This window comes from Xiphophorus hellerii, chromosome 9 (assembly GCF_003331165.1).
Source record: "Xiphophorus hellerii strain 12219 chromosome 9, Xiphophorus_hellerii-4.1, whole genome shotgun sequence".
In the NCBI taxonomy this organism is placed as follows: Eukaryota; Metazoa; Chordata; class Actinopteri; order Cyprinodontiformes; family Poeciliidae; genus Xiphophorus; species Xiphophorus hellerii.
Window position 1 is genome coordinate 3,603,005 of NC_045680.1, and position 72,089 is coordinate 3,675,093.

Sequence of the window (72,089 nt, forward strand, 5' to 3'; positions counted from 1 at the left end):
AGCTTAGGTGTGGGCTTTATACCTGAACACACACCCCCACACTCCATCCTCCTGTCCAACTCGACCCCACCCCTCACTTGATCTTCTCCTTCCCTAAATAAGTCACTTTTAAGTGCATTCTTATTCTGGCAGTTTAAGTGCATTCTTTTTGTTTTACACAATTCAGTGGGTACAATAACTTTTTTATTGTTGCAAATTACTGCTAAGCAGGTGTTTAGTTCAAAAGAAAACAAGATGTTTTTAGTGGGCTTGGAAGCCAATATTAATATTTGGAGAGAAACTGAATACTTGTTCCAGAATCATAGTTTCTTCCTTCATATGTTTGGGAAGTTAAGACTCCATGGTATCTGAGAAAATCTTGCTTCATCATAGCCTGTCTTTTACAAAAGTACATTTTCTGTTATGAGAAATGTCAATGTCATTCTGTCTAATTTTTTATACTTTGCTGCTGCTCCATCCATCTATTGATCTTTCATCAGTGGTGGTTCTACTTTTTTTTGCGCTCATGTATACGAGACTTGATGTCAACTCTGCAATAAAATACAGATCCATTCAATACATTGAAAATACTATTGAAAAGCTCATTTATTTTGAAGTGAAACATATTATATAGATTATACACAGATGGCTGTTTGAAAGCCTTTGTTTCTGTAAATTCTGAAGATTTTATATTTTGTTACTGAAAAACATGACATTTAAAATTTGAAAAATACTCCAGACCAGCAACAAAATAAAATTATTTTTAAATGTATATTTAATACCTGCTGAAAGTTCATTTTCAAAAGATACTTTTAATCTGACAAACACGTCTCATTGGGACATGTATTTTAATTTATTGAATATGAGTGTAAATGTAGAAACATAATTTAAGATATGTACCCTGAAGCCAATATACATGTATTAAGTGTCATTTCAACTTTATGTGCCCACACACAAAATGCTACACTTTTAATTTCAGTGTATGATCTCATGTTATAACTCACAAATGGCACAATTGATATAGAGAACAAATGTGAAAATATCTCAACATTATCAGAATACAGTTTGACACTTTAAATTTAGAAAGAAATAATTAGAGATCAACATATGAAAGAATAAACAAAAACGTTCTAAAAACATCTGTTGGAATTATGAATTTCCGAGACTCAAAATTCAAGCAGCAGAAATTCGAACTGCTAAATAAGCCACATAAACCTTTTTCAATTTAAAATGCAGCTACAAATGCTATTTGGAGCGGCTATATCAATATATAATCTCATTTCCAATTATTTGGTTGTCTTTATAGCCTTGGTTGAAAGGGAGATTTCAACAGGTTTAACACAATAAAATCTGGCTGACGCACAAGCTTTGGACTGTTTCACCTCTTATTTCATTCCCCTCCCCACCCCCAACAGCCTTCAACTCATTTCAAGACTGTTTTCGTGTAGAAAAAAACAAACAGAAAAAAAACGATATGCACTTTTTTATAATCTTGCTGGTCCCTCAGAGGACAGCATCTAATCTGCTTAGTGCAGAATATGTGACGGAGAAGTTGGATGTGTCACCATGTGTGGGTGAGTAAACCAGAAGTGGGCACTAAGCCTGTGGGAAAGAGTGCGGTTTTATTAGTGGCTCATTCAGGCGTTTGTAATTCTCAACAGTTGTAGTAGTGCAGTGTACAAGGAGAGCGTATATATGGTTCTGCTCTGTCGTAAACAACAGAATGATGGGCTAGGAGGGCTGCAAGACAGAGAACTGAGCCACATAGTATTAGAGAAATCACATCTGCCCCCTCAGGCCCTTTGCTGTGGTGTATAAATTCTCCTGGTGTCCCAGCCAGAATTATCCACAAAAATTTGGAAGAAATTTGTTTTTCACATAACACACAGAAGAATCCTAACGACTCGGCTCTTGGTGTCCTCTAGATTGGTGTTTATGTCCTCTGATGAATGATTCATCTAATACCACTCGTAAACTGAATTATTTGCAGGCATGTCCTTTATTCCTGTGAGATCTGAATGCTGTTCTCTCACTGCGTTACCCTCTCTACAAACACAGTATGTGGACACATTACTTTGTTGTTCTATCTCATAAAAAATTGTCTGTGCTGTCCCAACTTAGTAGCAACACAGAAAAATCTTCTAATTTCCCTTTTTGTTACCAAAAGATGCAAAGAAACCCTAAATCCTTCTTAAATGTTGCCTTTATGCAGTGTTATGAGTCCTTACTGTAAAACTATATGTGATTTCTATAATGAATGAGTAAATGTTTTTCATAGTATTCTCTTTAAGTTTGTTGCATTTCAGTGTTTTTAGAAAGAATTCACATTTAGACATAAATGTGCAGAATTATTGCTGCAGTTCAGGTCTTCTGTGTGCGACTGAAATTTGTTGGGACATTTCATCTCTCTGTTGAGCCTTGGGTTAACTGTGAAATTTAACAATAGAGTTTGAAATGTAGGTTGTAGTGCAGTTGTGGGTGTACTTGGTGGGCAGAGTACATAACCTTGGGGGACACCAGTAAGATGTGATTACACAGACTGACATACTAACATTTATTTTGGAGGGAATCCTTGACCCAGAGACAAAAGTATGCACAGTTTGTCAACCAGCCTATTTATACTGCTGTAGTCAAAGGCTGAGCTAAAGGTAACATCCAGTATCCCAACATGTTGGTGCTGGTTTTTCTGGGAGACCAAGAGCTGGTTGTAGTGGTACAGAGATGGTATCATCTGTACATGTAATGGTTTTGGTTAAAACCAGGAGAAATGCGAGTTCCTAATTTGTGTCATCACCAGCCTCCAGATGGTGGCTGATGCTTTAAATGGACAGTCTGTGGAACACCATCTGGCACAGCTGCCTTATTACTGTTGAAGATGTGAAGTATTTACTCAACTTGGTAGGACTGGAGAGTGAATATTCAATGGTTGTAGTGTTGCTTTTTCATCTCTCCTCAAACTAGACAAATAATACTTTTCCTGGCAAAGAACATTAACTGATAGAACTGCACAACTTGAAATGTTAAACAACCAGATGGTACTGCTAGCGAAAATAACAAAGAAGACCATATGAAGTAGTAAGCAAATTTTTAAAAATATTTTTTCAGACAATGTGAAGCTGCTTCCACCAGAGCTCTCACAGCATCACACAGGTCATAAAGTTGTCTGTCATTTGATTGTGTTGGATCCAAAGGTCTTCTGTACAATCATGAAATGACAAGTTCCACAAACCACTGCATATGCAGCCTCCTCAGTATGAAGGGTTTGTTACTCCAACACCTGAATAAGTTGTCAATGTCTCCTCTGATGACTGATAGATACTGAGTGCTAGAGCCATGGCTGAATTATAAATATACCTTATGTAACTGTTTATGTTCATCACCGACATGATTTCTGATGACTTATTCACATGTGATTTTAATTTAATTTCTTATTTAATGGAAACACTGCTAATGCAAAATTGTTTTTTGACATTAGCAGAATATAGACAAAGATTTGCGTACATTTATAATGGAGACGCAGGTATTGGCACAAATAGGTTTCTACTTCGATCCTTTCATGTAGGCAGTAATGTTGAGTTTAAGTGCAGGGTGCCTTGATTCATGCACTCAATTTTCATTTGCTTTGTTGCCATCTTGTCTCTTGTTTGATGGTAATTTATTACAATGCATTTAATATTGGACCTTTGGGATTGCATTCAGCATTGGTTACATTTCTTGACATGATTCAGCATAACTCTGTCAGCACCAGGAAAAGCACTGTGCTGATGTTTTAAAGAGCTGCCAGTTGAACTTTTGGCACAAAAACGACATTGTTTTCACATAAAACACCATTGCATCTTTTAATTTTACATCACCAGAATGTGTTTCCTAGATGACAGCTCTGAACTACTGACATATTTCATGTTATAGAACTGGATGCATTAACCAGAACACTTAGCTACAGCAAAAGTGTTGAATTTCAGATGTAAGATGCAGCATTCCTGGAAGCACATAGTTGGTCTCTGATCTGGTAAAATTGTCACATTGTTTTTAGTCACTATGCAAGGTTTTCTGTTGTGGTGAACATGTTAACACATGTTTGTAATTACACAGTTAGTGTGATTGCAAACAGTTTGTGTGATTGCAAACAGAAGCTTTTACAATTGATTTTCAAAGCACAAAAATGCATTCAAGCTGACTCTGGAAAACTGTAGCAATGTCTGTGTGGCAAATGAAAGTGACTTCTGCAGACAGACCAATGTTAGTCTGAGAACTCTCATTCTCAGAAGAGAAACCAAATCCACAATTAGAAAGAGAAGGGTTTTCTGTTTGTGTTGTCTTTGTACCCATTGTAAATTGACTTTTATTTCTTTGGGTTGGAAGCTGAAGCAATCCAACCTAAAGGTTTGGGAACCTTTAGGTTATGATAATTACAATAAAATACATTTTACTTTGTAGTTACAGTGTAACAAAATGTGCAAATTCTGTTGAGATCTCAAAATTATGTCACAATTAGTATCTGTTAAATGTTTATACAATGTTTTGGAATACTGTGTACAAGATGTGACCCAGGCAGGAAAATAACAAATCAATAGCTTATCAGTCTTGTAAACCAATAATTAGTGTTGTAAACAGTTCTGCTGCCTAGTCTGGCCTTTTTCTCCTGCTGACTGTATCATGCAGCCCCTGAAACATGAGATCTAGGAAAACATCCCCTATCATTTAACATCAGCAGAACAGCGTGTGCAGACTTCTGTGTGGTTATTATGAAAGAACAACACATTTAGAAGCTTCATGTGGAGTTTTTTTATTTTTTCGTTCTCTATTTTTTTGTATTTATCAACTTATCTACAGGTCACACTTCAAAAACAGTTTACAAATGGATGATCCCACACTACCAGTTGACTCAAAATATAATTTTTGATCAATATTAAAGAAATAAAAATTTTAGAGTAACAAAACATTTATATTTCTTACTATCTATATTTGAATTTAAATTTCATACAAAATTAACCAGAATCTCTGATGCTGTGGAGCTGCATCAGAGCCATTAAAGCCATTGAAAAGAGATGACATCATCCCATGTTAGTGTTGTCACTCAAGCTTGAGATCATGATCTCAGTGTGTGGATGATCTCAGTGTGTAAGCCCCTCTGAAGGTGTTTCCTCTCTGTCTTGTGCTTCAATTATTCGACAGTTGGCTCTAATATTTGAGTCATGGCTCATTTACTTTTATTTTAGACATGGGAAACTCAGCAGTGCAGTCATTTTGATGGTAGAAAGTGAAAAGCAGTATGTGACCAAGGAAAAGGGAGCCTCTGAAAGCACAGGGTGTCATTTATACTGATTATTTTAAACAATTAATAAAATAAAATGTGTTTAATTTGAGACAAACTATAACGTATTGAGCTGTGGTTGCTCACGTGCAACTAATCAGAGTATACCAACAATAAACTGTTTGAATAAACCAGTTTGAGTTACTTAAAACGGTAATTCCAACACAGAAGTAAAAAGATGGATGAAGACAATATTTTAGCTGCTTTATTGTTCAGAACCTCAAAACATTATTAGGTTTCATATGAAATGTGGAATGAGATGAAAACATTTTTGTGTTCTGATACATCTCTCAGAAAACCCATGTTTTTTTCCCCGAGGATTTAATTTTGTTTCGAAACGATGAGATCATTCTGTTCACAGGTTGGAATGATGTCAGCAGAGAGAAGAGTCTTCTTCTCCATTTAAGTTCAGGCTTCTGTTGCAGCAGTGTCTTTGCTTTGCTCACACTGATCAGTGAACCTGAAAATTTGACCTAAGTTCAAAATGTATGTAGCGGGATGTAAGTCTGACATCTCTCCTATTTTAAAGTTGTGAGGTGAATTGACTGCAGAAGAGGATGTTTTTACAGATCGTTTAAGATTTAATGTGGACAACTTTCTAAAATGTAGATCCTTGCTTTCAAGAACGATAATTATCCAGTTAGAAATTTTGTATGCCACCCGAAACCTGTTGTGGGTTGGCTGGCGGCCATGCTCAGCAATCAACAGGTGAGACATAGGGTGAATGTAGCTTAGATTTTTGCCTGCCACAGCCTCAAAAAATTATTAATTTAATAAGAAACAATGAAAGATTCTTCCCAGACATTTGCTTTTCTTTTAAATGTGTGTAGAAGCATAGGCTACCAGACTCTGACTGTCACTGCAGTTTTCAGTCAGTAGAGGAATGTGGGGGCGCTGAAAACAGATGAGGTAAATCTATTCAAATAAAGATAAGCGGGTTGGAAAATGGATGCGAATGCCCCTCATTGTGAGGCAGACAGATTAAATCGTCTTGCAAATGACTCTCCTCCCCTTCACCAAGTCACACAATGACGCATTCTTTTCTACGTCACATAGTCAGATAGTGACTGCAGTCACTATTTCATTCTGACACACGCGCCTAGATTAAACACACATACAAAGATCTTAGGTCACTTTCAAATCATACCAAATGTTTCACTTTAGCTCTTTACTTTTTAAATCCCCTTTTATGAGATTCCCGTTTCCCCCAAAAGAGTCAACTGTATGCAAACCCTGTTGTTGTGTAGCTCTACAAACATCTGCTAGAGTTTAATAAAACCCAACAACGAATCTAAAAAAAGAATCACTATGTACATTCCCAAAAGTTCCAGTTCTTGGATATTATGAATAATATTGGGAAATACAAAAAAAAATTGCATATCTCCAGAAGACACTGGGTGAGAGACAGTGTACAGACAACTGATTATAGAAATTTGTTTGTATTGCACAGTCCATGCTTTCAAACAACTAAGACAAGTATTTAAATAGCAATCATCCGGAATACAGAGATCCGGTTCTGCATGTGTCTTTATAAGCGCCACGTTTTCGCAGTCAGAAGAGAATAAATGCAGAGAGAGTATAAAACGGGATAGGAACCTTGATGGATTTAGCATCACAGTATCCACCAGAGTACTTTTCAACACACTCATGCTGCATCACAAGCTCTTTAGAAATGTATGCAAAATGAAATAAATAATAAATAAATACATCATTAAACAATTAAATGTACCATGAAGTAAGTAAATGTCTATAAATGTTGAAATAATTTACTTAACCCTCCTGCAGTCCCAGATCGACACTCAGAAAAAGTGATGCAGATAGGAAGGTGACAGGAATGTCCCATTATTACATCAGTTTCCAAAACCATGTAATTTAGAAATAAAAACTTGTAAAAGTGCATGCAGGGTCAGTCCGAATCTCTGCAATCAAATAAAGGTTTCACAAATCGCAAACTGAGTGCCAAATATTTTGCAATTAGTGTAGAATGATCTGATCCAGGTTTGAAATATCTATGATGTTGCAGTTTTTAAACTAGGGTTTCTTAAAGATGCTTCAGAGAAGTTAAAAATTAGGTGTAATTGCCCTTTAATAGCAACCATCTAACCATTTTAGGCTAAAATTAGAAGCCTCGGGTTCAGGAGATGCATTGTGATTAACAACAAAAACTGACCCAAGCCATGGGGGTGAGGGGAGTATGTAGGGGTGAGAGTTAGTGTGTGGCCTTTGCACTCTTTTTCTGGTGTTTAAATGCTTCTATAATTCGCGGGTCAGAAATGACCCATAAAATAATCCTTGTACCCTCATGGTGTACAGCCCACATGGAAACATAAACAAAAACAAAGTATCACTTTTTCTAATGACGCGGTCAATTTAGGAAAGTCATAAAATTTCAAATCGGAAGGAGATAGTTTACTGTATTTTTTTCTACAGCTAAACATGCTAGTGGGTCACTTTTGACCTGCAAGACAAAACCAGGGTTAAGTAATTTAAGGACAGATAATTTTATGCGATTTGATTCAAATTAAACACATCTTTCAAAAAGAGATGCTTGATGTCGTTCGGAGTTCTCCCAAGAAACTACTGCGCTCCGTTTATGCACATCCCATAAAATTAGTGTAATTTCGGAGGCTTCCTGAACGCACCACGGCATAACAGGATCCCCTGTCACTCTTCCTCCTCCCCTCAGTACTCCCATCTTCAGTCCCTCTACACCACGTCAACCAAGCAGCGCTTGCTGCGTGGTAACTTTTCTCGCACTGAGCTCTCTATCTGTCAGCGGGGCGTGAGCTGTGGCTGCAGCGCGGCGGATTTAACTCACCCGGCTGATCTTGGCAAAAAGAAAACCTTCATGAAGCTTCCCAGCAATTAAGACGTAAGAAACCGGACTATTTAACATTTAATTACAGTTTGAGTGTATTCTGTCTCCCTTCTGTTTCTCTACCCACACTCTTTCTTTTTTTCATCCGTTCTGTGCATAAATCACAGTGCATTTTTTATTTATTTACGTGCTTATTAGTATTGGTCAATTTCATGAATCCAACTGTTTGTAATATGTGCTTTGGACTTGCCCCTTGTGGGAAAATTAAAGTCATTTTAACTTTTAATTTTTGCAGTTTAAAAATTCTCAGAACTTTTCTGTATATTTCAACATTTTTATACTGCTTTTGTAGCGAAGGTTCTACGTTCTAAACTTGGGGCTGGTGGAATGTTTACACTCGCCGCTGTGTGTCGATCAGGACAAACAGAGGAGGGGATTTCATGTTTGTGAAGCTCTCTTTATTTGGTTGTTACAGCAGTAGTACAGGCTTGGAGTTGGAGATGTGTGGATGTGGAGGTGAGGTGATGTGGTCTAAATCACAACAGAAACTAAAGCCCACGTTAATTCACCTTACACATTATCACGTACAAGTTGCTGCAGTGACATCTGCTGGCCACAAACCAACTACACGTATATTGAATGCTACAACTGATAGCTAACTAGGCTAACCCACGTGGAGTTAGTAAAAGGTCGCAAACCGGCGACTCTTATGAATATAACATCAACATGTAATACAGACGGAACTACTAAATGAACTGCCTTGGTACATTTAACAGCAATTACTTACAGTAAGTCAAGAACGCACATCGACCACCGAAACCGTAAGCAGCAGCTGCGTGTCTCCACTCCCAGAGCTATAATGCTTCTGCAGCTGCTGAATGTGCAATAACGAACTCGCCACCGGGTGGCACACCTCCCTCTCCCTAGTCCAAAGTAATAAACACCGGAGCCTTTGTAACAGCTTTATTATTCCAAATCAACCTAGCCTATCAGTTTAGTTTTCTATGCGTTCTTGTTAGTGTGAAAGTCAGAAATTCCCCTGATTCCTTCTTGTTCCATGTAAAACTAATCAGTGGACTGTCAAAAAGCTCGCTCTAGGTGCCATGGCGTAGATGAGAAATAACAGCACACACCAGAGGGACAGAGCCTCTTGTGAAACTGGAGAATAGTCATTGTTTTGGTTGTAAAAAGCATGTTGGTCTGTGTTACGACCTGACTCGTGAGCCGTAACAAAAGCCAGAGAAACACGGCCATCAAATAAAGAATATGTTCTTTATTGAACAAATAAACAAAGCCAAACAGCGACAAGCGGGTATCCCCCTCGGTGGTCGATGGCATCTCTGAAATCAGTGATAACCAGAGAAGTTCTGCAAAAGAAAAGAAAGGTCAAACAAACAAAACATAACCAGAACAGGGTGGCCAGACAGGTAAGGGAAGAGCCACCTCTGTAGAGCCTTGCTGGGTGGAAAAGCCGACTCCCTTTTATAGCAATGAGCGCTGGTCCTGGCGAATCCTAGTCCCGCCCACTCTGCTCCGCCTCAGGACAAAACACAATAACTGACGGATCCCTCCACGTTAAGTGGAGGGGGACGTCACACCCCCACCCACAAAACACGGGTCCCCACAAGGGAACCCCGAAAAAAAAACCCCCAGATCTAAACTGTATTATGTTTTACAATACAGGGGCACGAGAAAGCGCATCAGCAACTACATTATCTCGCCCTTTTACGTACCGTATGTCCAAAGAAAAAGACTGCAAAAAGAGCAACCAGCGAACCAAACGCTGATTAGGACATTTTAGCGTCGTCAAAAATGTAAGCGGATTATGATCCGTATATACCACAATAGGAGCACCACCACCCAAGTAAACATCAAAGTGCTGCAAAGCCAGGATGAAGGCAAGCATCTCCTTTTCGATCACAGAATAATTTCATTGATCGTTTATTAAATTTTTTTGAAAAATAACTGACTGGCTTGCAATTTCCCAGGTCATCCACTTGTGTCAAAACTACACCTGCACCCACATAGCTGGCATCCACATGGAGCTGAAAAGGAGCATTCAAATGTGGGGCAGCCAAAACCGGAGCACAGCAGAGAAGCTGTTTCACCTGTTCAAACGCACGCTGACAAGAAGGAGACCAGTCAAACTTGGCCTCCTTCGACAGCAAGCTGGTTAATGGAGCTACTACCGAAGAAAAGTTTTTACAAAAACAACGATAATAACCAACCAGACCAAGAAAACGCATGAGATCTTTTTTTGTAACAGGAACAGGAAAGTCCTGTACTGCTTGCACCTTGGCTGCGACTGGGCGCACTTGACCTTGCCCAACTACATGGCCTAGATATGTCACGGTTGCTTTCGCAAATTCACACTTTGCCAGATTAATTGTAAGTCCTGCCCCCGCCAAGCGAGTAAACAAGTCGTGAATGCGCTCCATGTGTTGTTCCCAAGTATCAGAATAAATTACTACATCATCCAAATACACCGCGCAACCCGGCATATCACCCACCACATAATTCATTAATCGCTGAAAAGTAGCTGGTGCATTCCGGAGTCCAAATGGCATAACTGTGTATGAATACAACCCCGAAGGAGTAACAAACGCAGCTAACTCCCGTGCACGTTCTGTCCTTTAAAGAACTTGCCAGTAACCTTTAAGCAAGTCAAACCTGCTAACGAATTTAGCCGAACCAACCTGATCCACACAATCATCCATTCTGGGAAGCGGAAATGAATCAGGCTTTGTAACAGCATTCAATTTTCTATAGTCCGAACAAAAGCGAAATGTATTATCTGGCTTAGGAACCAGAATGCAAGGAGATGCCCAACTAGACGAAGATGGCTCAGCTATTCCATTTTCCAACATGTAGTTCACTTCTGCATCAAGACATTTTCGTTTCTCTATGTTTACCCGATAAAAATGTTGTTTTATCGGACTCGCTTGACCTACATCAATATCATGTTTCAGCAAAGTAGTACGCCCAGGAGTATCAGAAAACAAGCACGGGAAGCTATAAATCAACTCACTCAATTGTTTTGAATGATGTTCAGAAAGATGTGATAATAATACATCCAATTTCTGCAGCGACTCAGAGTTGGAAAGACGCCCCTGCGTCATGGCGCTGTCCAAGGTACCAGTCTCCTCCTTAGAAGAAGTGTCCAAATAAACCTCATTAATTGCACAAACTGGGCGTATGTGCTCAGGAGACTGATCTCGCGCATAGTAAGGCTTTAACAAATTCACGTGGCACAACTGCGTGTTTTTTCTGCGCTCAGGCGTTTCAATAAGATAATTCTGATCAGAGAGTCGCTTTAACACTGTATATGGGCCAGAAAACTTTGCTTGAAAAGGAGATGTAATAATGGGACACAGCGCCAAAACCTGATCCCCGGGCAAAAATGAGCGATCCACTGCTCGACGATCAAATAAAGATTTCATTTTCTGTTGGCTAACAGACAATTTTTCTTTAGCCAAATTCCGCGCTGCATACAGTCTATGCCTAAACCCATTTACGTAGTCAATCAAATTTTGGGGTGGTTCTGGTTCTTTCCACTCCGCTGCCACAGCTGCCAAGGGACCCTTAACAGTGTGTCCAAACACAAAACCTATACTCTCCTGAGTAACCTCCCGAGCAGCCAACATCAACCCATCCTCCCAATCCCTCCCAGTTCAATACAATAAGCGCGAAGCAATGACTTTAAAGTCTGATGGAAACGCTCCAATGCTCCTTGACTTTCTGCATGATAAGCCGTAGATCTATTGTGTTTAACACGAAGCTGTTTTAGCACCTGGCCAAAAAGACGTGAAGAAAAATTTGTGCCTTGATCCGACTGAATAGTCTGAGGAATACCAAATACAGATATGAACTGAGAAAGAGCACGCACCACAGATTTTGCTGTTATTGTACGTAATGGGTAAGCCGCCGGATATCGAGTACTTTGGCACATAACTGTCAACAAATAGCAAGCCCCAGATCGCGACCTTGGCAAAGAACCCACACAATCAACAATTAGGTGCTCAAACGGTTCTGTTGCAACAGGGATGGGTAGTAAAGGAATGGGTTTCAAAGTTTGGTTAGGCTTTGCAGTTAGCTGACAGAGATGACATGTCCTAACATAGGAGGAAATATCCCTCTTCAGACGAGGCCAAAAAAACTGTCTAAGGACTCGGTCGTATGTTTTTTTAACACCAGCGTGCCCAGACTCATCATGTGCTACTTTCAACAGTGCCTCACGATATTTAGAGGGAACTACTACTTGAAACACAGCATGTTCCACGGAACCAAAATGTGGCACCCATCTTCTTATTAACACCGAGTTTCGAAGAAAATACGCACCTTCGTGGTCTGAAACAGCACCCTCTGGACGAACTTGCTGAAATAGTTCTTTTAATGAGAAATCTGCACGTTGTTCCGTTATCAAATCAGTACGAGTGACAGGAAATGGGAAATCAGCGAGAGGCAAAAAGAAATCGTGATCTTTATTTTCATTTTGTGCTTCTTTCTCACTGTTCACCCGAGAGCGCGACATAGCACGAGTCACAGCACAAGCTGTGAAAACATTCGAAAATTCAGGCTCGCTCTCCTCCCGTCGACTCAACTTTTGAGACTCCGGCTCGCTGCCAACTGAAGGTGTGGGTGATTCATCTGTCCACATGCTGGAACCCGCTAGATCATTACCCAAAATGACCAAAACCCCGTCAATAGGCAACGCAGGCCGCACCGCTAGCAAAGCCTCTCCACAAAAAAGCTGGCACTCCAAAAACACCCTGTGGAGAGGAACCAACAAAATATTCAAACCCATATCCCTCACAGAAATACAGTTGTCCATCTTAGCGTGCTCAGGGAGATGCAATACATCCGCCTGAATAAAAGAATTACACGCACCAGTGTCTCTAAGTACTTTCACAGGTATTTTCATTTCAGTTTTTGCCAATGATACGTAACCATCTCTTATAAATGGTAAATATGATTTCAAAGGCTCTATGAGCGGTGATTCCTTTCGTTTCTCTACACCTGTAAACACAGGTGCCACTAAACCAGCGCCCTCTGGCCTAGACTGAAATGTTGGAGCTCTGGACTTAAATAGATGGCAATCCATTTTCCAATGACCACGCTTATGGCAATAGTTACACCGATCATTATTATCAAAAGAACAAGGAGGTGTAACTTCCACCTTACGCATTGCAGTAGGGCGGCAAAATTTATCGCTTCGCCCAGTGTCCCCTTTGCCACCGCTCCCTGTTTGAAACTGGGACTTGTGGGTCAACACGTAATCATCCGCGAGCGCCGCGGCTGCAGCTGCAGTCTGAGCTTTCTGTTCACAAATATAAGTTGCAACCACCTCAGGAACTGAGTTCTTAAGTTGTTCCAAAACAACAAGGTCACATAGCTGCTCAAAGGTTTTAACTTGTGCTGCCGCGCACCATCGCATAAAATGCATTGTAATATCTCTGGCAAATTCCAGATAACTCTGCTCAGAGGTTCTCCTACAAGTCCTAAACCTCTGCCGATATGCCTCAGGCACTAACTCATAAGTTTTTAAAACAGCAGCTTTCACCTTAGCATACTCATGGCAATCAGAGTCAGACAACATAGAAAAAACTTCTTGAGCACGCCCCACAAGCACACACTGCAACAATAGCACACGTGCAGAATCAGACCAGCTGCGCGCCTCAGCCACACGCTCAAAAATCACAAAAAACAAATCTGGATCAAGTTCATTAAATTTAGGCAATAAACGTAAATTACCAATAACATCAAATTCCATATCCGCACCATCCAAAGCAACTGAAGGAGAACGAGAGGCTCTAGACACGACACCCTGTTTAGCCAAATCTAACCGTGTCTTTTCGATCTCCAACCTAGTATGCTCTGCCTCCAGTTGTACTTTCATTTTGAATTTATCGTGCTCAAACTGCAACAACAGTAATTCCCTATGCTGCTCAAATGTCAAACCAGGGGGTAAAACAGCAGGTTTAGATGAAGTAATTTCCCCAACTGACTTGTGTAAAACGTCCTTTTCAACTAAATTTGCAACCAAAATGGACTTCACGTTCTCTTTAGACCGTCGGCCATCAATTTCCACACCGTAGTGTTTCCCAATTTCGAATAACTGCTCTTTTGAGCAATCTTCCAAAAACTCCTCTGAGGGAGAATCAAAAAATCCAGAGAGAGAAGTCATGATCACTTATAATACCAGCACTCAAACAATAATCAGGGAAAAGCGCTAAATCGTGTACACAATAGGCAGACTGAGGAATCCCCACTACCCTTGTCTATATGCAAAACTTAATCAACAACTGATCCCTAGTCTTCACGCTTTTTGGCAGCGGGTTGTTATGCACCTTAAACCAGCGGGCCAGAAAGGAAATCTATACAGATCGCCTGACTAGAATCCCCTGGACGTGCTCCCGAGATAACTATAAACAGTTAACACTAACCACCTAGAAGCGACACTACCAAGACAACGACCAGATGAAGCCCAAAGGAGCCACACCTCTATCGCCTATCAGAGGACCAAAGCTGCAAACAGGTGCACACGATCAACACTCAACACACTGATTACAGAAGAAAATCCAAAAACCAAACTCAAACAAAAAACAACAAACTATCCAAGCGCAACCGAATTCAACTAATGACGAGCCCCCATTTTGTTACGACCTGACTCGTGAGCCATAACAAAAGCCAGAGAAACACGGCCATCAAATAAAGAATATGTTCTTTATTGAACAACCCAAACAAATAAACAAAGCCAAACGGCGACAAGCGGGTATCCCCCTCGGTGGTCGATGGCATCTCTGAAATCAGTGATAACCGGAGAAGTTCTGCAAAAGAAAAGAAAGGTCAAACAAACAAAACATAACCAGAACAGGGTGGCCAGACAGGTAAGGGAAGAGCCACCTCTGTAGAGCCTTGCTGGGTGGAAAAGCCGACTCCCTTTTATAGCGATGACGCGCTGGTCCTGGCGAATCCTAGTCCCGCCCACTCTGCTCCGCCTCAGGACAAAACACAATAACTGAGGGATCCCTCCACGTTAAGTGGAGGGGGACGTCACAGTCTGCAATGGTTAAGTAGAAGAAAATTCCTTGTGGATTGTTTTGTGACAACTGAGCAGTTAGAGCTGCCACACACTGAATTTGAAACCGCATGTGATCAGCAATAGTTGGATGCAGACAGATGCTTTTCTTTACACGCAGTGACAGACACCTCGACTTGCAGAGGAAATTGTGTTAGAACAGCACTTCCAAAACACACATTTATGTTCTTAGACATAAATCAACAATAAGCTGGTTGCCTGTATCTGCAAGGGCAACTTTGTTCTATAACAACGGGTGAGTAAATGTGAATGGGTGTGTCATTGTAATTTTATTTCTTAACAACTATCTGACTCAATGACTACAGCTTCAGTCATGAATAAATGCAGATCTTTATCTACTGTGGATCTCTGCACAGAGAGGGTTTACTGAGATGACAGGTTAAAACCAACTCACTCCTTTCTGTTTTGATATGACTTGTTGATAATGTGACTCATTATTTAGTCATAGGTGGAGAAAACTCACAAAGGATTGTCTTCCCATTTCATAAACTAAGCACATCACTTTGAACATTCCTTTTTTTTTGTAAGAACAGCGTCTGGCCAAAGTGCTGTACAATAAAGACATGACTAGGAGAGGACAGGTAAAACAAACAAAAAAGTAAAAATAAAAATGCATAAATTCACATGTAACTCAAGTTGTGTCATATACCCGAAAGTAAATGTTGGTTTCTAAATGAGAACCTCCAAAAAATCTATAATCTCAATCTCTCTATATAGAAATGGGGCATTACAAAAATATCCCCATGCATAGGGTATGTTTACATAAGCTTTATTTATTTATTTAAATTTTTTTTTTTGTGGTTGTATTTTTTTGTTTTTTGTTTTACAACTTAAAAAGTAGCATCAAAATCCATGTTGCTCTGTGATGCATTTATATATGAAAATGGTAGCAAGAAATCTATCGACTGTTTTCTGTTATTGGGACTTTGGCGACTATCGTATGAAGGCTCGGTGGGAGCACCCTCAATTTTGTTGTGCCTCCAAAATATCAAAAGATTAAAAAAAATAATAGTAATAAGAATCTATAATAACAATAACGACTATTGTATTCTAACAGAGTGTCAAAGTTTGTACATCTGTTCTCTTAAAAAACTGTTTTTCTTATTACGCACATACTTTTCTTAACCAAATGCATACAATAAATTCAATCTGCAGTTATGTCCCAGAAATAACATTCTGTTGCTCAATTAAGACACAGTGGTATTTGATCTGTTTGGCAGAAATTTTTTACTCCTGTTTATACCGTGACTCTTACTGTGATCAGATTAAACCTGTGTAGGAAGTGTTGAAAATCGGCTAGGAGTGCTATTACAGGGGTGTCAAATTCCAATCTCAACAGTGTGAGAAAGTTTACCAGTCTGTTTTAGGATGAGTCATATGAATTATGATGTTTACCTAAGTCTCTGAGTAGATTCCTGCACACGTTTATATATATTGGGTCAAATTCAATTGACCCAAACCAGAATTAATAGGAAAAGTTGATAAACCATTTGGAGGCACCCAAACATTTACCTATCAGAACAATATGGGTTGTTCTGATAGGTAAATGTACTTTAAAAATTTGCTCCTGACCTAACTGTCTGCTGGCTACACATTGATCTCTATAAATTGTCTCTATAAGGTGAAGCTTACCCTAATTAAGTTCCCATCTTTTATGTTGTCACAAGCTGAGGACATCTCAAAGAGCTCTGTCCAATCCATCGTCTAAAAATAGCAAAAGTAGAGTGCAAACCTGCCAAGATATGAGCATCCACCCAACCTGACAGGGTGTGCAAGGAAATTGCTAAGAAGTAATACATCGAGGAGTCCTAACTCTGGAGGAGCAGTAGAGATCCTTAGCTCAGATTGAAGAATCTGTTGACACAACTGTTAGTCAAGAAGGCCGTAAATCTGACTTTTATAACAGAGTGACAAGACGACGCTTAAGTTTGACCAAAGTGTTGTACGGAGAATAGAAAAGGACAGATTTTTCCAGCTGTGGGTAAACCTTAATTGTTTGCAGTTTGCCATAGGCCATGTAGGGAACACAGTGAACATGCTAAAAGGTCATCTGGTTAGATGAGACCAAAATGTAACTTCATGGCTTGGATGCTATGTGTGACGGAAAGCTAATACTGCACTTCGCCCTGAACACACCATTCCTTAAAAACTGGGGTAGTTAATGGTCCCACAAATGCATTTTAGGACCAAAGAAAATTAATCCTTTTGAACTGTTGCCTCCAGATTGTTTCCTTCAGCTGAAGAGTCTTTAAATACAGACAGGCTTTTTGCTAGTTTTAGGCAATATCATGTTACGCTTGCTGTTTTATCTTTTCTTTTAGTGTTTTATCTCCTGTTTTTTATGCTTATTTTTATTGTAAAGGTTTGTGGTTTTTGACATGTGAAAGGTTCTACATAAAGTTTACGTGCTTGCTTAATTTTCTCAGACAGGAAATCTGGACAGAGTTTATAGGAGGATCAATAGAGCTAAATACAGGGCAATGTTGAAAAATAGCTTCTTATAGACTGCAAAACACTTAAGACTGGGGTGGAGGTTCTCTTTCCAAGATGACAGCAACCCCAAACTAACAGCCAGAGCTATGATGAAATCGTATAAATCAAAGCATTTTCATGTCTTGACCCAGTCAAAGACCTTCTAGTCAGTCCAGTTTTGAATCTGGCATCCAACTTGACTGAATGTGAGCAGTTTTACAAAGAACTGGTAAAAAAATGACAGTTTCCAGGAGTTCAAAGATTGACACATAACCCATAGCTGTAATTGTAAAGGATTTCATCATATTTTTATTTCGAAAAATAAAATGGAAAACTATGATGTAATGTGAAAAGATTTAATGTGTTTGACACAACCGCTTAAATTTGCATTGAATTGTGTTATCTTCACACAATTCAAAATAATTGTACATACACATACTTGTATATGTGGAAGTTTTTCTCAATTAAGACATTGTGTATAGTTTTTATCTGGATTATGCTTTTTTTTATAGAGAACGTCTAGCAGAAATTAGCGCTATGACACCAGAAATTAGAGCCCTGGTGGTTCTCTGCTTAGAATAGTTCTCTGAGTCGTGCTTGAGATGTGGCACAGACGTTATCAAAAATCCAGATTTTTTGTGGCAGCTTTGACAGTGAGAACGTTTAAGCTTCAAAACAGTATGTGTTTCTTATTTCCGGTTCTCGGAAACCATTTGCCTGAATGTTTTAGGCGTGTCTCTTCTACCACACACCTGAGTTGAATTAGTAGGTGATTTACAGGCTTCTGCAGTACTAGATAGCATGTAGAGCAAATTATGCAATCATTTGAATGAGATGTTTTGGAATGATGTTCTAATCCCTAGATTATATTCTTTCCTACAAAGTTATGGCACTTGAAATTTAAACTTGAAAAAACCATGACAGGTACAAACATTCTGTCTTCTCTTCTGAACAGAACACATATTTTTCTGCAGCATATAATTCCAGGAATTTGAATGCCGGTAAGTTGACCAGACACATTTTAAGTTGGGGAGAAAATAATAATTCACCTTCCTAAAACCATAAAGCATCACATTCCAAAATTTCAGCTTGTCCACTCAGCCAACTCTTTCCTGCTCCAGCTTCTTTATGATGCTGGGTTTTCTTTTGGCCACGTCAAGATACCAAGTTTGCATTTGAGATCAATGTTAAAAATAAGCTGTTGGCTCAGCATTGTCCTTCCTGTCATAACAACATTGTGAAATTCAGAGGTCTACAAAAAGAACAAAGTTTACTGAAGTGTTGTGATAAGTTCCTTTCATGCAGCACCACGAGCAGAACATGCTAGGCAGGCATCTCTTCAGCTGAAGAAGAAACATAACTAAATCTGAAGTCTTGTAATACTTTCCTCATAAAAGAAGCTGAATTGTAAAGACTACGGTGATTTTTATTAATTTTTTTTGTGGTCAGCCTTGATTTGTAACTGTACCGAAGTCTAAAGATGACTGAACTTGGCATCGTCTTTCTTGGCAGCACAACACAGAGGAATCTTACACTTTAAATTACTGCCTGTATTAGCAGGAGTTTACAAGCATACACTTGATTTAAAATGAATCATTACAATATCTGAGTAAATGCAGGTTTCCTGGTACAGTGTTGATCACCGTGGCACACCTGTTCGTCTGTTTTCCTATTAATGATTGCTCTTAAGTAACTGTTCCAGCTTGTGTGTCTTTCCAGGACTTGGTCCGTAATGTTGACAGTCCTGGTCCACGTGCTCCTGATGCTGCTTGGTGAGTTTCCAGTTTCCAGTGTTATGTTGTTGGATGTTTTCTTAAATCTTATTTGTGTTTTTTGAATGAAGAACTCCGCACTTATATGTGGAGTACAGAAGTCAGAATCGGCATTCACCATTTTTAAGATTTGATCTTATATTGAAACATCATGTCTAAAATAACCATGTGTTTTTTGCATTCAGTCACATCAGAACCCTTAGTAACAGGGTCACACCTCTGCTACATCTTATAATGATGTGGTCTTATGGTTTAAGTTTAGCAAGAGAGAGGATTTTAGCAATCATTCATTATCTGGTAAAATAGACCAACTGGATTCTCGGGGTTAGATTGCACCATTTATCATCTGAATTATTTTCTTATAAAATGAATCATGTTTTATGTCTTCAATTCTTCAAACTTGGCTGTTTTGAAGAAAAAAAAAAACTCTTTACAGATTTCCTCTGTTCAGTCTGACTGAATTTGGGCTTCTCTGTAAAGAACAAACAATAATTTTATTCTCCAGATGTGCAAAACTACTTGATAACGAAATGGATGTGCTAACATACATATGAAACTGAACATTGAAAAAATTAAGGGGTGCTGTGGTGGCGCAAGGGCAAAGCACAACCCACGTACTGAGGCTTTAGTCGTCATGCCGGTGATCGCATGATCGACTCCTGGTCTGGCGACATTTGCCGCATGTCTTTCCCCTTTTCTCATTACCGTCTTTCCTGTCAAACTACTTTCAAATAAAGGCCACTAGAACCAAGAAAACCTTTAAAAAGACACACAAAAAGTATTATACTTTTTTTTTACCATGAAAAATTGAAGAATCAACTTGAACTTTAAACAAGATTTCAGTGAGAAGTAAATGTAGAACTACTTTGTGGTCAACAATGTGACATGAGTGAGTGGTAATAATGGTTTTTATTCAATTGACAGGATGAAAAAAACATCACACTCTGTTCTTCAAAATGACTCATCTTGCAACCTGTGTTTTGCCCATTTGAATCCTCTTGCTGTTCATCTCAGTCGTTGGGCTAGACACTTGTCACACTGCCCCAGGGCAGCTGTGGCTACAATGTATCTTCCCAACATCAGGGTGTGAATGACTGAATGAAGCATAAAGTCTTTTGGACTGGATAAAATGCTATACAAAATACAAGCCGTTCCCCAATCATTTAGAAATAAAACTTATATGTATGGCATGACAGAAATACAATGTTTGGAAATATGTTGGAGATGAAATGAAAATAAGTATACAGACAAATTCTAAAACTGTCTTTGATTTCAGTTTACATATTCTTTACTAATAGAATTTGACATAGGTTATACAATAAATAAAAATATATACCTTGACCTTTTGAGATGACCTAATCTTTTAAAATATAAAAAGCCACCAACTATTATTTTTTTGAAAACGGTTGACCCTTTTTTCTCTCCTTTCTCTCTGTGTTTAGCTGTTCAGTGTTTGCGACCTGGAGCTCCCGTTCATTCAGGCGCCCTGGACGTCCCCTGGCAGGATGAGGTGTGCTGTGACTCACCTACTGCCAACGCTTATATAGAAGAAGGGACAAGTCAGTCTGATTTAAACCTCCCACTGTCTCCACGCTGCAAATTTAGGAGCTCCTCAGCTGAATCAAAACCTCTAGTCTCTCTAGGCGGTAAGAGTTTATGTTCAAAATATTGTCTGTTTGTGTGGCAGTGAGTGAAATGTTCCAGTAAGAGTATATGATGCCATGGACTTAACAAGGCTCACAGCATCAGGCTCTCCACTGTGCATAACAGTAGGCTTGAAGTATTTTTTACATGTATTTATTGACTGTTTAACACCAAGCCTACCTCAGGTGTTATTTTAATCTCATCTGGCCACAGCACACAGTTGTACGTACCCTCCTCCATGAACACAAACCCAAATAACCACAAGTAATGTTAACTTCTTCTTTTCTACACATTCATTCTTTATTCATGTCAAACCCTCATAAAATTACTAAAAAGCTCAATTTTAATCTGATCTGACCAAACAATATGTTTCAGTTAAAGCCCCAGTATCATTTAATAAATTCCACATCTTTCTATTCGTGATAGTAAGACAAAAAAAGGCATGGCTCCCAAACAATTTGTCAGCAAAGAGTGGATTAGCAAAAATATTCTCAGTGGAACATTTTACAACTGCTAAAAAAAAAAATGCATTTATTGCAAAGTTTGTACCAAGGCTGTAAGAAAGTTTAGAAAATGATGAAAGTGAGTTCACAATTTAAAAGAAATTATCTTGTGAAGAGAAACTATCTTGTTGTTCTGTTTCTGACTGCAACATCAAAGTGTGGTGTGATCAACATGCTGTGCTGGCAGGCACAGGCAGGTTTTGGATGATTATATGTTGAACAGACTTAACTAGCAAGTCAAATGACTCTTTTTTTAGACTTTGATTGAAATGTTCCAAACATCAACCTGACATGACCTCTCTGGACTATTACTTGTTCTTTCTTTAGGTCTGTAGTAAAAAAAAAAAAAAAGTAAAATAAAATAAATACATTTACACTGAAAGCACTGTTTGGTTGCTTGCAGTGTAGAGGAGATAGGAAGGTTCAGTGAGTTTACACAAGAGACAGGAATCCATTCAGTTGAGTCATAATTATGAAATACTCAGCTCATTTTGCATGTGGTGGTGGAGAAGCTTGTGGGTTTTCTTCACGTCGATCTGTAAAAAGCCGTGATGCTCAAGAGCTCGGAGTTTAATGGGGAACAATTAAAGCCTCTCATTGTGTGTCTACATGCTTCCTCAGACCCGTAAACGGTTTGTGCTAACAGGTGAACTTACACACCAGGAACAGGGATCACAGGAGAGAATTTACCAGGAGTCAAGATCCCATCTTTACATAATGTACATCTAAGCATTAATAAAATCTGCTGCTTAGATGAAAGCAGCTGGTTAAAATGTTAATGGTTAAAATGTCAATGTTACAGCTTTTTAAAAGTTGAAAGTTCCCATCTATGTTCCCTGGAGAATGTAGATCCTTTCCTATGTTTCCAAATCCTGCATGTTTAATAACAAAGGTTAAAAGCTGAAAAGAAAAACATTTCTGTGTTCCGGCATGTCTTGACATCTCTTTGTTTTAAGCACTTCATCCACAGGAGTTGACTTTGTCTTAGTTACAATGTTAGTGTCCCAACTGCACTAAATGTAAGACTTGTACTTACGTTTAATGTGAGAAAAGACTCATATTTCTATGTAAGGTTTAGATGTATTGCAAATTGGACAAATACATCAACTTTTATCAGGATAGGATTACTATGTACAGTTTGTTATTATATAAATGTGCAAACATTTTTGGCTTAAGCCTTAGAATCAGTCAAAAGTCATAGTATTGAGTCACCACCTGACTGAGCCTTCTCTATGGATATTTGCTGTATCTGCAATTATCATTCAGCTGGCAACAAGTTATTTAATGTTGGTACGCTGAGTAACTTCTCATTTCTTCTCAGATTTCAACATGTTTGCTGTTTTTTTTAAGAAATCTTCATCTGCAGGTCACAAAGGGGTAATATGCAAATGTGGTTTCTTGTCAGGCACTTGTTTGGACATACTGTGCAGATTTGATGAACCCTGGTCAAATTTAACTTGTGATCTTAAGTTCAGTGGCCTGTCATCTGGTATAACGAAGCCCAGTTATTTGGCAGTCAGCCTCCAGCAGATGTAAGTATAAACTTGTGTTCTGGTTTTGAGAGTGCCTGAATGTGTACTTGTTTGTGGTTGAGGGTTTCCTGACTGCTCACAGCTGTTTACTTTGGTCAGTGATGGGGAAGATGTGAGGTATAACACTGGTTTCAGGCTTCTATAGTGGCGTGAACAAAGAAACTAAATCACTGCACAGTTAACCAACCTCATACAGCGTGGGATATGATGCACAGCTGCTAAGAGTGCTATTTTATTTTTATTTTCTTTCATTTTTAAAACATTTCAAATTACTCACAGCAAGGAAGCTTTTTTTGTTGTCACATGATTTGAAATGTTCCTATCAAAATTAACTTTTTTTCATGTATTTGCCACCTGTCAGGCTTACGAGAACATTTAGTTTGTAACATGTTCAACTTTCTTTGATCAAAGTCCTCATAATAAAATTTGCTCCTCTCTCCAGTTCTCTGGAAAACGACACAGAGTTCCATGCGTCTGAACATAAGGCTGTGTGTGACGCAGAGGATTCACTCATGTGCTCAATTCATCTCAATTCAACAAGAATCTTTGCTGTTCGGCTAACGGTCAATGTCTCCAATGTTTTGGCTCCACCAGTTTTGCTGAGAATTTCTCCCAGATCTGGTAAGAAAAACAAATAAACAAAAAGTGTGTTGTATCATTTGTTTGACAGATGAATGTTTTTTAACTAATACTGGTTTAGATTCAGTGAATGGGATAAGGTTCATTTTTTTAATCAGTAAACAAAATGACACACTAAACCACACCAATCAGGTAAACATTATGACCCGTAGCTTAATATTTCGATAGACCACTGTTTTCCTACCAGAATAGCACCAACTCATCAAGGGATGGACTCCACTTCTTTGGCATTTTGGGCTTCAGCAGCTTGTCTTTTTGATCAGGTCACAGGGCACAGCCTCTGATCCCCACATACACACACAGAGTCACTTTTCCCACTTTGGACCACCTTAGATCGTAAGCATTGAAATGAGTCCCAGCTATTTTTCTTGCTTCTAACACATCAACTTTGAGAACAAAAAAAAAATCAATCATGCTTTAGTTCTTCCACTTGAAAAAGGGATAATCAGTGTTATTCACAGTAAAGTTTCAGGGTCTTCAGAAGATGATAAAAGTATGTGTATGTCAGTGATCTAAGTATGTGGATTCTATATATTATCTCTTTACCACTTAGTTTTAATCAAGGGGAGCTGCACAGTGCTTGTGTGTTTGTCCAACCTGACAATTGCAAAATTTGAATCCTTTACCAATTGGTAATTAATAAGATTTTCATGGGACTTATTTTATCTGAAGGGGTTGATGTACTGAGTAGACTCTCTTTGTATAATGGAAAGTTGAGAAATCGTGCCTCGAAGCAGAAGCGTACTTAAAAACTAAAGCTCATTCTTGCTATTTTGAATGTACAACCATGTTTCTTTATGTTCATTACTGTAAAGGATCAAAGCAGGATGTTCCCAGCAATGATCCTTTTTCAAAGGTCAAGAGCTTCGAGGTTATGTTCCAAGCTTAAACCTTTTGTGTTTGGACTGCTGATGTTTTTTCTTGTTTAGCATTCACCCTATAAGCACTGAATCAGGACAGATAAAGTTGCAGGCGTGATTGGAATACAGCTCATAGCTGCCAGGTGATAGCCTTGGGCATTTCCAAGTGCATGGCCACAATGAAGCGGTGAGATCTACACAGTGATAAACAAAGACTTAACATGCACTGTTTGTGCAAGCAGTCAGCTTCAATTATATATATATATATATATATATATATATATATATATATATACATATAAGTGTGTATTAAATATTAAATGTATTATATATTAAAACAATTTCTTTTTAAAGATTTTACAGACTAAGCAGCTTATAGTTTTTTGTTGAACCTTAATCAGAAAATACATATACTGGTTCTCTGCATATTAAAGCATAAACAGTGTTTTTGATAGTGCAAGGATGAAATTCACCCTCTTGATGTTGTCCAATTTGGTGGTTTTAGGATAGATAATCCAAAATTGTGCACTTTTGTTAAGCTTGACATACCTGACTAAAGCAGCAAGTCTTAGTACAACATTCAACTACCTTTTAGGTAGTTGATGCGCCAAACACTAATTCAGCAACTCAGGACTGAGCATCACAATACAACCTTCATCTTTCTACTTTATAACTTATTAAGTATTTGCGGCTGCAGTAAACTAGATTGAGAATTAAAAACAAATCTTGATGCCTATTCATCCAGGTGCTGGTGTCTAGCTCAATCTGGATATCTTTACCTATAAAATGTCTATATGTTTTGAACAAGTTTGGATACTTTGCTTTCAGTATTGCATATTTCATGTTTTTCTAATGTTTTGCAGACCTAATGCTGATATATGTATTTTACTGCCTCTGTGATCTTTGACTACTTCTTTTTATTGTCTGTGACAATACTTTTCTTCTGCTTTTTAGTAAATATCACTTGATTAAAGTGCAGAAAATTACCATCAGTAAACAAAACACATTTCTCACTCCCACCATTTTACCACTTTTGTTTTTATCAACATGCCCTCTGCTGAAACCCCCCCATCATGCCTTTTAAATATATGTGGAATGTTGTCATGGAAACAAATGCTTAGCTTAGGCCTATGGGTGAGTGATTTTTTCCCCCCTGTGCCTTATTAAAAGCCTGTTGAATTAGCTATTACTACAGCAGAATAAATGAGACAAACAACTGCTGCATGGCACACAGTATGCAGATTCTGTGAAATTAGGATTATTAAAATATGAGGGACAAAAGTCTCATGTGGAGCTGAATTATCCTGCATTTGAGAAGGCAATAACATTGCATCTACTAAGCTTGCATGTAAAAATGAACCTGTTGGGTGAAAAAGGGCTTTCCCATTACTAATATTTGAGTTGTCTGGAGAAGACACACTAGTTATTTGTTAAACTCAAAGTCCATGTCAATATACAGTGAGTCTCAAATGTGTAAACACCTAGCAACCATTTACTGCTAGGTTTTTGTGATCTGAAACATTTTCCACCATGAATGTGACAGCTATCCTTTATAATCAACTAAAAATGTATAAAAAAAGATGGGAAAAAAACAAACAGAAATGAAATTATATATACAGTGAAAAATAGTTTTAGTTTTGAATAGGACTATATGTGTTTACATGTTTATATGTATTTCATAGTAAGGTGTTTGGAATATGTTGATTTAAATGTAATTGATATTGTCAATGCAGTATTCAGCAATAGTTTTTCTATTGAATATTTGAATATTTTTGATGTTGTGCATGTCTGCTTTGTGTGACAATGGGATTTTTATTTATTTATTATGTCAGTGTACGCAGAACTGTGAGTGTGGAAATACGAGGCACTTGCTCTCTAAATTCAAATCCAACCTTTGAATAATGTGAAGCCGAGTTATTCGGCCTCATGAAGTTGTTTATTCAAAGCATTGTGTTTAGCGTGCGTGCACTGATTCTTAAATGCTAAAAGATAATAGCAAGTCTTTCTTGTTAGTACAGCAATATAGGACATTGCCAGCATTTTTGTTTGGATTTCGAAACAGCAGTAGTTTGGCTTTTTATCTAGCCCTACATAACTGTACATCAACATATATAGATTTGAATTTATGCAAAGTTCATGAAGCCTTGCATAAAACATATTTGTGCATTTCTTCAGCATTATTGTTTTCTAGTCTTCTAACTTTTGCTTTATATCTACATTTTCAGAACCATCTTTTAACCAAACATAATTAAATGTAACCTAGATTACTTAAAATTTAGATGAAAGTACATTCTTTACAGATGCTTTCATCTTTATTTTCCAAGGATCGCTTTGACTACAAATAAGATATTTTTCACTGCACATGAATAATCATAAACACCTGTAATTAGTAGAGATTATTCAGTTTGTTATACTTTATTCTACTTTTCAAATCTTAAAAGAAAATTGAATTGTCTTGTTCTTTTTACTATATTGTCCAATGTAATTGTAAATGTAATTTGGTAACAATTATGACATCTTTGTACAGATACTCTTTCATAGAGTTTTCAACATTATGCTCTTTATATACTTATTTATTTTACAGTGAAACCAAGTCCCCCATTCAACCTGTCATACATTCAGACTGTGGAGGGAGATCTCATTTTCAGGTGGAAAGAGCCATTAGACTTTAGTGATAATTTACTGGCCTATGAAATCCGATATTCCCATGAAAATACCAAGAAGAACACCCACAAAAACTGGCAGGTGGGTAGTCGTTTGGTGAAATGTAGTTTTACATGGATGCATGTCCTTGATCATCCTCTCTACTTTTTTCCAGGTGGTGTCTGCACTTGAACAGCCCAATGTTTCACTGGAGTTGAAACCCTTACTGAAGTACACCATCCAGGTCCGCTGCACCACCCAAACTCAGCCTGTACTGTGGAGCGACTGGAGCGATCCCTACCATATTTACCTGAACAGTGAGGACTGCTAGTTTTTTTTCTCTAGATTAGTTTCATTTTACAATACTTTTTATTAATTTTTTTCCTTAAGCATTCATATCCCTTGAACTTTTCGAGTTATGTTGGAACCAAAACTAGTAATTCTGACTGTTGGGATCTGAAATGCCCGCACTTTGTTTCCAATTCTGTTTTTGTCATTTAAAGAAACAACCCTTAGGTACAGGCAAGTGACTAAGGGCTTGTGGTGTGACTTGAACTTGCTTTTTAAAACTAAAATAAAAAATTTGTTTGGCTCCAGCAGTCTCTGGGGATGTTGATGTCCATGTGAAGCAGTCAAAATGCATCAACTGACCATATGTCATCATTTATTATGTAATTTCTGAACTATTGCTTATTACCTGGAGCATTTTAAGAAAGATTTTAATCATTCAGAAGCATTTCACAGTGTCATGCACTCTACACCATGTATAATAGATTTATCTTGGCATTTGTATTTATGTTGCATCAATGTTTTGGTGCACATACCTGGTTGATGTGCAATCAGTTGAATTACTGCAATTGGAGACAACAGGTAAAATGTTAAATGCAACTGCTTAACTCAATGTCTGAAGAGCCATAAACATAAAAAATACCAGTATATGTTTTACTAGAGGAAAACTACTGCCTTGTGCTGTAGTGGAGTAAATGAACATGTTTCATGTAGACACAGAACTCTATACACCCCATATTGAGTTGCTATGCAGCAGAGTTAATGCTTTGCGTCATTATATCATGTTATTTCATGTTTACTGCCACTCGGCTCAACAGATGTTTGACAACACTTAAAGATATCAACACAAACAACAGGTGTATCATGCAAATCATAATTCTCAGTCAGTACAAAGCAAAGCAAAACAAAACAGAAGACTGACAATGTGATGACAGATCTGTATCAGTTGTCTGTAGAACAACAACCACAGGCAGGTGTGGCAGGGAATCCAGTACTTCATCAATTACCGGGTCAACCTAGCGGCTGCAGCCTGCCTACATGGAGAGAGCTGAACATCATCTTTAACTTTTTCTGAGGAAAGGCTAACAAAGGCTACACAACATTGAACAACCCACAGCAACAGGACCCTCCTTGTAGAGGAGCATGAGATGAGTCTTTAGATTCTTCAACCGCTTACTTGCTCTGACTGCTGCTCCTTTCTGCCTGAAATCCCACACCGATCCCTTACCTAAGAAACTAAACATTTCTGGATTCAATGACTACAAATCAAAGGGGATGAAGTGTTTTAAAAAACTGGTCTGGGATCGTATTACAGCAAGTCCTCCAAAAACTCTGTTCATCCTCACTAAAATGACTGGAGAAGCTCACTTTATTCCCGCTAGAACCACTGACCGACAGGAGATATGAGCGAATTAAGCTCTTTTCTTATAAAGTGTCCTGACATTTGTCAAAAGTTCTCTGGGGTGCTGTGGTCGCACAGGGGTTAAGAACAACCCACATAAGACCAGTACTAAGCGCTCAAGGACTAAGCCTTAGGACTAAGCACAAGCACTTAGTCCTTGATGCGGCTGTCGCAGGTTTGATTCCTGGCCTGGTAACCTTTGCCGCATGTCTTCCCCCTTCTCTCATTACACACTTTCCTGTCAATTCACTATCAAATAAAGGCCACTAGAGCCAATAAAACCTTTAAAAAAAGTTCTCTAATCTACTTAGTTCTTGAATTCACCAATTAATTGTTCCATTACATGACAACTGTGGCTTTTCCAGACTCCATACTTTCCATAATGCTGTTGAAATCTGTAAATCCATTGGGAATTTATATGCATGCATAATAAACAAACATAGAAATTCTGAATTTCCTTTTCTTGACATGTAAAATGTGTAACAGCTTGTATTAGTTCACATTTTCAGGGCAAAATTACACTTATAAAAAGCTTAAAATATATATATTTTACATTTTTCCCTGTGTGCAGAAGTGAGCTACATCCCTCAAAAGGTAGTGGCGAGAGCTGGTGATAATGTAACGGTTTATTGTGTGCTAAACGGCCAGAGCGCCAACGCAAATACGGCCATGTGGTCCCTCAACCAAATGGTGCCGCTTGATCCCAGTTTGTATCATCCTGTCAACCAGCGGGTAAGAAAAAGCACTCTGTATCAAATTCTTTAAAGGTTGGATTTATTTATGTTTTTTACTATTTAAACAACACAGTCTGAACATGACATGTATCTTTCTGGATATGTATTGTTTTACATATTTTAAATCTAACATAGGTCAGCCAAATCACATTCACAGCTTCAGAGACTGGGTTGTATGACCTACTGACCTGCACACAGGAGTGGAATATTCCTTATAGCAAGATCTATGTGGAAGGTGAGTTTTGTTACAGCAATAAAAAGTTGAACTGAATTATATTGACTTATTCTACCTTAAATCATGGGTCTCCTGTTCCAGTCTTCAAAAAGTTAGGGTTAATGTCCTGCCATCTTTAGATGTGTCTCTGCTCCAGTACAGCTGACTTAAATGGTCCAAATACCTTCTCATCATGTGATAAATTTCACAGGGATCTGCTAGTGAAACATCATTTGATGCAGATTTTTAACCAGAGAAATAACTGAAACATGCGGGATAGAAGCCCTTAAGGACTGACTTTGGACACCACTAATAACCTGTTACTAGAAGGCAGTGATCTGCAGAAGCACAAGGAAAGCATTTGGTAGTTGAACAACCTAATTAATCTAATTGCAGCATATTTGTCTGTGAATTAACCTGCTGTTGTGTTGTGTGTTTCAGGAGGTTTCATCAACATCACGTGTGTAACCAACGGTGACATTGACACTATGACCTGCAGATGGGAGAATAAAGAGTGGGAAATAGTCAAATTGCGGTCCAAGTACTGATGCATTTTAAAACACTCGATGTTCTTTGCAGTGACCTTTGTTTTTACAAGTGGCAGTGGTGGACAGAGGTGGTGCTAACCTGTTTGGCGCCGTAGTTGTTGATCCACCACCACATGTGGAATAAATGGTCTCATTGGAATCAAACTATTTATAGCACAGAATTTTTGTCCCATGCAAATATGTTATTTTTTACTTTAAAATGTCCAGCAGAAATTTTAGTGGAAAATTCAACCTTTAAAATTTCACCTATGAAAATTTGCCTGCGAATGAGCTGACCTTCTCATGACACAAGCCAGCACAGAGAGAGGCTTTTAGTCTGTCAAACTGCAATCCTTTGACCATACCACAGTTAGCTTGTTAGCACAGCTAACTGTTAACAGTCACACCACTGGCGCAACACACTGGTGTCACTTGCAGTCCATCTTGCTGCGCTTGTACTAATAAAGTGTCTTATAAACAAAATCAGACCACTACGCTGCATAAAATAATGTTAAGCCTTATTTTTCTTTTGTGTGTCTTTGTTTATGGCACAGGAGTGCTGAGATGTCATGTGACGAGATGGAGGAAAGGGTGAGAGGTGGAGAGGAAGTTGGTGAGATGGGACATGAATGCATGCCAGTCAAATCTACAGAGAAAGTCTGCACTTTCCACCCTTTGAAGATGAATTGCTACAAACTGTGGCTTGAATTGCATACCCGCCTAGGTCTCATCAGGTGCAAACCTGTCTATGTGTCACCCATAAATCATGGTAAGGAAGAGGTGTTGAAATCTGTATTTTGTAAAAGTCTATTTAGTATCATTGTAATAATGCAATATCTTATATCATCACAAAAGTTTAGTTATATTTTTAGAATAAAATTTTCTAAGTTGAGTACTTTTGGAATATGTGGAATGATAAAACACTAAAAGCTATTACAGCAATTTGCTCTCGGCAACAAATTGAAAACCAGCAAAAAGGAGGAGTTGAATGTGAAACGCATCCGTCCTTGCATGTATTCCTCCCTCCCTGGACTTGACATTTTTTCCTAATTCAAAACTTGACTACTGCCACACATTGATGGTGGACTTTTGCCATCAGTGCCTATTAAACTGGCAAATTAAAGTTACTAAGCACTTCAAAATTTTAAATATAGAAAAGCATGACATTTTGACATGAAAAATATGAATGAAAACACCTTTTTGAGCTATAAAATTTCCTTTGTAAAATGCTATAGCTTAATGGTTTTACATTTTCACTTCGATTTTATGCAAAGCTGGTTTTATTTGATACTTTGTTTATATCCTACAATATAAATTTATGATTCTTTTCAGTTTTACGAGATAGAGTATCTCTGTGCTTCTTCCCACTCGATCTGCAGTAAAACCTTACCCTCCCACTGATGTGATGGCGGTGAGCCGGAGCAGTGGGATCCTGAGGGTAACTTGGAAACCGCCTTCTCTGCCGGTCGAAGGCCTGCAGTGTCAGTTTCGGTACTACTTACTCGGTGTTTTAGAGAAATGGAAGGTGAACTTTTCATACTCTTTCACCAACAGAACCTTTGCATAATATTTGATATGGTGTCCTGTTGTTTGCAGTTCTTAAAAATGTATTATTATTAAGTAGAAATATGGTTAGAGAAACCTGATTGGAAAAATCTTGTTACCACTTTTTTGCTGTGGAAGCAAATTTTAGATCCAACCAACAATTTTAAAGCTGGAAAAAAAATAAACAAATGTGTTAAATAATCTTTAAATTTTGTCAAATGACAAAGCATAATGCTTTGTCATTCTTCAGTTATTTGTCACCATCATTTTGAGGAAACCTCTTTCCAGTTAAGTGATTGAAAATTCTTTCTGGAAATTGGACACATGCCATGAATTGTGCTCTCTTCCTGATTTACCGTACACTCATTTCCTCTCATACCTTTGGGAAACAGAAGGAGTACATAGACAGAAGAACCAGATGACAACTTTGAATTGAAAATTTCATTCCTAAGACCAGACCAGCTAAAGCAATTACGTTTTGTTTGTCCAGTAGTTAGTCCGCAGGCTTACAGCCCAGAAAAACATGATGTATCTTTATGGGAATGTACGAAAATCCTATTGGTACTGATTTGTATAACTGTTTAATTGATATAAATGTATTCAATGAACATGCACCTTTTCCAGTTGTTAGAAATGTTTCTGGTTTTCCAGAAACCATGAAAAATATATATTTATATAAATCTCTGCAGTTTGAGAAGCCTGTGTGGGTTTCCTGGGCCGAGGTTGAGGTACCAGACATGTGCCAGATCTACGTGGTTCAAGTACGCTGCATGCACACCAGTGGGATCGGATACTGGAGTGAATGGAGTGAGTCTGTCCACTCCACCGCTCAAAACAGCAGAGGTAAACCCGATTTACTGCTGAACTCAACTCTACGTAACATTTCCATTTTAATATAATAGCATTTGAAGATAAAACAGGATTCAAATTAAGCAGCACAAGCAAAGGACCCAACAACAAAAAGAAACAAAAACTGCAATCAGATATTTTGATCAGATTTGCAATTTGCTATTGCTACTTTAGGCGATTCTCTAGAAGCAGCAAAAGAGTATCTTTATTTTCTGCATAAACAGAAAATCTCTCTGTTTCATTAAAAATCTACATACACAGTAAAGTCCTCCAGAAACTACCGTATTTCCAATTTACTCATTTTTAAAGCCTAATTATAGCTCTGTAACTTTTTTCTTCACTTTTTTTGCCCAACTGGAAATAACAGTGTGGCATAAAACAAAATGTTGAATTGTTTTCTAAGAGTAAGGTGTAACTCATCCTCAACACAGTTTGTGTGTTCCTACTCTATGGAGGTCAGACATTTAAAAACTCCACAATTAAATCCACAGTCGGAAAGCAGTGGCAGTGGATAGGCGAAGGTCATACACAGGCTCGCAAATGTTATACTTAACGAGAGTTTGACAGGAATCTGTGGTTCCTGTCAAGGCTAAGGAGTAAAATGTCCTTAGCCTCTTATATTACCATTCAGAATGATTAGTGCGCTAAATGGTTTGTTACAAAGTATGTTTCCTCAAGAAGTTTACTTTACCTGTGAGGTTTCGAATGGTCGGCCAACATTTCCACATCCATAGACAGAATTAAAACAGTTATGGTTTGTGATGTGCAATGGAACTTGGCTGGGCTCATTCATCTCATTATGAGTCACCCTTTCCATCGGTGTTTATACCCTCATCAGTCTCTCCTCCAGGGCTAGATTGTCTTATTTACCTTGCCAAGGTCATTCCAACAGTATTTCCATGACAGAGTAAAGTATATGACCCAGCCTCTTTCAACTTTGATTTCTGCTTGCCCCTCGTCAGATCAAGTTTGCTGTTGTGTTCCCGATCCTGGACCTCTTGTCCCCTCATACTTCCTTGTTTAGTCTCATGTGCCCAAGTGCATTCCCTCCTCTGTCTTCTCTATGTATGACAAAGCAACCAGATCTCTATTCAAACTTTTGTACTCTGCCTCTCTGCACCGATCTTCCCACTACATCATCAATAAACTGTCTAACCCCATTCTAATCCCAAGAGAACCAGAGTTTGGGACCTCCCACAGGCTAAGGAGAGATTCTGCAAGAGAGAAGAAGACCTTTCTGGCTAATAACTTTTTATTCCAGAAGATTATTTAAAGAATGCAACCTGGCTATTGATGTTCTCATTTTTGAATGAATGTCAGAGTCTGGTTGAGAGTGGAGAGACAAAGCTGGGATAGTCCTTCCACATTCCCTGATTAAATTTTCTCCTGCCATCTACCTTGACCTGGTCTTCTATCCTGAGTATTCGAGTTCTGAGTATTTTGACAAAAACAGAACAACTTTGTGATAAAATGTCCAGTTTTCCATCATTTGCTGACGTGGCAACCTTACCGTCCTTTTTCGTCCTCCTTTTTTTTCACTGACAACATATAACTGTAATAAACAAGGGATGTTGTTGTTGTTTGGTTTCTTCACTGCCAGAATAAAAAATTACATGTTCAGTTTCCAGCCACTCAATCAAGGCTCGTCAAGAGCAAAAGCTCACCAGTGATTGGAAAAGTCCAATTCCAGTCTAATTTCTTGGTGCATCTAAAATAAAAAAGTGTCTCATGTTAGGTTGATGCTTCTCTTCCTCAGCTCCTGAACGTGGGCCTGATTTCTGGAGAATACGTCACGATGACCCGTACAGAAACCAGTCTAACATCACTCTGCTGTTTGAGGTAAACAAAGCATATAGATTGGGATGTAAGCACACATTCAGCTCATGAAACAGGATGGTACACAATACTGGCTTAAGATTAGACCAGAAGAGATTTGAGAAATATTTTGGGGAAAATTAAGAGCAGAGTTTAAAATGTAATAAAGGGGCTTGATTATTTGTCTATGTATAAAACCTGAGATTAACCTGTTGGCAACCTTTATGTACAAAGGTTCAGCTCAGTATATACCTGTCTTATTGTGTGCTTTATTGTGATGGAGAAAGGCTTTATCACTTTTTTTTCCAACATTTGAATAATCTTTTTTTCTTCTCTTGTCTGTAAATGGATCTCAAAAGCCCTCCCTGATTATTGGGCAATCATTTTCTGGAATCACAGTTAATAGCCTTCCTGTCTGGTATAGTTTTATCAAACATTTCTATTCTTTAGGCCACGGGTGTCAAACTCCAGTCCTCAAGGGCAACTGTCCTGCAACTTTTAGATGTGCCTCTGCTGCACAACCCCTGAATAGAATAATTAGGTCATTAAGGCTCTGGAGAACTGATCTACACAAAGAGGAGGTAATTAAGCCATTTCATTCCAGTGTTTTGTACCTGTGGCACATCTAAAAACTGCAGGACAGCGGCCCTTGAGGACTGGAGTTTGACACCCCTGCTTTAGGCCAACAAAGGCCACAATTGTTGATTTTATGACTGTAGGATTGGAGAATGTTGCTGCACATAGTTTTGCCTATGAAGGTATTGATAATCATTGACAAGGTCAGAAGGTTGGAGACCTCAGATGTGGGAGCTTCTAATTAAAAATATTGATTAGAGTGTAATGGTCCCCAGCAGAATAAATCTTTTCCTTTGTTTTCCAGTATTTCTCAGCAAATTGGAATACCTACTGTGTGGATGGATTTATGGTCCAGCACCAGGCCTTGAATGGAACTGTGCTGAGGAGGCAGATCGACATGGTGTCCTCCTACAGCTTTGAATGGAATCAGGAGCTCCACATTGTGACTGTGGAAGCCTACAATATTCTGGGGAGCTCTGTTAACAACGTCAACATGACTCTGGAGAAACAACCTAAACGTAAGGGAAAAGGAGTTAACAGGACATTTCAGCAATCCCTCAGGGAACGTAATCTACTTAGTATACAACAATGAGAGGCTGAACTGTTGTGATGTGGATCTGTTCCTGAGAAATATTTAGTCATTGTTTTACTAGAACTACTGGAACAATACAAATTCTAATTTTGTTTTTAGATAAGATCATATCAGATGATCATGTTGACTACATTTCCAGTAAGGCTCTTGAAAATAATTTACATAATGGCTGGGCTTCATGTTCTTCTGTAGTTTATGAATAAATAAAAATTTCAAGGTGAGTTTAATATGTGATCAGGATGTGGTGTGAAAAAAGACTTTATTGTCTGAGTCCATGCTGGTGAACACAATACTCGAATGCTAGAATGCAATTGATTTAAATAATTGAATGATGCGAATGTGTCATAAATACAGATTAAATATAAACTGAATCTAAAGGCATCTTTAGATAAATGTATGTTACATGTGTACCTTGCATAAAGCTCTATGACAGTTGTTCTATTTATTTATGTAATCCAAAATTTCCTGTTTGGATTTTAATTCTTCTGAATTCTAATCACATTGTTTCACCAAAAAAAAAATTTTATGGGGTGAGTACAAACAATTTCAAAAGCTTAATGGAGCAAAAACAACATTTAAAGAGAAAATTTCTAATTTAATGGGTATTTTTTAAGCTGTTGAAACTTTCATTCCCCAATTTTATGCTAAAAAACAAACAGTCAAAATAGTAGCTCTTGTTTCATGAAACTGAAGAAAGTCTTTAAAGAACATATACTTAGAAGTTAAAATTCTAAAGTCTTCTAACATTGCTCCAGCTAAAATATGCAGCTTTCCCATGTATTTTTAAAGGAATTCTGACTGGACACATGTACCTGAGGTTGTCTGTGAATGCACATCTTGCTGTGACTGAGGATCTTTGCAGAAGGAGTTGCTTACATAGGGTGGCAAGCTAATGCTATCTTTCTTCCTCTCTGTTGTGATGAGACTTGTTAATAATTTTGATATTCAACATGTTTTCTTGCGGTTCCTGTTACTCGTATGTGAGAACAGCTTGGATGAGATAGTTCTCCTGCTTTTGAGATTACAAAAGCTTTGCTTTGTAGACCAATTAAACACCATAATTGGTCTGTAGGAGACCTGAACCTTTAGTGAACATGCTGGATCACAGACAAACAAGAAGATGTAGCTGGCCAGTATGATCCTTGTTTTGCTGCTGTTTCACTGTCGACATCTGCGTAAAAGAGGAAAGATTCAAAAATGTTTCGTGAAAACCAAAATTTTAAGATTTCACTTATACCATGTTTTATTCTTTATGCCATAAGAAGAAATGATGTGTGCAGTTACATTTAGTCCCATTCAGAGCTAACAGGCATAAGCTGAAACATGGATATTTACTGGAAAGAAAACATGTTCTGTGGTTTTGAAATGATCTTTTGAGTAAAATAGCCAACCTGAACATTTCCAGGTAATGATAAAAAGGATAGTGGGATTTCATTTATTTTGAAAATCCTGTAACAAATATGTTTTTGTCTATTTTTCTCTATAACGTGTTTTCATCACTCCTACCTTTAGAAGTACATAGCAGAAAAAAAAATTGTACTAATACAACAAAAACATCAAAATATTTACCTGTACGGATCCCATTCACAAGCCTTTATTGATACCTAGCGGCTAATAGCATGAGTAATGTCAGTACTTTAGGTAATATTACAGAGGTGAAGTACCAGGGTGCATTTTTAATAAGAGTCCTCTGTGTTGGTTGCCTCCATAATGAATGGTAGTAAGCGCTTGCTGCATAGAAAGGATTTTTCATTTTTCCTGAAAATAGACAGTGACGAAATTATTGGAAACACTGTTACAAATAAGTCCATTAGCAATAGGTCCCAAAGAACACATGTTCCTCATTTGTTTAATAAACCAATGTGCCTTTATTCATACAGCTCTTTTCTCGCAAAAAGCTAAGAGATAAAGCTTTACATAAGATAAAAACAGGAAGCAATTAAAAATAATGAGCAGAGGACAGGACAAAGAACAGAAATGTAAAGAAGACAAAAAAAATTGTTTCTGAAGAACTGAGGAAATGCAATTTTGGACATGAAAGTGATAAACACTAGTGGTAGACTAAAAAACACTACAGAGCATAGATTCTAAATTCCTGGGAAGATGGTTAAGTAAGTCAATACTATAAATAATAGATCTGGACAATACAGTATACAGAATCACAATCGTCTTTTAAATTTCACCATGTACAAAATTGCTAATACAAAGATAGATGTCAGGCATTTATGCTCTGTACATCAATACTATTGGCAAGTCAGATGGATTCTAACAGCCATTAATGCTCACACCTGATGTATCTTTATTGGCTGAGATGTTAAAGTTTGTGAAAAGTGGTGGGATCATTGTAAAAGAAAATTTTCAGGAAAATGTACAATAGTAAAGAAATAGTAAAGCAAATTTTTTTGTCTGATATTGAGCTGCCCTTATGAATAATAATCACAGAGGGATAAAAGAGTGAAATGAAACTAAAATTTGCGTTTGATTCAACTGTTGTAAAATTATTCTTTTACTGCAACAAAACAAACTAAGAAAACTTACTTCTGACTTTAAATGGCATTCCTCAAGTAAACCTGAGTCAGTTTACAAGAATTGACCCAAGTTTACCATATCAAGTCAACCATATCAGAAATAAAATATCTGAAGCTCCCCTTACCTTGTTGAATGTGACCACGAGTGTCATATGAATGCATTGTTTCCTTCCTCTACTGCAGGCCGCTGTGTGCATTCATTCCACGTTTTGGTTATAAACAGCACTTGTGTATCTCTGTCCTGGAGCCTGTTGCATATCAGCTCTGTCCCTCTCTTCATGGTGGTTCAGTGGTTCCCAAGGAAGCAGCAGGACTTTGAAGACTTTGGCCTAAATGGAAAAACGTGGGTCAAACTGTCCTACACCGAACCTCCTACCCAGTTACGAGGTAACCCATTGTCTGAAATTTGTGACAGTAGGTTCTCTTTGCTAACTAACCTGTAATCAATCTGCTGTTTCAATGTTTGATTTACAGGAGATTTCTTTAGCTCAAAGGAGTATGCCTTCCACTTGTACCCTGTGTTTGCTGATGGAGAAGGAGAACCAGTTGTTACAATAGGTATATTCTTTGTTTCCACTTATGGCATTGAATGCAATCAAATGCCTGCATGGAAATTGTATTGTTTAGTAACTGATGTGAATTTTCATTTTATTACAGTTAAGACAGGAAATCCTCCAGCTTACATGATGCTGATGTTCATCTCCCTCATTTGCATTGCCGTGTTTGTGACCGTGGTTCTCTCCCAAAACCGGTAAGAGCTTGTTTTAGTAACAACGATCTATGAAAATATTTATGTTCGGATGTGGGTGTTAATTGCAGATCAGTGTAAACAGAATCTATCTCTCTGGCAGTCACCTGTAAGAAATGATAAATGATGTTAATCTGTGCTGTGTGGTCTAATTGAAGTCCCCGACAGACTGTCAGGGAAAATTTAGAAGCGTGACATTTAAGAGGTTAGGGGGTGTAATTACATTTGATGTTTCCTGATCAGAGGAGAAGGAGTCAGACAGGTGAGTGGAATGGAGAAGAAGTCGTTTAAGGCGGGAATCCACCTAAATGTTTGTTTTTTGTGTTTGCAGGATGAAAAAATTTGTGTGGAAAGATGTTCCAAACCCAAACAAGTGCTCATGGGCAAAAGGACTAGACTTTAAAACGGTAAAGGAACCATCTGAGGAATTAAATCTCTTGCCTTACCAGATTCTACAAAGTTTTGAAGTGATTATAAAAATTTCTAAAAAAAAAAAAAAAAAAGCACACAATGGCTGAATAAGATTTACTTTGTGCATATTTTAGAGGTTTAGATAAGGCTGAATCATCAGAACAACTGCTATATAAACATGTCAACTACAGTCAAATGATGAATCCATTCCCACTTTCCAAGATTAGCCATTTAATCCTGTGTAAGGGTCAGCATATTTCAATAATTAAGACATGGCTTAATCCAATTCTGGTCAAACATTCTGCTTCCAGCCCCTTCTGAAAAGGTCACCAAACACGGACTCCTTTGGATAGCCAGCAGCAGCATAAAAAGAGATCTGCTTGGACGTGGCAGACTGAACCCCTGTAAAAATCACAGCCTTTTGTACACTTGACGATAAGTGGCTGATAAAGATAAACACGCTTTTAAATTATATCATTATCATCACTGTTATCATTAATATCAGTATTATGATGATTTAGAGTCCTAGAATAAGTTGCACAAGGTGAGCGGCTCTGCCATATTCCTTGCAGTTTATTTATTTCTTAGTTTCTTCATTCCTGTAGCTGACACAGCTGCTAAGAATGACATTTTTGTTTTTTATGCTGTCCAGCTGGAAGAATTTTTGCAGTTACTTTTTTATTTTGGGGAAATTGTTCTGATTCATTGCGATAGTAATGAGGTACTGTTTATAACAGGTGGATACTTATTGACATCTTAAAAGTTTAGACAGAAAAAGTATCAGGAAAGCAGCAATGGATGTTTGATGATCATATCCCTATCTCCCAACGGCTTTCTGTCTTGCTTTTGAGAGCGGTAGTAAAAGCAAAGGATTGGTTTTAGCAATGCTCGTCAACAACAAGTTGTGAAATCTACTGTATAATATTGTCTATGCAGGACAGATATTGAATTGTTAATTTTTGATTTTCATCAATTATGAAATTCCAAGTGCATTTGCTAGGATTGTGTTAGCAACAGTATACAATGCCAGTTCTGCTTGTGCTTTCATCAGCTCTGGGTTTTTAAGAAAGAGACACAACACCCAAATCTGCCCATTTGTTCTCTCTCGGTGAAAAAACCTCCTGATCCAATTCCTTAAGACTCTATATGCACCTTGCTTTTATCATACATTGGTAGCAATATCTGAAGATTTAAACTATTGCTTGCTCTCTGTTGACACTTTGTCAAGTGCTCTATAGGGAAAACGAAATGAATTTGCTTTTTGGACATTTTCGACCATTATATCTTGGTTGAAAAATGGCTTATTGGTAACGCATTCCATAACTTGTGTTTCTATGCTTGATGTATAAACCTCTCATTTAGATTTTTATCATTTTTTCACTTCCCTTGAAAAGATGATCACAGGAAGTTGACGAAGCTCTGCTTGGTTGTTTTGATGCCACAGAGTAGGATGCGTTCTGCCAGCCACATGGAGACTGGGAAGTACTTGTAAACTTCTCTGTGGACAATGCCATCCCTACAGTAATGGAAATTTTTACTTTGTAGTTTCTTATATGCACTTAAAAGTTAATTACTAGGTAAAATAGAACAGAATGTGTCTGTTAGACATTACCAAAGTGGTGTAACTTGCTTCAGCTGTTTTTGAGGTCATCTTAAGGAGTCGGAAAATGACGAGTGGTTTCAAAAACAGAGTATAAATTTTGTGTCTGCCTGCGAGCAGCCAGAGCTCTGATGATCATTTCTTGTTATAACAAGATTTAATAAAACCCTCAAAGACAAAAGGATTCAGTTCTCCTCGACCCTATATAACATAAAACTCCATAACGCATAGCTCAACAGTGAGATGCTTTCTCAATAACAAACCTTGGGTCACCGGTGACCCATAGGGAATGCTTACCAAGGGAGGGAGACAGGGAATATTTGAAGAGCATTCAAAAGCAACTTATAATAAAAATTAGAGACAGCAAGCATGGATGCGCATTTCCAGCAGAACAATGTACAAGATCGGTGGTCAGAGGTGAAGAAGAAGCTGCAAGCAGAGAGAGGATCAGCTTGACAGAAGTCTGGACAGACTGACACATTCTTTGAAAGGTTCAGTTTAGGAACACACTCACCATCCTGCTCGCCTGGCGACACCAAAACAGACATCCAAATCAAAATCAAATCAAATTTTATTTGTATAGCACATTTCAGCAGCAAGGTATTTCAAAGTGCTTTACATCATATCAAACACAGAAACACAATGCAACATAGAATCAACAATCAAAACACGACATTAAGTCAAGTTCCATCATTAAATTTGCAATTGATTACATTTCAAATGCAATTCTAAACAGGTGGGTTTTTAGTCGAGATTTAAAAGAAGTCAGTGTTTCAGCTGTTTTACAGTTTTCTGGAAGTTTGTTCCAAATTTGTGGTGCATAGATGCTGAATGCTGCTTCTCCTCGTTTGGTTCTGGTTCTGGGGATGCAGAGCAGACCAGAACCGGAAGACCTGAGAGGTCTGGAAGATTGATACAACAACAGCAGATCTTTAATGTATTGTGTTGCTAAGCCGTTCAGTGATTTGTAAACTAACAACAGTATTTTAAAATCTATTCTTTGAGCTACAGGGAGCCAGTGGAGGGACTTTAAAACTGGTGTTATGTGCTCTATCTTCCTGGTTTTAGTGAGAACGCGAGCAGCAGCATTCTGGATCAGCTGCAGCTGTTTGATTTGCTGGACAGACCTGTGAAGACGCTGTTGCAATAATCAATACGACTGAAGACGAACGCATGGATGAGTTTCTCTAGATCTGGCTGAGATATTAGTCCTTTAATCCTAGAAATGTTCTTCAGGTGATAGAAGGCTGACTTTGTAACTGTCTTTATGTGGCTCTGGAGGTTCAGGTCAGAGTCCATCACTACTCCCAGGTTTCGGGCCTGATCGCTGGTTTTCAGTTGTAATAACTGAAGCTGTGCATTGACTCTAGATCGTTCCTCTTTAGGTCCAAAAATAATAACTTCAGTTTTGTTTTGTTCAGCTGGAGAAAGTTTTGGCACATCCACACATTTATCTGCTCTAAGCATCTGTTCAGTGATTGGATGGGCTCTGAGTCACGTGGTGACATCGTAATGTAGAGCTGTGTGTCATCTGCATAGTTATGGTAGCTAATATTATTTCCTGTTATAACCAGAGCTAGTGGGAGCATATAAATATTGAATAAGAGGGGTCCTAGGATTGAACCTTGGGGTACCCCACATGTGACCTTTGACCTCTTGGATGAGAAATTTCCAATTGAAACGAAGAAATCCCTGTTCTTTATTTAGGATTTAAACCAGTTAAGCACTGGACCGGAGAGTTCGACCCAACTCTCCAGTCGATTCAGTAATATGTCATGGTCAACAGTGTCAAAAGCTGCACTGAGGTCCAACAGAACCAGCACTGTGGTTCTCCCACAGTCCGTATTTATATGGATATCATTGAACACTGGTTTTTGTGGTGAGCACAAAAACCAGACTGAAAGGAGTCAAAGCAGTTGGTTATTGTTAGGAAGCTATTTAATTGTTTACACACAGCTTTTTCAGTAACTTTGCTGATGAATGGGAGGTTGACCACTAACTTGACCTACAATGTTCTTGTTACAATTCAAATGATTTATTTTTATGAAACCTACTTCACCGTTATTGTGAGTGAGAAAGAGAGAGAGAAATAAGCATTTTTATTTTTTACATTTCTAAGCATTTCTTCTTTATTCCTACTTAAAATACTCATAATTGACAATTTTATATCTTCCTTACTGGTTAGAATGTGTATCCAAGTTTTTATTGGATGTCTTTATGTGGTGTCCAGGTTTTAATACAACTGTTTCTATCATTGGGGAGAACAGTGTGATAGAAAATACACTTAAATAGATTTAAAAAACATATGCTTCAGTTGCTGAAGCTAATCTACCACACCTGAGTAGAATGGATTTTAACCCTGTGTTTTACTTGAGTTGTTGTAATACTGCTTACATCTCAAACAAGTTTAGCTATGAAATGTAAAATATCTTTCTCTTACTAAAGTTCACTTATTATTTCTCCAGATGGACGGCTTTGAGTACCTGTTCCGACCTCCAGAGGGTCTTCAAGCCTCTCCGCTGCCCCCTGAGAAGATCTCTAAAGTTACTGTTGTGAATAAAACTCTGACAAAGGCCTTTGTCCAAACCCCAACACTCTTGTCTCCCCCCTCTGTTGTTGCTTCAACTAACTCCTTTCTGCCTTGTTTGGACCCAAGGACTGGCCAGTTGCTGGAGTGTGAAACGGCCCTTGGTGGTGACACTAGTCCAGATCCCTTAACTACTTCACAGCTAACCATAAATAAGCTACAACCAGCCAATGTCTTGGTGGAGCAGAGTTCAGGAATCACTAACAGCTCAGCCCAGTCTTCGGTCACATACTCCAAGGTCCTGCACACTGATACAAATCCAGATCATCCACCTCTTCATCTCCACTACAAGGAGGGAAGTAGGAGCAGCTACAGTGATGAGGGAAACTTCTCAGCCAACAACTCAGATACCTCTGAAACTTTCCCTGGTGGAGTGTGGGAAGTTGACAGCTATCGTGGTACAGAATCGGATGATCCAAGGCGATCCTACTCCTATAACTCTGAAAAAGAGCTTTCTGACGCATCAGAGCAAGAAGACGACGTAGATGTGGGTCAAAAGAAGGCCTTGCACTATCTCAACATCGGACATCCACCAGAGGATGAGGAAAATGAGGAGGAGGAGTCACAAATTGAGCTTCTGAAAAGCGCACATTTGATCAGAGAGGACTGTTCCTTAGAGTTGTATCCTTTGCTCAACCCAGATGAGTTGATGGATCCCAAGACGCTGGTGCAAGTGTCAACTTGTAGTTTTGCCTCTTTGTACATGCCTCAGTATAGGAAGCCTGACGTAAATCACATTCCCCACACATGACAGCAAACCTTAGCTCTCATCAAAGCATGTGCCATTGTTGTGAAGAGTCGTGCTTTGCCATTTCACACAAGGTTTCTACTGTGCAACAGCCTGTGAAAAATGAGTAGGAACCCTGTTACCAAAGCCATTGGTAACCAAAGTCATTCATCCTGTGTGCACTTTGTAAGCAAAGAAAGTTGATATTTGTGGTGCAACAAAAGATTCCAAAATGGCACACTTCTCATGGAAAAAAATAATTTCTTCATGTATTTCTTTCTGTACTGAGGTTTAAATTGGATATTCCTCTGTCTGTAAATCAAAGTTGATCAATTTTGGTGACTGATACAGAAGTTATTCTCAAAAGAAAATCTTAAGTTTAGCAAACCGATTGCAAATTAAAGAGGTTTCAGACAGAGGAGGTTTATGTTTGGTTACAAAGTTTACAGTCAGCGCATTTACTAACGGTCTGAAATAAAGTGATCTGCAGCTCTTTATAGTCTGTGTTGATTTTTTTCTTATCCTTTTCAATTTGTTCAACTTAAAGTTTGCTTTAGAGAGAGCTGCACAGAGCCATAGAAAGCCCATGCTGTGCCTCTTTTGGCTTCCTTAAAGCACGTTTGACACCGAAAAGGAGAAAAACATCCAAAATCTTGAAAATGTGAATTACTACAGGTAAATTTTGGGGGCATTTTTGTTCAGTTATTGGCAGCTTATGCTTCTATTCCCTATATCAACTGAACCTTGTGCTAAGTTTAACTATTTGTGTATTTTGTGTCGTAATGTATTTGGGGTTTGGTTTAAATATGTGAACAATGTAAAATTTTTCTTGAACGTTGAAATGAAATTTGTTAAAGACAAATGAATGTTTTGATCTACTTAAGATGGATACAACAATATTGTAAATATAGAAAATTGATTCACTGTAAATCTTTATGGAGATGTTCTGTCTATTTTTCATTGTGACAATAAAGAATGTATTGTGCGTCTGACTGGTTTGTTCAGCAGAGACTAAGGTGAACTATTATTTTTTTTAAGTCTTGAGGGGAAACTATACTTGTGGGCCTCCTCTACTTATTTGATCTTAAAAAAAGACACTTAAAATACTGTCAACTCAAAAAAGTGAAAAACTGATTTTAAAAAATCTTCTAGAGACAGCCAAGAATAAATCTGATGCATAAACAGTGAGTGAGACAACCCCAGAGTTTGGCTTTTATAAATCCAATTGGGTTTCTACTGCTTCTAAAAAAGCCCAAAGCTCTTAAAAAAACACCCAGGTGGTTTTCGGCAATAAGGCAATATTTTTTGGTGTCTGGAAATTACCTGTTTCAAAAGCTCATGAAATGTAATGTCAGAAATAATCAGGCACTGCCCCTCACCTAGCAACAGCAGTGAAGCCCAGGTTGTCACCCAGCAACCGCTGCAAAGCCCAGTCTGTCACCTAGAAAGCCAAGCTGAGCTCCAGGATGCAACTGCTTTTACCGCTGTATGCGCTATACAATGACTGCTGGAAAGGACAAGTGTCTTGTTGACTTATCATTCAGAAACCACTTCCTGCATTCTTGTTGGTTGTGCAGGAGGTTCTCCTTCTGCTTTTCAAAGATGTATGGCTGTATAATTGCGTATCTGTTTGCAGCTATTTTCATGCGGGAGTGTAAATGTTGAATTGGACAAGCAGCAACTTATTTGGATTTAAAGGAACAAGAGGCCCCAAACAGCTTGCTCTGAGAGGAAATTCAAAGTAGGTTGAACTGAGCAGACTAAAATCTCATTAGCAAGGATTGATTTTGTGCAGAAAATGTAATGAACATGTTTTAGGCTTGTTCAAGGAAGCATAATAGGTCACCTTCAAAACAGGGGCGTTCAAAGTTGGTCCTCAAGAGCAGATGTTTCTGCATGTTTTAGTTCTCAACCCTGGTGGTAGTCACTACCACTAAAGAGCCGTCATGGACCTTAACAAGCTCCGCCCACAACCGACCCACGTGACCGCAAGTCTCACAAAGTTTCGCGACTCTTGTTGCTATGTAAACATGACTCATTAGTGCATCATTTCTACCGGATTTTCACAATATATCAGCTACTACAATGGACAGAGGAACTAACAAGTTCATGTCATCATCTGGGAGAAGGTTACTGGTTTCTCAGTCACAAGCTGGGTGCAAACCTGAGGCCAGCAGTTGTCAGTCAGTTATGGTAGATCTGAAATTTGGTTTGGTGACCTCAATATGAGAAGCTACAGACTGATAGGAGGAACCAAAGAGCTCTGTAAAGGTAAAGGCAAATCTTCTGAAGTTGGGATATAATTAATTTAATTTCACATAATTACCACGGTAGAAGCCATTTGTTTGTTAAAATTTTATGAAATATATTTGTTCTATTTGATGTTTGTTGTGAATGACGTAAACTCACAAACGAACGAGGTAATTAGTCCAACTTAGAAACTACAGCGGCTGTAATCCGCCACAGCAAAGGTAAACAAAGGTAAAATAACCCGAACAGGTGATCAACTCAAAATCATTCCTACCATTTTACTCTCTCTCTCTCTTTGTAGTTTAAGCACACTTGTTACCGTGGCAACCGCCTGCGCCCCGCAAGACGAGCAAAGATTACGTTAAAAATAGTTTCCAGGCTTGATATTTATTTCTAGATTATTAATCAGCGCTTCCCTGAAAACAGCGATGGTTGATTGACTAGCTGTACTTGGTGCTAACGTGGCTAACACGAGTAACAGTTTAGTCCAAAGCCTTTTCTGCTAAAATAAAATCTTTAGTGTATGTCAGATACAGACACATACATATTGATCTGTTTAGCTAATGTAAGACTGTGTAGCAGACAGGCTTCAAGGTGTAGAAGTTGTATCAGTTCTGCCATTATGCTGTAGGCTAGTTAGCTAACGGGAAGCTAAGTGTGTTTGTGAGACGGCCGCGCACGTGACCACGTAGAATGGGCATCAGCCAATGAAACGCGGCCCCTCTGGTAAGGTCCATTCATGTGTGTTGAACCGGGGAGAGAAATAAAACATGATTGGCTCTGGCCTGTGAGGACCCTTCAATTGGTTGTACCCAGTGATGTAATCAATTACATCATGAATCAGGAAGTGCTTTGCTGACCCCTGTCATACATCTGTCCTAGATGTGGGAAGAAAAGGACAAACTATTGTGAGTTTATACAAGAATGTTACCAAAGACATTGTTCTCCAGAAATTGACCTTTAACAGAAGACATTTTCAAACTAACTGATAATTCAGAGAATGCTAAATTTAAAAAACATATGCTTGGACTTAAACTGTAACAAAATGCTATCACAAGCAGCAACCCTGGGATATTTTGTGCAGCAAATTTATGGTTGCGATGTTAAACTAATGCATTATGAACAATTATAAAATTAGATGCCATGAATTATGAATATGTTTAATGGACAAGCGGTGAATAAATAAATACTCAACCACTTCATCACATTGCTTGTATCAAGAAAGTATTTTACCCTGAACACCTGACAGTGCTGAGCCAACTACGGTAATAGAAATTGTGATCAAATTCACTAAAACTTGAAATTACTTAAAATTGCATATTCATCTGCACATTCATTTGTTAGAATGATCACAAAAATTTGCAGAATGTATACAAACTTTGAACATGTTCAGAACAAAACAATTATTATCATTACTGCAGCAAGTTTTTCCCAGCAGCAATAATGTACCGCCACCTTGTGGCTGAAGTCAGTAAATATACCCTAAAGGCGTCAGTATCTGTGCAAGGCGTGTTCAGCAAAATATATTCACCAAATCATATACCTACATTACAAATGCCCATTTATAATTTAGTGTTGTGATTTTTGAATCACAATATTCCACAAAACAAAACCACACAGACAACAATGAATTATGATTTATGGAGCTATGTTTGAGTTTGTATTTTTTTGTTGTTTTGTTTTGTTTTTGTTTCAAAGAATTTGTTGAACTTAGACAATCAATGACTTAAAAATGAAACTGAAAATCGTGGCACTGAGTGGCAAGAAAACAACCCTCCCCAAAATTTTACATCTCATTTCAGTTCATGTTTCTGATCCCCATTTAACTTCATATAAGGGTGATGTAGTGGGAATGTTAAGTGTCACCAAACATAGAGAAGCTATTCAAATTATCTAGGAAATCATTTTTAAAAAGTTACATTTTATTTTTATAACACATTTCAGCAACAAGGTAGTTCAGTGCTTTACACCACAAAAAGTCATAAAGTCACCAATTATGAAACAAGCAATAAACATTATATTTTATCAATGAAAATCATCAAATTACATCATAAAACATCATATTTACCATTTGTAACCTAGGTCTCCTAGGTTTAGAAGACCTAGGTGATTACAAATTTTATAAGCAATACACACCCACACCCAGTGGCAGATTTACTTAAAGCAATATTAAGCAGTAATATTAAATTTAATGTCTGTAATTTATATGCCATTCTCAGACTTTTCTCAGCAGTTAAAATAAACAAATCACAAAAAAAGTGAAACAGCAAATTTAAATTTGATAAATTTTTATTTACAAAAATTGAAAAAGCTCAACAGAAATAAAGATTTCCAAATGTAAAATTTATTAGCCACAACAGATAACTTGACTTCGTTTGCAGTCTTCAGCCACAAGGGGGCAGAAAAGCATCACCAGCCGAGTTTGTTAGCGTCATTTCAATGATGTCAGGGGAGAACGGTGCTTCCAGGCTCTGTCTTGTGTTTGCCATAGAAGGACATGATGGTGAAAAATGTTGCTGCCTTTGGCAAAGAGAAGCTACAAATCACAGAGGCTGGATGCCTGACAGAAAGCTGCAGGATCAGATGCAACAGAGAGAGGAGGAGGTTATGTTTTTGCTAATGTGCTGAAATGTCAGCCATGATGAGAACATTTTAGCATTGTTGTTTTTAGTTCAAGATGTAATGAACGAAAAATCAGTTCAGGCCATATTCCCTGGAGAGGCCAGGGATGATATCTCATGACTATCATGGCAAAGAAATATTTTGTAGACGTCTCTCCTCCTTTGGGATTTCTGTTCGCTCTGAGATCTATCCAGAAAGTGACATTTTGCAGAATAGTTCAAGTTCCATCAGATTTGATGGAGGGTTAAAGCTGCAGCCATTTCGGTAATTACAGTAGCATGTGTGTGTTTATTTAGCCATGTCTTTAATTTTCCTGGTAACATTTTATTTTTGTTTAGTACCCTACTTTTCTGTTTATGATGTTTTTATTTTCTTATTCAAAGTTTTCTTTTATAAACCCTGTTTCCTTTTCCCTCAAGAGGCCATGCCTATTACCATGTTGTAAATTATTTTCTCCTGTCTGGTTAAGCAAATATTTCACAAATAAAAAAATAAAACATACATTTTCAAGTCTTGCTACAGCTGTAATGTCCTGTTCATAGACAACACATTGCATCTAAAGTTGTAGGTACAGATCTGAATAACTGAATTCACTGCCTCAAACAGCAAAAGAGCAGATTTCGGTCTTCAATGACTCTCTGACCTTAGTGTGTGTGAGTGCTCATAAAGCTGCAGGAAAGGCAATCAAAACATTTAAGTGAAAGACGCTTAGAAATATTTTGTATTTGATCAGACTTATACTAAGAAATTGCTTGTAGTTACTCATAGTGTAGCGATGTTAACCAAAGGGTAAATGTTCTCAAGAAAATGAATATTATGCAAATGTAATTTAAAGTATTCTGGCGGATGAATTTAATGGTTAAATGTTTTTGGGGGGTTTTTTGTAAACAAATCCACTTGGCTGGATGAAGTAAAACTCACCAATTCACAGTTTAAAACGATTCAGATTTATAATCCGACTCTCTTTCCATGGAGCCTCTTTCATCAAGCCGGTTAATGTGAATCAGGCAAAAAAAAAACAAGAAGCTTGATGCTGCTGATCCCTCACTGATCTCCTGGCATTAACGGGCGCAGCGGCCATGAGGGTTTGTAGCTACAGATGCTGATCCATGTTGGCTTTGAAGGCCTTAACGACTGGGGTCAAGGTCAGGTTGTGTGCTTCTTCACTCCAAATCTCAAGCAAGGGGAAATGAGAAAAATCTCCCTGTGCTCAATTCAGAGTCACATCTGGATTTACGCTTTTATATAAGGAGAGGAGGGGTTGGGGGGTGGGGGGAGGTGTTTGGTTTTACTTGGTTAGATTTAGGTTTTACAGAAATGTGATGTTCCTGTAATTTGTAATTCTTGGTCAGCTTAGTTGAAGGAGCATTTATCATTTAAGAGAAAGTTTAATGTAAGAAGAGAGAAAAATCTGAATCCACAGTTAAAAAAAAAAAAAAAAAGTATCAGTTGCTGCAGGTGGAGCAGAGCTGAGTAAACAGAGAAACAGGGTTCAAGGTCTTTTACTGGATAAAAATCATATCAGCAGAGGTTCTACTGACCTGTGAGACCGTTTCCTGGGGCTGTTTCTCTACTGGGGGCTACTGAGATTTTTTTTTTTTTTATAGAACTCCATGTTGTCATCGCACTCCACAACTCTGAGAGGATTATAAATATACAATCTGTGTCTCATGAATTGTTCCCTTTTTATCAAATTTTTTTCTATAGGGATCTTCCAACATAAAACTGTGTTATTCCTCAAGCCAATATCCTGAATGCATTTACCTCTATATTGACCTGATCCATGGTCATTATAAGGTTTTCAAACTAGAACAGGTGGTTAAGTGCATTGTTATACTTTCTAAGCATCTTAGTGATTGCATTGCACAAATATCAAGAAAAAACATTGCAATGTATAAATGACATTCCTGAAATCGTATAAATTAATGTTATAACAGACAGTGAATGTTTCTTATTAGAGCTCATCTTTGACCTTGATCCGTTGTTCTGCTTTTCTGCAAGAGTGAAAATATCCCTCATCCCCCATGGAAAACCTGATTTGTCCATTTGTTAGAGAGAATGTGAGTCTTTTAAAACAACCCAGGGCAGCCTAGTTAGTTGCAAGTGGGTCAAATGTACAAAATGCCTCCGGATCAGTCAGTATGTGTGCCACAAAGCTCACTTGTCTCCGGCTAACACAGTGAAAGGCAGTCAGCTGAATGCCCACCCTGTTTACTCTGACACTCGGTTAAGCCTAATTGGTGTGGGTTCCATTGCTAAAATATGGCAAAGCAACAGCCCAGCCCTCTGTGCACTCCTGCAGCGCTTTCTGGCTGCTTCAGGATGTATTCCATTGATCCTGACAACCTAAGTAGCTGCCAAGAGGCTGATCTTTTTTTTTTTTTATCTATTTGAAGATAATCATTTGATTTACTCTTCATCTAACATGTAGGCAAGCCTACTACTAATGTACCTTGGGACAGAGGAGAGTGGTGATATGGATCTATCACCATGAGAACTATGGATCCACATATGTGCAAATGGAAGGAAAATACATTCCCATATGCTGTGTAGGCAGTATTAGAGACTAGAGGGTTGTTGGTGAAGCATTAGCAATGATCCCTAGAGTCCCATACAGTTGTCTTCAGTAAAACCAGCTAAATTCCTCTAAACAAAGTTTCCAAAGAATGTAAACTTAAGTGTCAAGAAACAAGGAAAAATCTAATCCTGCAAGCTGCTGTGGTGTCTTATATTTTTAGATGAGTTTGTCATAAAACTGTAATCAGATTTATTCATTGTAATTTAGTTTTGTAAAAATACACTCAATTTTTTCTGATTTGTATTCACGGTTTGTACACCCATTTTGAGTGGGAGACGAGATTATTTCATTGAAATGTAACACTGACCTTATGGAGGAAACCAGTAAAATATAGCAAAAGAGGTAGGTAGTGTCACCCCCTGCTCTCATTGCTGTCAGTGATTCCCCTTCTGTACAGATTTGTCTGTTTACCTTAGCTTTTCATCGCCATTATGTTTTTGCTGTTTTCCATTCATAAATGTATCAAAGAAGTAAGTAAATAGTTGCAATGACAACAACCTGTAGGGTTGATGTCATTACAACAACCCTGCAATTCTGAACACAAACAGTCACAATAGCACAAAACAGATGGCTTCATTTAGACCCCACCATTGTGTCGCCATATAGGAGCTAAATCAACATTTATCGAAATGCTGACCTCTACTGACCTTGACCCACACTGGATCATGTCACTTGGTGGGAACGCTGCGGCCCAGTTCTGCCCTTTTTGTTTGTTTCTCTCTGCGTCCCACAGTCAGAAGACCTCTGCAGCGAAAACACTCAGTGCTAGCGACGACATGGGATGCTCCATCCTCTGGGAAAGTTCTGATAGACTGTTGGAGGATTCATGTTGTTCTCGATGTAAGGAGAAAGACGAGATATCAGGGAATCTATAAGGAGCCTTGAAAATACAAAAAAGGCTAAAACAATTAATTTCCCATCAAGAAGAAAACAACCAGATACTTTACCCTGCAAATACTAGCAAAACCAAAATATTTGAGTTTTTTTCACATTAGTCTCAAACATCAGTGTACTTCAAATAATTGTATGTGACAGACCAGCAAAAAGTAAAATTATACATAGTTACAGAGAAAATATCTGAAAAATGCATCTTGCATTTCTTTTGATACCCGCAAATTAGATCAAGTTCCAAAATGATCCTCTAGTTGTCACCTAATTAGGAAATAGTCCATGTGTGTCATTTGATCTCTGTATAAATCCAGCTGTTTAGTGAATGTGTGTTAGAGAATATTAGTGAACAAATATCATGAAGACCAAGAAATACATAAGTGGTTAGGGATAAAATTCCACAGTTGTTCTAAAAGCAGACGTCATACAAAATAGTCTGGGTGATTTCTAAATATCAGCATTAGCCATACTGATTGAGCTCTAGCTGTGTTTATGGTCACTGTACATTTGTTAGTGAACAAAACGTACAACTAGATATAGAATGAAACAAAAATTATCTTTAGAAATATCCTAAAGAATCTGTGACCTACTGAAAAATCCTGACACAGCAAAGGGAAATGAAATGCAAATGAACAAGTGATCTTATTAAAAAAAAAAAAAAATCCAAATTCTATTTATCTGCTCCAATAACATAAAAATCCTGACTCTGCTGCATGGACCTGGGATGGACCGCCAAAGTACAAACAGGAAAAATAAAGCAATACAAAAGGCATTAAGTTAAAAGACAGCTCAAGTGCATTGGCACTGCAGCCTGCGGTGGTTTTCTGTGCAATTTTAGAAGACCCAAAGTATTTTGAGCAGTTGCTGTCATGATATGGAGCAGTACTAAAAGACATTAGTGGTGCAGTGTGGCTGGAGTCTGTGGTTCATTATAGTCAGTAACCATGACGTGATTGGATGGCTGACAAAACAGCCATCAGTGGCTATGTTTTCACTGGACACAAACAGAGACTAGCCGTCTAAATGTGAGAGCTTCATGTTCAGAGTAAGTGAAGGGCTTATTTAAATGGGAACATTTGTTACCTTGCTAACCCAATTCTCCAAAAAACAATTTTCTGTCTAACCTAATATTTGGTGTTGATGTGGTATTGTTAGCATCTTGAATCCAAAATCCTTCACCACGTCAGCATGAAAATGGACTGCAGTAAAGTTCCATGATTTCATGAAGCACTTTTGTTTTTCCTCTCATTTTATTTACTGCCTGCACACACTAATGAATTTTGGGCATCTAAATGCAGACTGACATTAAAAACCCATTAAAAAGCATTTGGAAGTTCACATTACTTTAACTGAGGATATTGCATTGTGCAAGTTAGTCATGTTTGACCAGGCTTTGCACACAATGCCTGGTTTAGTGTTGAAAGTTCATCCTCAGTCCAGGCCAGATGTCTGAACCACTAAATCTTTAGTCCAGGTGTAGAACTACTATACCTGAACAAATCTCTGCACTTTTCACATCTGGGACTTAAAAACTCTCCTTTTCTCAACTCTGCTGTGTGGAATGTGTCACATCTAGTGGGAGACTTGTATGACTGAACCTAAATACAAGTGCAAACTTTTCCCTCCATTTCACAATAATGTTCATTTATGTTCAGTCACATAAATTATGAAAAGTTCAAGCATTACGAATACATTTGAAAGACATTAAGTATAAAATTTTCTTCTGTCAGAACAAGATGACCATCATTAACATCAGGTTTACTGGTTTATTCTTGTAAATAAATATTAAATAACTACATTACAACTGGACTGAATTTATGGTTGCTCACTCCACACACAGAAAAGGAGTGCAGAGTCACTCTACCGAGGCTCTGAATATAACACAGGTGAAAACGCTCAAATTCACATAAATGGTCAATTAGTGTTAAGAAGTTGCTGCTTCTAGCCTGCCTGTGTGTGTGAAGGCTCCGCGTGGATTCTGATTGTAAAAAGAAAATGTTTGCTGACTCAGGTGTGTTCAGCAGCTGCAAACACTTTTCCTGGTTCATTTAACAGAGATGTGCGCGGCTCCAGAAAACTCCCCATGGCATTTAAACAAGAACGTCTCCCACTTTGCAGAGCACAGCATTGTTCAGGCTCTCAAATATTTCAGTTTTTATTTGTCTATGACTATTTTAAAACAAAACCAGTAGTTTTAAGATTTTGCTTTGGTTGTATAAACCAGTTTCAGTCAAATTTACACCAATGTTTAAAACCTCAAGAGCAGTTTAATACTTTAAATTTATTTGACCTACAGACACGTGATGCTTGCTCTGGGATCGTTGTTGGGAATAATCTTAGTTTAATCATAGCAAACAAACATGTAGTTTTACAGTAAGGTTCTGTAAGCATTTCACATCTGATTCTTGACATCCATGCTCTGGCTTCAACACACCTCCAGGGCATCTTCACACCCATCTTCATATGACCTTCTGACACACCAATAATTTCGCTGAAAAAATCAACACCTCCTCCTCTTCAAAATATGTTTTAAGCAAAGAAAATCACTTTTGGGAAAAATAACTTGGGCCATTATTTTAGGAAGGTGGCAATATTTAATATTACAATATTTGACATTTCTATTTATGTTGAGGTCTTTTTTTCCCCCACCCTTTTTTTAGGCACATGTAATTCCTAAATTCAGTTTGTCAGAAAGCAGTTTTATATTATCAAAAAATATTTATATACCTTACAGTATATCTGTTCAATTGCTTTTTTAAAAATAAATTTAGCTTGGGCCATCTTACTGTTCAATCAAACCTGGTGTTACCATGGTGATTAAAGCAGGTATTGGTGGTTTTGTCTGTGTGAACAGTCCTTGCCCATCCCAGTTCCAGCTCAATAAAATAGCCCATGTGGTGAATGTGGTAGCTCTTCCCAAGCTTTGTGAATTTTCTCAAAAATCTGAATGGCGATTGTCTACAAACTTAAGTCTACACAATGTTTTCTTTTTTTTTATTTTTACCAAACATTTTCTTTCCATTCAAATGTTCATTATTTAAGCTTGTATAGAGCAATCTGTGAACATCTGCTTCTCTAGGACTGACCTTTTGTGACTTACTTTGTGGAGGTTGTCTGCAGAAAAACTGTCAAGACAATAGTCTTTCCGATGATTGTGTAGACCACAACATGACCATAATGTCATACTTTTGTATTAAAAATACTTTTAGTCTTGTGTGATAGTTAAATTTTCTGGGAAGCCCAACTTTTGGTTTTCATTAGCTTTGTAAAAGCTGTACTGTGCCTATGTTAACATTGACAAAGTACAACAGAGTGTGTGTGTGTGCGGTGTGTGTGTGAATGACCATTGAATGCCCTGATCGATAATGGATCTGTTTTGCTAAACATTTGTGGAAAGGCCAAATATTGATCAGGAATCTTAATGAAAGTGTTCAAAGTAATTTGTGTTAAGAGAAGGAAAACATCTTGAGTTGGCAAAGTTGTGATCTTAAGCTTCAGAAAACCTGCTTCAATGATCAATTCTCTAGACAAAAAAATCACAGCAGTCTTCTTAAACTGAGCCTGAAAATTAAAAAGTAAAAAATAAACAGAATATTTACAAGACAGGATCAAAGTTAAAATACATAAATGTCTTTAATTGTTGGATAAGCTTGTATTATTGTATATATTCTGCACATCAACAAAGTCAATGATTGAATACTTCTAGTTTACAAATGTAAAATCAACTTTTTCCGTTGCATAACAGGGACAAAAAAAAAAACAAAGAATTGTGATCACATAGAAATTCATTCAATAAATCAACATAAATATTCAGCTGATCCAGATAACTATATTATAGTGGGCTTTTATTTTTTTCATTTTCTTTGCTCAAATTTGGCAAAGTTTAGTTTTGGATCCATGTCAGACCTCATTGTGCAGTCAGTGGGATTCACTTCCATTTCTTTTTGCAGTCTGACATGTGAACAAAGACAAACAGAAGCATAAAATATAAATAAGATGCCAGAAAAAAAAAATGCTGTCATCTAAGAGGAAGGAACCACAGTCAGACACATGGAGTTTAACTTCCTTTTGACTTTTCTTATTTCAGTCCGTACCATATAAACCCTGTGCCTATCCAATTAAAAATATTACAGTAATGTTTTAAAGCATGCTCCTTCATATGTGGGGAAATTATACACTTAGGTTCAACAAGGTGCACATATTTTAACAACTGTCAAGATAACCAGAGATAAGGAATGACAGGAGAAATTTATTTAATTATTTCACTTAATGTTTTGTGGAGTCAATGTAATTCAAAGTGCACAGGAGTATTGTAGCTTGCACAACATGCACAGGAGTATTGTAGCTTAAATACTACTACACAAAATAAGACACTGCCATAGCTTTCTAGGATTTTGTTATTCTCCATCCAATTAAATCAACAAAGTAATGGAACAATAATTAGGCTAATATCTGAAAAGCATCTTGCCCAACACAAAACAGGGACTCATGTTTACTATGTTTATTTTCAGCTTTTCTAAATGACATCACTCCATTTGAGCTTTCTATTGCTTTGAGAAATTGAACATGATAGCAATTATATAAACAAACAATTACAGAAAATAGCAAGTGCCAGGAAACCAGTAATTTCTGGAAGTTCTGAATCCCCCATGTTTGTTATTGTGTCAAAGTTATACTGCTGGGGGTTTTATTAAAAAATACCAAATATGTAGAGCGGATTTCTGAAAAAGGACAGAGTGAGCACTTTTGGAACAAAAATTGTCTGAGCTGGAATCCTGGATGAGCTAAAAATAAAAAAGTGAAACAATTAGCCATACTGATACGTTCAAATAAAATAGGCGTGTTTAGGAGTGTTTTTCAGGTCTCTTCAAATTTTCTTTTATAACAAAGGGATTAAATGGTCATATAAATCAAGGAATAACAATAGTACTTAACATTCATAAGCAATTGATCAAACTATCATGCTTAAATGAGCAGCATTCACCAGTTTCTTCCTTTATTTATATCAATCTATTTGTGTAGTGACTGTAGGTCCACTTAGCATTAAGTGGACAAACTAAACTTTCTTGCCACATTAGTTGGTAAGGAAGGCTGAGTTAGAAAACATTTTTAATTGACCATTATTTGTAATATTTGCCTCTGAACGTTACTGAATACGACACAGAACAGAGTTAATACTTGGGCGAATACCTTGAAATGTTTAAGTTAGTACTACATTGGGATTGATTTATTTGGTGTTAATCTTTAAACATGTTAAACTGAATGTGGCTCTTTTAATGGAATTATCTGACCTCTCAAAACTTATTCTAAAAGAAATGTATCTTGTTTTAGGTGTTATCTTTAAAATGCCAGATTAAAAACTTCATTCTAACTTTGAGTCAGTAAATCTGTTGTGTAATCTGGCATCCACAGCGTACTGCTCCATTGCTGCTGCCTCTGCTGTACACTGTGTGTTTTTATATAGACACTGGAGCTGCAGTCTGCTCGGCCTCATTGTCATGGCAACCGCGTTTCTGTGCACATCAACTCATCTACGTAATCGTGCTATTTATCTTGTTCCCAGAATAGCCTGAGGGTGCTGGTACCTGAAGCCTGGTCAGATCCATTAAAGTGAGCATTTAGAAGGCGCTTAATATATTAAAAAAGAAATAAGATCTCTGATTTATTTCAGATTTGCCTGAAAAAACAACTGTCTCAGCAGTCATTTTCCCTCCTAAAAAAACAGAGCACAAGTAGCTCCTCCTTGCATCATTTGCACTCATTAAATCTCTGCCATGAGTTGAACTAAAATGATTCCAATTTTTCAAATCTAAACTGGATCTGACTAGAGAAAACACATTAAACCCATCGTAGGCTGCCGTGTATCCACTTAGAGACACACTATGTAGTGATGTAATGACTTTTACAGCTTGATTCACTGTGCTATTTTTTTTTAACTCAAACCTCAGTTCATATGGAAACAAAACCACAAAGAAGTCGCACAGGCATCCTTTGTTTTTATTGCTTTTCATCCAGCACATATGTTAAAAGGAACTAACGTTTCATACGACTACATTTTTGTATTGTGAATGAAAACATCACCAGGGTTGTAGTTGTGTGTATTGTATTTAAAGAGAAAAGAGGGGGAAGTGGGGTTCTTTTAGGGTTATTTGTTTAAAAGTTCAGGGCCAAGTTTCAGCACACTTTTTTTACTTGTCTCTAGTGGCTTTATGGAGCTGTCTCCAATGAGAGACCATTGTGTGTACATAATGTTTGTTGGCACAGACTAAACATTTCCATCCTACTACTATGGGTAGAGGGGAAAGTGGGATAAAAAGAAAGTCAGGAGGAGAGAAAACACTCCTGTGGTTCAGATGAAAAGATTATAAGTTACTAAGTTTTACAACAAAATCTTTAAAACATTTGCCAAATGTTTTTTCTGATCACTGTGACAACATTGGAATGTTGTTGCTTGATGACACTTTTTAGATGACACCTTTGTTTTAGTCTTTCTAAGCAAAGGCTGCTGAAAGTGGTATACACACTGGATAGTCCAATGGCCCATCAGAATTTCAATAGTTTTATTTCAGAGATACAGAATAAAGTCCAATAACTCCCACCATAAGTACAATTCATGATCTTTCTTTCCAAATGTAGAAAAGAACAGTTGACTGTAGATGTCAATATTTTAGATGTAGATGTGAATATTTTAACTTTCATTCCTGCCACCAGATGTTTAAAATATGGATTTTAGGGATACAGAAGTTGTTGTGGGAACTATAAGTACTGAAGTACTTTTAAATCTCAACTAAAAACCCACCTGTTTAGAATTGTATTTGAAATGTAATCAATTACAAATTTATGGATGGAACTTGACTTAATGCTTTGTTTTGATTATTGATTTTATGTTGCTTTGTGTTTCTGTGTTTGTAATGATGTAAAGCACTTTGAAATGTCTTGCTGCTGAAATGTGCTATACAAATAAAATTTGATTGATTGATTGATACTGAAGCACATACTTGATAAATAGAAAAAAGCGAGACTGTCACTGCATGGTTTGCTAGTATAGCAAGGCGTATTACAGTGATACAGTTGTTGGGAGAAAAACATTTTGTTATTTTAGGAAGCAGAGTAACAACGCTGGAGTCAGAGCTTTCCTTTGTCTTGAGTGGTCTTATTTTACATTTATCAGATTTAAAATATATATGCATATATATCATGAGCTTTCAGCCAGCTGTTGGTACCATCATTGCCTTGCAGCAATAAGGTATTGGTTTAAAATCCCATCCTGGGGTCTTTTAGCAACTGTTTGCATGTCCCCTGTGAATGTGTGGGTTCTTTGCTGGGTACTCCAGGTTCCTCTGACAGTATTAAAATAATAGCTTTAGGTTAACTGATTACCAAGTGGGCAGTATTGTAAAATATTTTTACTGATTAGACTAAATGTTATTCTTACATAATGAAAGATGCCCAGCTCTGTTCGCCAACCCGTGTAGCATCAGGATGTTTAACTGCTGACTGACTGGAGGAATAGCAACAATGTGATGGATGAGTCAAAAAGCTTTTTCAAAACTTTGGGACTCATCGGTTTTCTTCTGGCTCATAAGTAACATTGCCACCCAAGAAAGACTGTATTATTGGATTTCTTTTGCTGAATAACAGTTTGAAAATATATTGCTTTTCTTGATTGTTTGCTCTTCCACACCATCCCCACAAATCAACTACTAAAGCTTTCAGCACCTGGCATGCAACATCTACGCAGTCGGCATAACACATTCACCAATTGACACTCGAAAGCACAGACTCCTGGTCTAGCTACAGTATATCTGGACACACTAGCAGAGGCAAAGGCGTGGTTAAAAAAACAAAACGAACCAAGGCATTCAAGCTGTCATGACGACAGGGCAATCATCTTAGGAAAAATACAGGATTTTGCTGTTAAACTTCACACTAAAGAGGCACAACTTCATTGCATAAAACTGAAAAAAGGCTATATTCAGGATTTTCACAGAGTCAGACACCACTAATAACAGATGCGCAGAGTAGCTGTATTGTGAATTTACATTATTGTAGATGGTTGCACTGAAGCAAGACTGTACAATGACAAACCTATTTGTGGTATATTATTTTTTAAGACTTTTTCAAACCTTGGTGGATTTTTTTTTTTTGAACATTAAAAGTTACTGTTGGTTAGAGGAATGTTTTAGGTAGTAACATGCGCACAAATTTCATAATAATCACTTGCACTGCACATTTTGGTAAAATGCACTAATGTGGTGTATAATTACTGGACAAGGCCAGTTATGCATAAATACATTTGTACAGCATATTTTGTGTAAATCTACTGTATAAAAAGGGGCCAATTTATGTTGGATTTTTATCTTTTTTAAATCTAGTACATTTAACTACACTAGTGCCATTGTTTTGAAATGTCCAGTCTCAAGGGATAAGATCCAGGCAAATGGTCATGAGAAGAATCTGAAGAGAGATTTTCATGACTCGCAACCTAAATCTGTTTTAAAAAGAAAACCATATCAAGGTCAGTAATAGAGTCTCAATAACATTATTGAGGAAGAATTAAAGGGAGACAAATTTATAAACAAGAAAATTTTGAAATCACTGCCACATCACAGAATCTGCAATAATGTTTCAGCTCTCTGGCAAATCATGTCACTGTGCTTTTTTTTCTACAGAAAAATTAAAAATATACATCTCAAATTAAAATTAGGGCCTGCTAAAAATATCCTGAGACTCACTATGGTACTGAATTTTCAAAGTAATTTTCCTATATTTGAGTGACACATCCCTCTTTGGCAAAAATAATTGGGCCAAATCCTGTAAAATGGTGACATCAATGTTTTCTAGAAAAGTCAGTGCAGAGGGAAGAATGTTGTTGTCATTTAATATGGTAGTTCAATGTGATGGTCCTTTTTTACAAAAACGTCACATCTTCCTGTGACTGCACCCATCTCCAGTGAGCATCATACTCCAGGTGCATTTTGCCATTCATTTTGCATGTATCCAAGTCGATCTTTCCGTTTTTGTACTGTTTGGCTTTGGGGCTCTGTCTGGTTCCCAGTTTGTCAGGGATGCCTTTGCGAGTCGGGCTGCCTGTCTGTGTTGCTGTTTTTTCCAGAACACCATTGACCTTAAGCATTTGTGTTTTGGCATCGTCTTTTAAAACGGGGCTGCCATTATCCATCTCTGCAGGCTTGGTTCGGACTGGAGTGTTTTCCTTGGAGCTGTTTGACTTGACTTGGGGAAACCTGACAGGAGCTCCTAATATTCCAGCATCACTACCTCCAGGCCCAGTGATGGCACTGCTAACCCCAGGTCCCCCTAACATTTCTTTGTCACTTGTCCCAGTTCGAATCTGATTCCCATCTCCATTACTCGATCTAGCTCCCACAGCAGCTCCTGCTCCAGACACTCTCGGGCCTCCGGTTGTGTTGCTCTCGGGTGTAGCTTCTGAAACTAGTGGTGTGGTGGAGCAAATCACAGACTCTGAGCTGGAGGGGCAGTACTCATCCATGTCATCAGCCAGAGTGTCCAGGTAGCTGCCAATAGAGATGTTGTCTAGCTTGTCATTAGTGGGGTCCTGCAGGCTGCTCCAGGAACCCCTCCAAGACGTGTCGGGGCCCTCACCCAAACTGTACTGACTGCTGGTCAGGCTGCTGCAGTGACTGGTTAGTGTGCTGCGCTCCTCCATCAGCCATTTCACCCCCTCGATGCCCTCATGGACCACCAGTAACTGTTGCAAAATCTTGACATCCACTGAGCGAAGATAAGCCTGTGAACACAGCAAATGAGATCTCTTCAAAATACTGCAGGTGGTTGTAATTTTTAATTATTAGTTTTACATTAGTCAAGCGCTATTGAATCTTTTGCAATTTTCCCTTCTAAAATGGACTTTGTACTCTTTTCCCATGTTTCCTATGCATGTTTTAAGTCATATCTTTAATATTAACGAAAAAGAACTAATTTCATCAGCAGATTATTTCACATATAACTTGCACTTTTATTATCTTAAAACATTTATTGACTTGAAGCAATAATTTTTGCTTTAGTTTTGTCTTACTACAAGTGAATCAAGACATTTGCACTAGAAACTAGACCAAAAATACTTTATATAATTTAATGTTTTTGCATTGTAGGACATTTGTATTAGTATTGGACATATTTTTCTCTTTAACAAGCTGTTTTCCAAATTTATTCCTTCAACAAATATAGATAAAAGGTATCTTTTATTCCCTGGAAAGAGAACTCATTTTAACATTAATTAACTTTACTGAAAAGCTGTGAGGTGGGTTTGAGTTTGAGAAGCATGTGATCTTGTTTTATTCACATTAAAAACTTTAAATGTACCTAACCCTAACCCAAAAAAGGAGAACGTTTAGTGACACCAAAAGAAAAGAAAAAAAGCTTCTATAAGGGGAATCCACAGGATATGCCTGGAAAGCATTTAAAACAGTCACCCATTGGCTCAAGACACATGTGCTAACACTATTATAAGGCTATTAAAGTTTTACAGATTACCATAATTGGAAGAAATGTTTAACAGACACAAGCAGGTGATACTATAAATGGGAAACAAATTAGGGAAGAAACAGGAAACTAAAAGGAAAATATGACTAAAACTGGCCCTGTAGAAGAAGCAGAGATCAAAATTGTACAGAGTGGAAAATGTGGCACATTTCTGGGCTTAAATAGCTTTGTTTTGGTTAAAAAGCAATAATTACACAAAATTACGTACTGTAATCAACTGCAAAATGTCCAGCTAACTTCAAAAGAAGCAAAACTGTTTTTGTGGTCATGGAAAAATTCTTCCTTATAGATTTGCTGAGGTCTGTCAGCGAGGAGCACACCAGGAGGTGATATATGGCACCAATATTTAAAGCTGAGCCAAATTACATTCTCTCATCACTACTGTTCCTTCACCACTAGGCATTCATTTTTCATTTTATTTATTGAATTTATTATGCTGCCAGAACAGTGCCTCTGTTTTTCTCCGAAAACTGCTGAATCTCTGTCTTATAAATCAAACGTGATCTGCATAAAAGTAGGAATACATCCTTCCATCCATTCATCCTCACAGGGTGGATGGATGGATGCTCAACTCCATCGGTCATTGGGCGACAGGCAGGGTAAATCCTGGACAGGTCGCCAGTCCATCACAGGGTAGTAGGAATACAATTATTGTTTATTTATGTTATGTGTTTTGTAACCCAGACTATGAAGATTTTATTGCACTGTTTCATTCATATGTTGTTTTAAATAATCACATTTCTCACTGCCTATACTGATGTGTTTATAAATGTATAGGAGATGAAGCAACGATCAAGCAGAACGTTGTAATCCTGCACAAAAATTCATCTTTTCTTTTTTTGTATGTGTGGATGTACTAATTAAATGCGACCAGAGTCACACTTGTGTGTGAACGCGTTATGACCCCAAACTGACTCGCACGCAGCGTTAGAAAGATGTAGATGTCACACAGCAGCGCACTATTTACAGATGTAGTAATTGACGCCTCCTTCTATTAATCAATTTTAAAGGTAATGAGCAACGAGAGTCCTTAGTATTATCACAAGGAATCAAAGGAAGCTTAAAAAAAAAAAGAGTACCATTAATAGTAATGCCCTTCTGTGGAGCATCTACTGCAGTTTCTGCAGGAATGTCTGGGTGCGTAGCTGGAACCAGGTGTGATTGTGGTTATGATGCATTTCAGTGACACACACATTTTATCAAACTTTTGTGTAAAATATGAGGATAGGGATCAAAGCTCAACTAATCTTAATTAGAACACAGGGTAGCTTGGTGTTTTCTTGGACACAGATCTAAATTTTAACAACCACATAAAGTCTTAATCAGCTTGCTATGATCATAGAAGTATTTCCAAATTAAAGGGTATTATGTTAAACCAGACACCGTAAACCTCTTGCATGCTTTCAGTTTTAGTAAGTTGGATGGTTATAATAGTTTATTCAGTTTTTTGTAAAAATTCAGACAGCTGCAGCTCATCCAAAATGTGGCAGCCAGAGGCACTAAATATTCTCGGGCTAAAAAACATTTCATAGTTTTTATGCTCCTCAGTGCTGGTGAAAACACCCTGAAAACCTGGAACCTGCGAAGCTGTTGGATCCTTTAAATCAGGACTGAAAACATGAGATTTAAGTTTGTCGCAAAGTATTTTCTCAGCATTTTTCAAAGCAGTTTTTATTTTAATGTTTCTGCCTTGATTTTGAGTAAAATATTTTGGATTGTCCAGTGTTTGAATGGTGTCATCTTTCCCGGCTGCTGCATTGTTTCCTACCACACATTTGCCTTCCATGAAACTTTTCATTATTGTGGTTGGACTCAGAACTCCATCAGCAGCCAGCGTCTTTAGCATTGACCCGTCAAGTCAGCATTTTTTCCAATGATTGTGTAAGGCATAACATATTTATAGTATGACATATTTTTTATTGGTCTGATGTAATGCTCAAATAATCCAAGAAAATAGAAATTAGCTTTTCCACTAGCTAACACAAGTAAGCCTTTGAACTGTTTCATGCAAGACACTGTAACTTTATGATGACATTCTAACATACATATGACTGCTTACAAACCACTTCTGCTGATGTTTGTAGACATGAAATGAATGAAATAAAATGAACACTGTCTGTTTACAGGGTGGATCATTGCATGAACGTGGAGATCAGCAACTGCTGCCTCCTGCACGTGTGGCTCTTAACCCGCTGGCAGGCTGGCACAGGCAGATTCTGGCTGGCAGCGTCCGACTGCCTAATGAGGGTGGTGATAAAAGTAGCTCTATGCCTGTCAGCGCTGAGGTGGCATAATGCTAACTGAGGCTGCATGCACAGCTCAGCTGCTGAATTCTTTCCCTGCAGAGATTGACTAGATTTATGGTGCTGTCAAGTCTCAGTAAATTACTGAGTGTTAAACTGAGGTGAGGACAGGGGGAAAAGGTACTTTATTGGTTGGCTGGTGTTTAAATTACCACAGAAAAATGCTTGACTTACAACTTGGGATGAATTTGCTTTTGCATCTTCCTTAAATGCAAATTTGTGAATAGCTTATGTAAAAAAAATAAGTCAATCAACAGAACAAACTCTTCTTTGTGGCAGCAGTGGAATCCATGCAATTTGCTTTTCTGTCAATGTTGCTTAGCGTTGCTTATGTTGCTGACCCAAGGAGAATTTCTTTCATCCCTACCATTGTTGTTGTTTAGTTCCTTTTTTTAACTGCACAGTGAATTCAAACTCGCTCATTACAGAAAGGCCACTGTCAGACGAGAAAGGTCAAAGTGGAGCGTTAAATGTTTTTCTGTGATCCAGACAGGATGGAAGTGGAACCCAGACTTCAAGGACAACACAGAACTAAGTCATCACTAATGATCTTTTCATGTTTTTGAAGACAACAGTACAGGACAGCCAAAAACTCAGGCAACTGATGCACCATCTGCTTTATCCCTATGATTCTGGAAAGCTCATTTTCCTGCTGGACATATCTTGTACGCTATAGTATATCTTTCCTTTTAGAAGAGACATTTGATTCAAGTTGATTCAAACAGATTGCTTTCTTTCTTTTCACCTGAAGTATAGTCCACAAATGTTTAATATGGTATAGGTCAGAGCAGTTTTTATGTGCTTGGGCAATGTGTACTGTTGGCACACTTAATTTTATTTCAGGTGGCATCATGCTGTGAGGTTGTTTTGCTACCAGACATCCTGGTGAATGCAGTGGTTGGGATAATGAAGGAAAAGAACCACATCCAAATTCTTTAACTCCCCCTGAACTAAATCTTTGACAAATGGGTATGAGTCAGGACAATGATCCAAACACAAATCAAAAATAATTTAGCAATAGATAAAGTAGGCTTATATTTAGTTTCCGGTATGTCCCTTCCCTTAAGCATGTTGAAAATCTAAGGCAAAGTTTAAAGAGATCAATTGGCTTTAATTAGTTTTAAGGAACTCTTCCATTTGTGGCAAGACAAGTGGCCGAGCATCCAGCTGGGGTTATACCAAAAACTCGTTGATGGCTGCAAAAATAATTCTCTGCAATTTAGGTATATCACCATTACACTATTGTGCATCTGTTGTTTGTTTCAAAAGATAGATCAGCCATGCAGCTAATTATTTTGGCTGCCTGGCTGATCTTTGCCAGGGTGTACCCATGTACACCTTTCCAAAGTACAGGGTGCACTTTGCCATGAATACCAAAGTACACCCTGTATAATGCACATTACCACTGCTACACAGTCAGTTATTGCAGAAATGAACTTATGCTACCATTGCACAATCACCAGGCATCCTGGATGTTGAAACTGAAACTTAAACTGACAGCTTGACCTACTTTATGATTAATTTCCCTAATAATGTGATCTTTTGGGGGGCACTAACATAAAAAGTCAAATGTAAATGTTTTTCAATACGACAGCATACATGGCAAAATAAAAAGAAACAGGGTGTGTATATATATATATATATATATATATAGAAAAAATTCACACTCCTTGTTTATTTTTAAATAAATTGATATACAGAAAAACCAGTGTTCAAACTCCTTATAGCATGGTATTTGCTGTAGCCTTATTTCAACATGATTAAGATAAGAAAAATGTCAGAACAGACAGTCTTTAACAACACATCAAAACGACTAATGGCTTTCTTTAATTAATTGCTCTGCAAAACAGATTCCAATTATTGGTTTATCTGTCAAGTGAGTTTGACGAATCCTGCCCTCTCTGAAGCAAAAGGAGAAACAATCAGGAAGGAGCTTTGATTTGTCCCCAAAAGCATAATTAGTCAGTGGGAAATGTATTATACAGGATTTTTCTTTAAGCTGACTATAGCATTTCTTGGAGAAAAAATATCAAGTATTTTTTCCCCCTGTAAAAATGCTGTAATAAATACAATTGTGGGAAGGAAATGGAGGGGTGCAGTTCTTGCATTGAAACAGCAAGAATGGAGATTCCAAAAGATAGAGAGTAAAATTTAGCTGAAACGATAGCACAGTCAGTTGAAGCATAAGGCGTGACGCAAACCCACCCATATGGCAAAAAAAAAAACCATCTTGCCAATGTCACACAGCTTCCACACAGACTGCTGAATCACTGCCAACATGGGACACCGGTTATATAAAAACAAAAAACATACACACACGCAGGGCTGTATATCCTCTCGTGTCATTGTCTGCTTTTTCCCCTTCCCCGTCTGTCTCAGGTCATCTGCAGACAGACGGTGTCCTTGCAGTGTCCCTTCACCTTGAAATAGACCATCTGTCTGCAATCCAGCCCCTGAAATTTAGTTTGTGCCATATTCTACTCAACTGTCATAGCCAAAGAAAATATTTAGCATTCTGGTTCTGAATAAACAAAAAGTGAAACTACAGTTTTGAATTAGAAGCAACATTGAGCTTTAAATCTAAGGTGATGCCCCATAATGCAGCATTCATGACTATGAAGCTAAATACAATTAAATTGGATTTTTCTTTTCTTTAAAAAACAAAAGATAACTAAATATAAAATATGATCATGGTTCCACTAATTGTATTCTAATTTGAATTCCAAGCTGTTGGGTTTGGTTTGGAGTAAATAAATTAGACAGCATAATTTCAACAGAGGGTGGCTGTATCAGCTTTTGTAAAAGGGGCGCTATGATAAAAAAAAAAAAAAAAAGAATATTCATTTTGTAATAATTTAGTTTGACACAATCACACATTGACTGGGACATCTATAAGTAGATGACCAGATAAAGATTTTTCATACAGTAGTTTTGAGTGTTCAGGGCCCATTTTGCAATGACTTAGGTGTCAGAGGGAAGAGGGAAACTTAGGACAAATAAGTCAATTATCACTTTGTGATAATTTACAGAAAGTATAAAGGGCGACATATGAGACATGTAATACAAGAAAAATGGCCAACAGCATATTTTCGTCAACAAAACATAAACATCAGAGTTGTGAGCGTTCGGCTTCCTGTTCATTTCTCGTTGTTGTGAATGAGTGTCCCTGTCCAGTAAATTTGTTTCAGATCTGTGGAGCTTAATTGTCCTTTACATATAGTACATACTTTTTCAGTTGTGTAACGAATTCCAGAAGTTTTAGCATGTTTTATTTAGTATGTACCTGTAGCTAGCGGATAAATAAGAGAAGGGTTTAAACTATTGCAAACTATTTCATGAAAATCTGCTGATTTTACTTTACTCATTAACACCCTGCCTCATAAAGCTGTTCTAATGACTTTATCAGCATGGGGTAAGGTGTTAAAAATACAAAAACACATATTGTGTCTTTGCTAAACGGCGTGTAAAACCATGTGTGTCTCTGCTGTCCCATTTGGCATTACTCTGCAGACTCTTCTCACATGCATTACTGTAAATCTTACTAAGCAGATAGCTGATGAAAGTGCAGTGCTCACATCTACTCCTCTGCACTCTCATTACACTATACCACTCTGTGAGATGAATGGAACACACACACACTCGCAAGCAGGAGGGTGTATTTGTGGTACATTTCACTGGCTGCAGGGTAGGAAGTCACTGTTTATCACCACAACTATATTGTCGGTCCCTCTTTATTCCCAGCAGAGAAAATTGATGACACTTCCCAAATCCTTCAGACTGTGTGCTCCTAATGGATTCAGAGAAATTAGAAAAACCGTGAAGCAGAGCTGGTCCTGCACATAGGCAGCATCAGCAGTGCCCTAGAGTGGCGGCTGCTGTAGGGGGCGCTGCTGCAGCAAAAGAAGAAACAAAACAGAATGAAACAATGTGCAGCTCTGCTTGATGCCCTTTTCTCATGTTCTGGGTTGAATATAAAAATTCAGAGAATACAAAGAGTGATCCTGCCCTCCATGTCCTGTTGTTCCTCATTCTGATGGAGCTCTGTCGCTGTCAGTTTGAAATGATGGTGCAGGACAAGATGCTTAAGATGAAGCTTTTCACCTTCTCTCTGATCTTTTAATTCTTATCTGAAATATATTTCACAATATAATTTTAACTAAATAATGTTACACTGAACACCTGAAGTAGCCTGTCTGCTGGAGCAAGTTCTGCTTGTACTCTGCAGTAACAGGTAAATGTAATCTACATCTGTCCTGCTCAGTTTCACTCAGGACATTTTTGGCTTATTTGTCCACACATGATTGTTCTATTTTTTACTGTACTAATAAAACTACTGCACTTTAAAACTGTAGCACTGCTTTGAGCTACAGTCCGGAGGTGTAATAAGCTTGGCTGCCCAACATGTGACCAACTGATCCTCTGTTTTTGGCTGTTTAAAAACTAACCAATGTGTTAGAAACATCGTCGGATAACGGCTCGCTTTGTTAGGAAGTCTCAATGCGGTTGTGCATGTGCTCCGTGTCAGAACCACAGGCTGCGTGCATGCCTCAATCTGCCGCAGGAATGCATTACATGCATGTACACTGAGGGGGAAAAAATCAACTGTGGGGCAGAGGATTTACTCTGCTGCTTGGAGGAGGATTGGATCCTTGTAAACAAGATGACAGAGAAATCAACAGCTGCTTGTTGGGAAATAATCTGCTTAAATAACATCAGAGTCTTGATTAAATAAGTGAGTGATAACATTTGAAAAATGAAAGCTATCACTGTAGAACTCCCTGAAAGTCACATAAGAAATAAAACAATACCATAGTAACTAAATGTATATCCTTTGTGAGTAAACTGGTTACCACCAGATAACAGAAGTATTAACATAGATAGTTTAAGAAAAAATGTATAACATGATCTGACTGTTTATATTTAAAACACAAAAGCAACAATTATCCACACTGTTGTTTGGCTTTAGACAGATGCCATATCTACAACTTTTATTGTTTTTATTATTATTTGTACTTATTTGTATTAGTTGCCCTGCGACAGACTGGCGACCTGTCCAGGGTGAACCCCGCCTCTCGCCCGGAACGTAGCTGGAGATAGGCACCGGCAACCCTCCCGACCCCATTAGGGACAAAGGGTGAACAGAAAATGGATGGATGGATGGATGGATGGATGGATGGATGGATGGATGGATGGATGGATTTGTATTAGTTTTAAAGTAAATGTCATCAAAATGGAAAATATATCATTTACTCTCCTACTTCTGATGACAAGCACAAAAAACCATAATAGCTCAGCAATCGTTGGAGTTATCTTCTTGATTTACTAGCCTGTAGTTTGCTAACAGACCTGCCACTCTTAGCTAATTGTAGTTTTCAGAATCATCATCTTTAAAGATGGCACTAATATTTAGTTTCCACAACATGGATGTGTGTTTTTCACAATGGGCAATATTTCCAAACAGCCATTTTTTTAAAACCTCTTTTAGTAAAGGGATTAAGGAGTTTTCTTTCAGTCAGCTGGCCACACTGTGAAGCAACAAGTAGGGGAGGGTCCAGGCTCCATGAAGCCAGAAAAAGCCCAGTACTTGAAAGCTCAACACTCAAACCATTCATCCACATAGTGATCCTGTTTGGCACCATCTGTCACGTTGTTTCAACCACCAACCTCATTTACTCATTCATTTGTTCCTCCCGTCCTCTTTCTTCCTTCACCTTCCTTATCATCTTCTGACTAGAAACAATATTGAAGTTTGTAGTGGCCCAGTCAAAGTCCTGACTTGAATCTGATTGAGCATCAATAAAGGGATCTACGGATTAGGATGATGGCAAGAGGGCTTTCGACTTGAAAGGCATTATAAAAGATGATGAATAATGAGTGGAAAGCAAAAGTATGGAATGTTTGCTATAAAACCAAAATAAAAGGGGGAAAGAAAATCCTCGGATTTCAAAAAAGGCTATAAATAATTTTTGACATGCTATTTAATAACATGCAATTAGATACAATTTGGTTTCTATCTTCCATTTGTCATTTTTTATAGAACTACCAAATGTAAACTGAATTTGATTTTAGGTTTGTCCTACTGTATGTGCTCCAATCCCTTTGCTTCCAAGCGTGCTCCTGAAAAATCAGTTTTTAAGAGCTTGGAAAACCAATCCTATTTGACATTCTCCTGATCCACAGACACCATTAGGAGCCCCTTCCCTTAAGACTTCTAGAGTGTAAATGATAAATGAGGGGCAAAGGGCAAAATGGGATTTATCCAAATAACTTTCTCCACAGCCAACATTTTACAATCCAACCTGATGAATCTAAACTGTACGGTGGCCTGTAGAGGATCCTGCACTGTTTCCTCTTTTCCTGTGCATTCTGTACATTCATGTTAAATCATTGCTCCTGCATGGACGGATTAATTTGCTTAGATGTGTTTAGCTATTCACAGCGACCTTCTCCAGCTGGATGAGAGCCTCCGTTGAGCTGCGTCAGTGTGACAGCTCAACTGCGCTGAC

General features: G+C 37.9%; 2 protein-coding genes across 3 annotated transcripts in view; one reads left to right on the forward strand and one right to left on the reverse strand.

Moving 5' to 3' along the window:
* The first annotated feature begins 7,987 nt into the window (after positions 1–7,987).
* On the forward strand, positions 7,988–45,403 carry lepr (leptin receptor). Of its 2 annotated transcripts, none has more exons than XM_032572338.1 (20): positions 7,988–8,165; positions 19,402–19,454; positions 20,897–21,100; positions 23,007–23,133; positions 23,576–23,754; positions 27,217–27,377; positions 27,451–27,592; positions 29,537–29,697; positions 29,835–29,934; positions 30,355–30,454; positions 30,995–31,209; positions 31,820–31,965; positions 32,675–32,828; positions 34,591–34,673; positions 35,530–35,743; positions 38,529–38,732; positions 38,820–38,903; positions 39,003–39,096; positions 39,425–39,500; positions 43,570–45,403. In XM_032572338.1, exons 2-20 carry the CDS (start codon positions 19,415–19,417, stop codon positions 44,440–44,442), a joined length of 3,357 nt encoding a protein of 1,118 aa, XP_032428229.1. In that variant the 5' UTR covers positions 7,988–8,165; positions 19,402–19,414; the 3' UTR covers positions 44,443–45,403. The 2 variants fall into 2 exon arrangements, with proteins under 2 accessions (XP_032428229.1, XP_032428230.1); XM_032572339.1 differs by having other exon boundaries at positions 20,936–21,100.
* Positions 45,404–60,709: 15,306 nt separating this feature from the next.
* lurap1 (leucine rich adaptor protein 1) overlaps positions 60,710–72,089 on the reverse strand; it is a 12,268-nt gene continuing 888 nt past the window's right edge. Inside the window, exon 2 of the mRNA XM_032571996.1 lies at positions 60,710–62,525. Coding sequence (XP_032427887.1) covers positions 61,668–62,525 — 858 coding nt within the window. The 3' untranslated portion in view covers positions 60,710–61,667. The remainder of the gene's footprint in view (positions 62,526–72,089) is intronic.

Bases quoted from the DNA above. Each gene is read 5' to 3' on its own strand.
- lepr (XM_032572338.1), top strand. From the start codon at position 19,415: ATGTTGACAGTCCTGGTCCACGTGCTCCTGATGCTGCTTG. The intron at 27,378-27,450 runs GTGGGTAGTCGT...ACTTTTTTCCAG, and splicing joins ACACCCACAAAAACTGGCAG to GTGGTGTCTGCACTTGAACA. The intron at 29,935-30,354 runs GTGAGTTTTGTT...TGTGTGTTTCAG, and splicing joins TAGCAAGATCTATGTGGAAG to GAGGTTTCATCAACATCACG.